General features: G+C 37.8%; 3 protein-coding genes across 7 annotated transcripts; 1 reads left to right on the plus strand and 2 right to left on the minus strand.

Moving 5' to 3' along the window:
- The first annotated feature begins 274 nt into the window (after positions 1 to 274).
- On the plus strand, positions 275 to 2,513 carry LOC104596062 (large ribosomal subunit protein eL36y-like). Of its 2 annotated transcripts, none has more exons than XM_010257072.2 (5): positions 275 to 383; positions 515 to 563; positions 1,329 to 1,439; positions 1,811 to 2,010; positions 2,236 to 2,513. In XM_010257072.2, the coding sequence occupies exons 3-5, from the start codon at positions 1,338 to 1,340 to the stop codon at positions 2,264 to 2,266; spliced, it is 333 nt and encodes a 110-aa protein (XP_010255374.1). In that variant the 5' UTR covers positions 275 to 383; positions 515 to 563; positions 1,329 to 1,337; the 3' UTR covers positions 2,267 to 2,513. The 2 variants fall into 2 exon arrangements, with proteins under 2 accessions (XP_010255374.1, XP_010255375.1); XM_010257073.2 differs by having other exon boundaries at positions 297 to 383; positions 1,335 to 1,439.
- A 3,538-nt stretch (positions 2,514 to 6,051) lies between these two features.
- CPSF100 (cleavage and polyadenylation specificity factor 100) lies at positions 6,052 to 39,332 on the minus strand. The gene is made up of 18 exons (XM_010257074.3): positions 39,116 to 39,332; positions 34,263 to 34,431; positions 31,403 to 31,499; positions 31,012 to 31,138; positions 30,745 to 30,860; positions 30,552 to 30,646; positions 30,314 to 30,465; positions 30,063 to 30,120; positions 29,839 to 29,946; positions 28,984 to 29,233; positions 26,546 to 26,730; positions 18,500 to 18,592; positions 17,026 to 17,124; positions 9,132 to 9,263; positions 9,005 to 9,049; positions 8,727 to 8,894; positions 6,527 to 6,601; positions 6,052 to 6,419 (listed from the first exon to the last, which is right to left on the minus strand). Exons 1-18 carry the CDS (start codon positions 39,262 to 39,264, stop codon positions 6,318 to 6,320), a joined length of 2,220 nt encoding a protein of 739 aa, XP_010255376.1. The 5' UTR covers positions 39,265 to 39,332; the 3' UTR covers positions 6,052 to 6,317.
- A 1,868-nt stretch (positions 39,333 to 41,200) lies between these two features.
- Positions 41,201 to 45,326, minus strand: LOC104596064 (uncharacterized). Of its 4 annotated transcripts, none has more exons than XM_088895588.1 (3): positions 44,911 to 45,326; positions 43,935 to 44,009; positions 41,201 to 41,514 (listed from the first exon to the last, which is right to left on the minus strand). In XM_088895588.1, the coding sequence occupies exons 1-3, from the start codon at positions 45,164 to 45,166 to the stop codon at positions 41,459 to 41,461; spliced, it is 387 nt and encodes a 128-aa protein (XP_088751714.1). In that variant the 5' UTR covers positions 45,167 to 45,326; the 3' UTR covers positions 41,201 to 41,458. The 4 variants fall into 4 exon arrangements, with proteins under 4 accessions (XP_088751714.1, XP_010255379.1, XP_010255378.1 ...); XM_010257077.3 differs by having other exon boundaries at positions 41,201 to 41,519; positions 44,911 to 45,314; XM_010257076.3 differs by lacking the exon at positions 41,201 to 41,514 and adding an exon at positions 43,512 to 43,832 and having other exon boundaries at positions 44,911 to 45,316.
- Between the last annotated feature and the right edge of the window lie 8,659 nt (positions 45,327 to 53,985).

A 53,985-nucleotide genomic window follows, 5' to 3' on the forward strand; every position in this document is an offset into this window, starting at 1 on the left:
TCCGGTTTATTGGAATGGGATACTTTGAATCTTGAACATTCCCTAATCAAGAGCATCTTCTTTCAAAAATTCACATTGACTTCCCATAAAGCGTGTCCCACAAAACATCCCTACCGTGCCTTGAGAACATCTTACCAAGGCCCACTTCATTCATGTTCTTAACCACTTCTGGAGGTGCCCCGACAATGTGGTCCATTTTTCCACAAAAGAATGTAAAGACCAAATCCAGCCCATTTGAAAATTGGGGTGGGCTGGTTGGTTGGGCTGCAGGCCCAGTTCCCTCAGTTGAACACTTGAACTTACCACCGTATATATCTCGCGTATAAAATGAGCACAAACCCAAAACCCTAGTTTATTCGGCGGCCATTGTTCTTCGTTCGAAGGTGAGCGACCATTCCCAATTCTCCGAAAGACTGCGACCCTCTGAAAGGCGAAGAAGAAAAAAAGGAAAAGAAAAGAAAAGAAAAGATATAGAAACATCGAGCATAACTGATTTTCTTTCTTTTCCTTGCAGATTTATTTAACGGATTTCCTGAGCGATCTTCATCGGATCACTCCAGGAGGTAGGATTTTACTACATTTGTATTGATTCCCTCAACCCCTCCCATTTTCGTTGGTTGTGACGAGCTTTTCTTCTGATAAACTCACGATTAAGGCATTTCCGTATAATGTATACAAATATATCTATATTTTTGCCCAATCTTTTTTGAATCTAGGGGCTTTCATTTGTTGTTATTGTTCTTGCAAGCTTAATAGAGTTGTAAGTCAATCTTCTCTGTAAGAATGGTGTTAGTTCTTTAGGGTCCCTGTGCAATTTTTTTCTCCTCTCCCTCATCTGAAATGTCGCTCTTCTTTTTTTTTTTCTCGGATTTGTATTTTTGTACCTGTATTTGTATGCCGTTTTTTCTCCGTTTATCTGGTATCGTTGTATGTTGTTGTTTCCATTGTTTTACTTTATAGGAGCAATGCTTTTACAATGTTCAATTCAAGTTTGTCTGTAATCTATTGCTTGATGTGAGACTTCTGTTGTGATAGGATTCGTATTAACGACTTGCCAGTCCTTTATCCGGTTGTTTATTTACTTGACATCGATTGAACTTAAATATTGATTGAACGTTCAGCATAAACCCGTTTCAGCAATTCTGCCACGACCTGAATGATCAGCCAATGAATATCGTTCTATAAAACCTTTCTATTTAATGAACGAAGCTAGTTGATCTAAAGATAATGAACGAGCATTTAAATATATCATTTCTTCTGCTGTTTGCTTTTGACAACAATTGCAATTTCCCTTGTGCGTTTACTGATATTGCATCACAAATTGGCAGGAGCAGGTGATGGCTCCACAACAGCCAAAGAGTGGCCTCTTTGTGGGGTTGAATAAAGGGCATACTGTAACCAAGAAGGAATTGGCACCACGTCCATCTGACAGAAAAGGAGTATGTTAATATTACAACATATGTTTTTCTTTTGAGCTTTGAAAATAACTATTCTGTTGCCATTTCCATATGAGTTGATTACATCCTATCTCCACAGAGATGCAGCTAGATTCTTGTTTGAGTGGAAAGAAAATGTTTTGAAATGATTCTCTTTTGAAAATTGGGATTGATAAAATTATGAAGACGGAACTTTTTTTTTGTTTATTTTACATTCCCATTGATGTGAATAGTTTTTGGAAATGATAATGCCACTTGCTAGTTGGCAGTTGCTTTGTCAAATTTAAAAATTGTTTACAGTTGTTGCAGCCTGTTTTTTTCAACTTAGGGCACTGATATATTACATGATTCTTCAACTTTTTTTGGTTACTCAGAAAACAAGCAAGAGAGTACACTTCGTCAAGAGCCTTATCAGAGAAGTTGCTGGATTTGCTCCTTATGAAAAGAGAATTACTGAGCTTCTCAAAGTTGGGAAAGACAAGCGTGCATTGAAGGTAGCAAAGAAAAAGCTTGGCACTCACAAAAGGGCAAAGAAGAAGCGTGAGGAAATGTCAAGTGTCCTCCGCAAGATGAGGTAATTATCAATTGTTACATTTCTTTCCTCTCCTACAACTTTTAGTTAAGTCTATATCCAGAGGAGTCATTTATGTGGATATATAATTTCTATTTGTCCTTGGAATAATTGCTACATGGGTTGTTGTCAAAATTCAAAACCATTTTGCCTTTGAATAAAGTTTAGAGCTTTCAAAGACTTATGGGTACTTATCATCATCTGTTTTTTGGGTACTATTCCGTGCAGGTCTGCTGGAGTTGGTGATAAGAAGAAGTAAGCATTGAGTGTATATCAGTTGTGCTAATGACTTGCACAAGTAGGAGTTTCATTTTCACTTTTGGATGGACGCTGAGTAGTTAGAATCGTTTGTTTAGTTTTTTTTGCCATTGTTTTGAATTGGAGATTGAAATTTTGCCATTCTTTTCCTACGGCCCTCATTGAGACTGATTATGGCCTCGAAGAAGATTTTCCATGCGTAATTTGATTCAGATTTTAAAATTATAGTGACAGCAATTATAGGCTCAGGCATGTTAATTCTAATGCTCTACCATGAATGTGGAGTTCACATGCATTGTTGCTGGACCAAATGTGGATTCAAAATGGACCTTATAATCCATCACAAGGTTTCCATGTGATTTTCATATCAGGCTTGTAAATGCAGTGATGAATCCTTGAAATGCAAAGGATTTCTGAGGGCCTGCCTTAATGTGATTTTCCTGAAATCCGATGTTTCACAATTATCGTCTTCAATTTTTAGTTACTCCATATAGAGATTTTAGATGGTTATCTGTTTGTCCTAATCTACATGCAAATTGGATGTGATCCAAATTCCATCCGATCATTACCAAAAAATTTGGATTTATACAATCACCCCATCTTTTTTTGTTTTTTAAATTTAGAGCAGTGTCAGTGGTGCATTCTGAAGAGGATACTTTGGTAGGGTGATTCCGACCTTGTATTTCCTTTCCGCTGGGCGACATGTACCGAGTCTGGATATCCTGCCCATGACAACTCTGCCCATGTTAATCGCAGTCACACATGGAGAATCTTATCGTTTGCATAGTATTATTATGCAGGGGATTTGGAGTCACATGTATTAACCAGTTTGGAGAATATAAATATGTACTGATGTATATAATGCAAAACTGTGCATATTTGTATTTATAATCCTTGTATGATTTTCAGCTTTGCTTTTCTGACTTTCTTCGCCTTCTTTTTTAGGGATTCTCAATATATGGGCTGGATCAAACTAACATTGGTGGTTTGTTTTGGTTTGGCCTTAAAATGATTTGATTTGGTATAACAATTTGGTCTAGTTTTCTATATATATATATATTATTTTTGTTTATTTCAAATTTTAATAATTTGATGATCAAAGGAGGTGTTTATGTTTGAGAGTCGATGCAGTTTATATAATAGTAATTTGTGACAATTATTAACATTTCAATTTCATATTTGAATTAGATTTGTTATTTATGCAGGTATGCATATTATTTGAGGTTCCTAATTGGGTTTCTCAATTTAATGTTCCAAATAAACTGGACCAAACCATAATAGAATGGTTTTGTTTGCTTTGGATTCTATAGTAAAATGGTTCGGTTTGGTTTGGTGTTGCCTGAGATCTCCAAACCAAGTCAAAGTAGACTGAATATGTCTATCTTATTGGTTTGAATAGCTGGTGAGTAGCGGTGGCAATTGGGCGGGTTGGGTTGGGTTGGGTTTGGGTTGAGTTTCAACCCAACCCATCTAACCCACCAACCTATTAATGATCCAGTTATATAAAATTAAATGGGTTGAGTTCAACTTAAACCCGCTTTAACCCAATCCAATCCGCCCAAACCCGTTAATCTTGTATTTATGTATTTAAAAAAAATTAACTCTTGACAAATAAGTTGGGCATAGGAGCATAGCTTGGTAGTAATAGTAGTTACTAACTTGAACTATCTAATTGGATTGTCTTCGAGCTAATCACGTCAAGGGTGGATGAATTGATCAGGCCAGTTTAACTTAGATTCAAACCGGTTAGACCAATTTGAACTATCTGATTGGGTTGTTTTTGAGTTAATTGCATCAAGGGTGGTTGAACTGTTTAGATCTGGATTAGTCTGGTCAGACTAGACCAGATTGGTTCAGTTAATGGCAGATTGACTTGGACCAACCCATATCAGGTTTGTGCATGGGTTTGGGATCAAGCCAACTGGTTTGAAGTGGGTCAAGAGAACTAAATCGGGCTGGTCCGGTTTGGGTCGGGCTGTACAAATACAGATAGAGCCATAGATCCAAACCAAGTAAAGCAAGCGGGTGCCGGGCCATCCTGCCAATACCCATTTCGATTTCGGCTCAACCCAGATCAGCATGTGTTGGGTCGGGTCTGTTTTAGACTAGGCTAACCACCCAAACAAACCAGGTCTATTCATATTTAGACCAAGTTAAGCTAGTTTGGACTTGGGTCAAGTTGATTTAGATTTATGTCGATTTGGGTGTAGTGTGTTTATTCGAGACAACTAATTTTAGTCAATAATTAATAGAAAATTAATACATTCATTATAAATTATTTATTCAAATAAAGAAAATTTAAAACAAAGGCTAAGGAATTAATACTTATATCTGTAGTGGTTAACCCAATGGTTATTTACAACCCAACCCAACCCAACCCATTTAAATTGACCCAATGGGTGATCAACCCATTTCTGAAAAATTACCACCCCTATTGGTGAGGCCAAATTTTTTTGCAAAACATGGGTTGAAATACATTAAAAATTCAAAATTTGGCCTATATGTAACATTGTATTCGTGGTAATCGCCTTATCAGGGCAATTTTTTTAATTAAAGTTTCTTTTTGTTTTTGAAATTTTAAACCCTACAAATTTTTTTTTTGCATTTAATTTAGTACCATACATTTGATATTTCCGAAATAAGAGATTTCTTATGCATATCCAGCCAAATGGGTCTCGTAAGAGCAATAAATTAGTCTTGGCCATCCATGTATTTATATCACGATTACAAGCAGTCTCAGCAATTCAGATAATTCAATAAAAATTTCTAAAATATTGAAGCCATGTATAGTGATGACTAAATAAACTTAGGGCATGGACGATCAACATTTAATCATTTTAGTTAATTAACCTCAGTCGTCGTACTTGGGTTTCAAGTAATCTAGCACACCCAAATTAAGTACCAACCCAAAAAAACTAGTCCATTAAAGTGATCTTTTAATATCAATGTTTTTATACCGATCAAGTGATATACCAATGGATCAAATAAAAAAATAAATAAATAAGGCCATCAAAGTAGCTTCCTAGAGCAACTAATTAATCTTACCCATCCAAGTGATATATCAAATCATTCCAATGATCTTCTAGATCATCAAAACGGTGTCCATAAATGAATCACTGGATCTAAATCATCAAAATGGTTTTTCTTTTTCTTTCTGGGGTAACTTGTGAGATCTAAGGCCTATACGGGTACAGGACAAAGATGGCTCTCGATTAGGAACAGTCCAGTCAACGGCCCACATATGCACAGGTAATCCCAATTTTAAGGGACAGGTGGTCCGGTATCATGATCTTCATTCTGCAAGTTGTCAACAATACGAGTATGGAATTACATACTCGGCCCAATCTAAGCATTCGTGGCTAATACATTTATTGGAATCATAAAATAAAGGCAACACAATTCGAACAATTTCTATTGTAAGATGCTCAACTCAAGACCATATTTAATCGAAACACACCAAACGCCCCGATCATGGACTCCTAGTTCTAGTAGATTCATGCAAATTAGTGTGCTCTCCACGTCCTTCACTCCTCATACTTAACAAAATATATGAATATATACAAAAAATAAGCAAGTCCTTCCTGGCAAATAGCTTCAAGTCAGCTGAACTCTTGAATGTGATTGTGGACCTTGGGATCCAATCCAATCTCAGATCCACACTATCATAGGCAAGAATGGCCTCTTGGCACACATCCGAAGGTTCAGAGCTGAATTGTTACACCCCATTTTTTAATAGCCCTTTATTAATTACTAGCATTAATCCGTCCTCTTGACAAAAGAAGCAAGGACAAACAAGCTGTTCCTTCTGTGTCAGAACTAATTACTGGATAAAAAATTACTATTACAGACAAAAAGATGGTTGAAAAAAGAGATACAAAAGTACAGTCTGGGAGTTGGGAAAGGCAGCCTCAAAACAAAATAGGGAACAGTGGCGAAATCCATCAGCCAGCTGCATTCCTTACCACGAAAATCATTATTTTCTGAACAGTTGAAGGCTTCTTTAGCACCGCCTTTCCCATCAACAAAAACCATCACAAGTTTCACACCTTGGGTCATAGCAAATAGAACTGTGAATAGAGATAATCTCGGATCTTATAATACTCTTCAGTTAAAGGGCCTTCAAGTACCACTTGCTGAGTCCCAGTACCACCACCCTATAAAATGTTCAGTCAGGAGAGAGAGAGAGAATGAGAGAGAGAGAGATGTTAATGATCTCATGTTGCATAACTGTAAGGTGGAACTAGTAAGAAATGTTAATCACCTTCTGCCCAGCATCTCCAACTTTTCGCAATGTCACATACTCACCACATCGCAAGGCACCACCAGCAAATTCTACCTGAAAGGAGTTACCAAAAGTAACTAACATAAGATATCATGAATAAAGCACCAAAAAATGTTGACTATCCAAAAGAATAAAGTAAGAGACATTACACCACCCCAATTCACAGGATCTTTCCAGACAGAACTCCAACTTTTATCAGTCTAATTTTGAACATGCTTACCCAGGATGTTGCCATGAGTGAGAACCTGGGTTCTAGTCTGCAAGTGGTTACTTTGTGCTGAAAAATGCCAAGGGTTTAGGTCTGTATCCAGTCTACCTCTCCCAAGACACCACAGATAGCTGGGACCAACATTGGGTAATGGCCATTTTTTCACCCAGGATGTTGCCCACCACTGAAGCGGTTAGGCAACCTGTTTGAAATATGTTTCATAACTTGAATCTTTTAAAAAGAACCGAGTTCACTTGGGTTAGGATTTTTAGAATCAAATTTTCTTTTCAAGTTGCAAATATTCAATTAGGTGATGAACATTTATTTATAAAGGAAGGTCATGCAACCAATCCTCGCCACATTTCTCAATGATAATGGGAAAAATATCTACTTGCAAAGAAGAAGAAACCACAAAAGGAGAGGGTGCCCACATAGTTAAGAACTGGGATGAAGCAAGATACAAGATACAATTAACTCTTAACTAACAATCAGACTGAACATATCCCTCTAAGGAGGCTACTAGGGCACTAACTGACCTAGGAAGCCAAGAAAATCATATTTTCAAACAAAATACCACATCCCAAACCACCATAGGCAGAAATCACAGCCTTCCACAGGTCTATCCTCTTAGATAGAGTCCAACCAATAACATTACATGAATCTTTTTAAATAACACCCTCTTTTTGTGAGAATTATTTCATGAAAGATCCTGTCTAACTAGATACCCCCTTTCCATGAACAGTAAGGAAATGACTAGCAAATCAGACCCTAATGAGCAGCTGTAGCAAGTTGCTGAGCCACTTTCGTGCTGCAAATCAGATCCTCATGGCAGTTTGATTGTAGCTATCCCTATCCAAGAGATGAGGTCCACATCTGGAACAGTCTCAACTGAATAAACAAGTTGGTTAACTTATTAATCGTACATGAAGAGTCCTTCAAGGAAGATGGCCCCCAATACATTTTTATCATCATCATCCAAGCCTTATCCCAACTATATGGGGTTGGTTACCTGAATCCTGTTTCACCAGTCCATCCTGTTTAGTGCCATATCCATTGCTAAATTATTGGTGCTTAAACCATTTCTTAGTACTACCCATGACCTCTTTGGTCTACCCCTTGCCCTTCTAGTCCCTTCAACTTGTAACAAATCACTTCTTATGGGAGCTGTTGATGGTCTTATATGCACATAACCAAACCATCTTAGTCTAGTTTCTCTCATTTTATCACCTATTGGAGCTACTCCTAAGTTCCAACAATCTACAAATGACTTCACTTCTGATCTTATCTTATCTAGTTTTTCCACACATCCATCTCAGCATATGCATTTCAACCGCACTCATTTCCTGGACATGCTTATTGACTGCCCAACACTCTGCTCCATACAACATTAGCTGGCCTTTCAACTGTTTTATAGAATTTTCCTTTTAATCCAAGTGGTATTCGCCTATCATATAAAACTCTAGATGCACCTTCCATTTTGTCCATCCTGCTCTAATTCTATGGGTGACATCCTCAATTTCTCCCTTGCTATGAGTTATCGAACCAAGGTACCAAAAAAGGTCACATTGAGTAATCTCTTGATTTCCAATCCTAAATTTATCCTAATTTGCACTTCCATTATTATTAGATTTACATTCCACATTATCTGTTTTAGATGTACTTACTTTAATACCTCTTGTTTCCAAGGCATTTGTTAATAAGCATAATTTTGCATTTAATTGTTCGTTAGTTTCATCAATGAAAACGATGTCATCAGGAAACAACATGCACCATGGGACCCCCTCCTAAATATGTTTGGTCAATTCATCTATGATCAGTGCAAATAAATAAAGGCCAAGTATTTTACTTAACTGTAAAATCTGATGGCTCCCCCACGGGTGTTCTAACATTGGTCCCCAATACATTTTTATGCATTTCAAAAGTCCTGTTACGTTCAAAGGAATGCATTTAGCAAGTACTGAATAAAGATACCTGGACACCCTTGCTTGCAAGGAATTGCTTGAAATCTGCTAACTTTAAATCACCAACAAGAACAGATTTGTGTGGTGGAGGTGGGGTTGAAAGAGGAAGCAGGGAAAGCATGTCATTATCTGTTTTCCCTACTTGAGCATCTAGCCAAGCTATCTCATAGTCACCAAGCTGTAAAATTGCACAACATTCAGATGCAGATCCAGGCAAGGAATTCACAACAAGCAGAGCACATGAACATAGATTATTTGCATCAGATACGGTAACATAAAGATGCTAACCTTCTTGAAGAGTACATTGCTCATCAACTTTTCAGAAAGTTGCACCTGCAATTGACATCGCATAAAATGTAAGACATACTGACCATTACTAGTTCATAACGATCTTACAGCTGTTCACTATTGCTACCTTGTAAGCACACAAATCCGAGGTGACATCAATTGTTTCACCAATCTGAGGAGCATACACATGGGGGCAAACATGTTTCAAGCAATGCTGCTTCAAATGCTCAGTTGCCTCTGCTGATCCATGCACCAAAACCTTCATGCAGGGAAATGCATATGGTAAACACAATACTTTATGGAAACTTATCAAATCAGCTTATGTTACCAAGAAAGATTACATAATAGTTGGATGATTTTGGTCCAGGAACCTTTGCTTCTCTCAATGGTTAGTGGCGGATCATCACCTTGGGAGTAATCCCTTTTAAGATCAAAGCATTTGGATTCAAGTTACAGAGTTCATTTTGAAGTCATTTCTCTTCATCATTGAAAAGTGATTTGATTTGCATATGCAATCAAGTAGGGTCGTCAAATCTTTGGCAGGGGCCTTTGTTGTCTGGTCTATTTCCTAAATGACACAAGAGAGACTGTCTTGGTGGATCTAAAGGAAATGCTTTCAGTGGCGGTAAGTGTAAAACACATTAGGGAGAATACAAGGCGTTCATCTGATGGGAGAATTTGTGGAGGTAGACCATTGGAAAAAAGCTTTGAAGACTGAATCTAAGGAGCTCCTATTTGAGGAACTGAGATTAAATGGTCAGCTGAGCTTGAAAATCAGGGAAGCAAAGAGAGGGATGGTGCTGTTAGAAGGTTTGGGGGTAATTGAAGGGGTTAAGGAATTTGTGGAAGGTGCAAGTAACAAAGGCAAACAAAATAGTTGGAAAGAGCTTCTCTCAGAAACTGGAAGAAGGTTTGTTGTAGAGTGTAAGAGAAACCTTAAAGGTTATTTTATTTCTTTGACAGAATTTTTTGGCAAGGGTAGAAAGCAGATGGTCTGCTTCCCAGAAGGAAGGAAGAGTCGGGGCTGGAAGGCAATTCATGGCGCCTTACTGCTGCAACGCTTGGGTGCTAAAAGAGAAGTAATAGTAAAAAGGAAGATAAGCAGTTCTAATAGTATGGTGAGCAATAATAAGCAAGAAACTCTTTTAGTGATAGCTGGGGCAGGTAAGAGAAACCTTAAAGGTTATTTTATTTCTTTGACAGAATTTTTTGGCAAGGGTAGAAAGCAGATGGTCTGCTTCCCAGAAGGAAGGAAGAGTCAGGGCTGGAAGGCAGTTCATGGCACCTTATGTGAACTGCTGCAACGCTTGGGTGCTAAAAGAGAAGTAATAGTAAAAAGGAAGATAAGCAGTTCTAATAGTATGGTGAGCAATAATAAGCAAGAAACTCTTAGTGATAGCTGGGGCAGGTAAATACAGATTGGGAGTAAACATACAGAGAGGTGATTGGGAAAGTAAACTAATAGTTAAAGCTTCAGCTCACATTCTAGACTGGAGGAAAGTTGCAGATCTGTTAACAGCAAGTTTAAAGTTGAAGAGCACATTTATTTTAACACCTTTTGAAAAGGACAAGGCTTTGCTGGATCTGCTTGAGAATAGAGTAGAAGTTGAGACTTTAAATATCCAAGCTAAACTTGGAAACTTCACAGTATCAAGATGGTGTCCGGGATCAAACTCCAAAGATTTCTTTGTTGAAGATGGAGTGCTGGTGCGTCTCTTAGGTCTTCCCTTTCACTTGTGGAAGCAAGAAACTGCTGAAGCCATTGCTTTGATGTGTGGAGGATCACTAGGAGGTGCTTTTTGGGGAGACCTTTGTTCAGCTTCCATTTTATTGAATGGAGTAAAACCTGAGGAGATTCCTCAGAAGATAGAGGTGCTAGTTGAAGGACAATGCTACTTAGTGTAGCTGGCTTCATCCATTGAATTGGTGCTCTGGAAAGAGGCTCGTAGGGAGGGAGATGAGAAGGTTGAAGAAGAAGAACTGCGTGGTAAGAAAGGGTTGGAGGATTCAAACAAGAAAAGCACTTTCACTAAAATGGAAAAACAAATGCTGGAGAAACAAAAGGGTAGCATTCAGGGGGTGGGATTTTCGCGTGTGGAAGCAATGAACAATCTGGAGGGTGGCAGGTCCTTTGCACAGGTTGTAACCGGCACCAATCTGACTTTTTTGAACAAGGAAAAGGGGTTGGTCCAAGGAAGAACCGAACCTAGACCTGATAAAACCAAACCGAGCCCGGGGTTGGACGTGCGTGACCTTCTTAAAAGTCACGTGAGCTCGCGGGTGTTTAAGAATGGGCCAAAGCAAAAGCCCATGCGGACTGTTAGTGGTGTTATTAAAGGCCCAAACAGGTCAGCGGGCCCGACCCAGTATGTTAAAAAGGCGCGTGAGCCTTTAATGAATCACGTGACCGAGGTTTCGACTAAGAAAGACAACGTTAACGGTCTATCATCATCCCCAGTCGCAAGACAGGGGGGAATGCACACAGCGCCGGAAACCAGAGAAGAAGCGGGCTTTACAGTGGGTTTCCCGACGAAGTCTGAAGGAGCTTAGCCCCTTGCGACGCTCCTCAGTGAGGCCGAAGCCAAGTTTCACTAGGGGAAGAACTGAAGAGAAGGAAGAGAAGATTGAAGGCTGGGTGCACTGCAGTGAAGGCGATGATGAACCGGAGGACCTTTCTGTTGATGACACTAGCATGGGAAGTGTAAACGACGAAGGTAGTTGTGCTGAAGGTGACATGGATGGGTGGAATATTGCAAGCTTATTTCAAGGTGAAGATTGCAATCGACTTAACTCATTCCCAAAACCATAGAGTGAGCAAGGATTATCAGAAGGGGCAAACCGGGAGAACCAAAAGCAGAGCAGGAACACACCATCTAGGGGTGAACCAGGGGTAGAGTGGAAAGATCACCAGGTTGACCAAAGGATAGAAGTACTTCCCAACCAACTCAGGGAGATAAATGTTTACCAACCTCTGGAACAAGAGAGGGAGGCTGGGAGCAATCCTTTTCTAGCTTGTCCATCAGTCCCAGGTAACCATGTGATTTCGGTTTGTGCTACTAATGTGTCTCCTATGTCTTTGGTTCCAGATTCTGTTTCTGTTCCATGTCCTGTAGCCCATGAATATGCAACCGAGCTAGCAGGCGGGCTCTCCGAAGAGGGGAGAGAGGAAGGAAGGAATGTGGGAAGGTGCGGGAAGAAAGGTATAGGAGTGAAAAAGTGTGGGAAATCATTGAAAGAGTGTTTAAGGAAGTGGAAGGGAAGCTGATCTGGAGAAAGGAAGGGGAGGAAGGAAGAGAGGAGGGAAAGGAATGAGGGTAGAGATGGAGAGGATTACGGGGAGAGAGCAGGGAAGGAGGGAGGTAACATGAAAGGGAGGAAGGATGGAGAGGAAATAACGGAGGTGGGACCAGAGGAGAGGAAGGAAGGGCAGGTGGACAGAGATGGAGGGGATTATGTAGGAAGGGTAGGGGTGGAGGAATCGGTGAGAGAAGACACGATAGCAGAATTTGTAGGGAAGTTGGGTTGTAGGCTAGAAGATTTGAATGAGTTGAAAGAAAGTTTACAGAAGAGGAAGAAGCAGATCATAACAAAGAAGAGGAGATTGAGTGAAGTAGAGAGATTGAAGAGAGATGTAAAAGGAGACAAGAAGCTCGGGGTAAAAGGAGATAGAAGGAAAGGGGGAAAGTAGTGGGTAGGTGGCAAGGGGTTTTAAAAAATAAGCGGAATGAAGATTCTTAGTTGGAATGTGAGAGGATTGGGAGTGCAAAGAAGAGAACAACAATAAAAGAGGTAATAAGACGGTATGACCCAGACATTGTGTTGTTGCAAGTCTAAGAGAATGGAGTTTAATGACAAGTGGGCAAGGAGTGTATGGAAAGACAAGGGGATTAGCTGGGTGGCGGCTCCATCGTAGGGTGCTTCCGGGGGGATTGTAACAATGTGGAAGAGGGATGTGGTTGAAGGTTTGGAGGAGTTGATCGGAAAGTACTCGGTTTCCATGAAGTTTAAGCAGCAAGAGGATGATTATATGTGGGTGATCACAAATGTTTACGGACCGAATGACTACAGAGACAGAAAGGAGTTGTGGGAGGAACTGGCTGATGTTAGAGGGTTGTGGGATGGACCTTGGTGCATGGGTGGGGATTTCAATGTGATCAGATTCTCGGAGGAGTCTAATAAGGTTAACCAGAGGGTGACAAAAAGCATGAGGAAGTTTAACAGTTTTGTGGATGCCTTTGAGCTTAAAGAGATTCCCCTAGCACATAAGGCATTTACATGGTCAAACCTCCAATCTAGACCCATTTTCTCTAAGCTGGATAGATTCCTGTTCTCTTTGGATTGAGAAGAACATTGGGGAACCTTGGCTTCTAGAGCTCTCCCAAGGGTGACCTCGGATCACTGGCCCATAGTGTTATGTAAGGAGGAAAGAAGGTGTGAAGGTCCTACCCCCTTTAGATTTGAAAATATGTGGTTACTTCATCTAGGGTTTCCTAACAAAGTGAGGGAGTGGTGGCATGAGCGTAACCCACTGGTGGAATGGGAGGGGATGAGATTCCATAAGAAACTACAATTCTTGAAAGCAAGAATCAAGGAGTGGAATTTGATGGAGTTCGGGAGGATAGAAGAAAGAAAGGGAGACCTGATGGATAAGATTGAAAGCCTTGACTCTAAAGAGGAAAGGGGAGAATTTGGAGAGGAAGAGAATGATCTCAGGAGAGACTTGAGAAGACAGTTAAAGGACTGCCTGCATAAGGAGGAAATTAGTTGGAGGCAAAAATCTCGGTGTAAATGGTTGCAAGAGGGAGACAGAAACACTAGGTATTTCCACTCTCTAGCAGATGGCAGGAGAAGGAAGAACTTTATTTCCAAATTGGTAGTAGATGGAGTTGAGTTAGTACAACAAGAGGAGATTGCCAGGGCCTGTGTGGAGCACTTCAAATCTATTCTAAGAAAGCCTGTGAGTAGAAGGGTGTGGGTAGAAGGTTTGGATTGGCCAGATGTAGGGGTGGAGAATAGGAGAAGGTTGGAAAGAAGCTTTAATCTAGAAGAGATCAAGGAGGCTGTGTTTTCTATGGATAAAACAAAAGCTCTAGGGTCGGATGGGTTCACAATGGCTTTTTATCAGGATTGTTGGGATATCTTGAAAGATGATCTCTTGCGGGTGTTTGAGGAGTTTTTCAGGAGAGGAATTGTCAATTCGGGTGTGAACTCTACATTTATAGCCTTAATTCCAAAAAAGAAAGATGCATCCCACCCGAAGGATTTTAGGTCAATTAGCTTGGTTAATAGCTTGTATAAAATCATTGCAGAAGTGTTGTCTTTGAGGCTGAAGAAGGTACTGCCAGATATCATTGCACACTATCAAGGAGCTTTTGTGAGTGAAAGACAAATTACAGATCAGATTTTAATTGCTAATGAGTGTGAAGAACTTTAAGAGGGATAAGAAGAAGGGAGTGGTCTGTAAGCTGGACTTGGAAAAGGCTTATGACTTGGTGGACCGGGATTTTTTGAGGAAAGTTTTAACTAAATTCGGGTTTGGGGCTAGATGGTGTAAGTGGATCATGGGCTGTCTGGAATTGTCATTATTCAGTGCTAGTGAATGGGACAGTGGTAGATTTCTTTCCAGCCAGTAGGGATATAAGACAAGGAGACCCCCTTTCTCCTTTCTTGTTCATTCTAATTGCGGAGGTTTTGGGGAAACTGATTCACAGAGCAGATTCTAGGGGGCTCATTAGAGGCTGGAGAGTTGGGAGGGTGGATACCCCCCTCACTCACTTACAGTTTGCTGATGACACGATTCTGTTTTGTGAAGGTGGTAACGTGAGGTTTATCAGGAACTTGAAGTCGGTGATACAACTGTTTGAGCAAATGTCCAATTTGAAGGTTAACCTTGGGAAAAGATGTATAGTGGGGGTGAATTTGGAGGAGGGAGAGATCAGGGAGAGTGCTGAAGTGCTGGGGTGTGAAGTTTCGGGGTGGCCTTTGAACTACTTAGGGTTGCCATTAGGTGATAATCCCAAGAGAGAGTTTTTGGAACCCGGTGATGGAAAGGTTTGAAAAAAGATTGGTATCCTGGAAAAAGAACTACCTCTCTCTTGGTGGGAGAATTACAATAATTAAGGCCACACTTACTAACTTACCCATCTTTTCATGTCGGTGTTTAAAATCCCAGTGAAGATTGCTAACAGATTAGAGAAGGTAATGAGAGATTTCTTGTAGGAGTCAGGAAAGGAGAAGAGGGATCATAGAGTTAGCTGGGAGATAGTGTGTAGGAGTAAGTCGTGTGGTGGTTTGGGGCTTGGGAGTATTAGGAGAAGGAATATGACTCTATTGGGGAAGTGGTTGTGGAGGTTTCCTATGGAGAAGGAGAAGCTATGGGCTAGAATAGTGGCAAGTATACATGGGCTGGAGCACAATGGATGGGACGCTGGAATCAGAGCTAGGATCACAAGCAATTCTCCTTGGAAAGCCATTCATGACCTGCTATCAGTTTTCTTCCCTAATATCAGGTATGACTTGAATTCCGGTAACTCCATAAAGTTTTGGGAACAAACCTGGGTGGGGAGCGCCCCTCTAAAGGATCAGTTTCGTCTTTGTATGCTCTTTTTGATTTGAAAAATGAGCCGATCTCGTCTTTCACCACCCAGTCCTCTTCCACTTCTGGGATTGGGTGGAACTTGGGTCTAAGAAGGGATTTGAGGGACTCAGACTTTGACAATATTTCGAGCCTTATTGCACTTATTGATAACATTGTCTTAGACCCCACTGGGGCGGATTCTAGAATTTGGACACCTACCCCCAATGGTATTTTCTCTTGTGCCTCGTTCTTCAAAGTCTTAAGTTAGTCCACCAGTCCTACCCTTCCCCCTTTCCCTGTTGGTGAGGTTTGGTGCAGAGCTATACCCCCTAGGGTTGGTAGTTTTTGTTGGGAAGCCTATCTGGAAAGAATCAACGCTGGTGATCTACTCCAAAAGAAGAGACCCAATACTTGCTTGTCACCTTAGTGGTGTGTTCTGTGTAAAGCGGATGGGGAGACTGGTTTTCACCTACTGGTGTCTTGCCACTTCGCGAGGTCAATTTGGGATTGGGCTCTCTCCTTATTTGGATGCAGTTGGAATCCCCCATCAGACTTGCAGGGCCTTTTCTCCCCTTCCTTTTTCAGGTGGTGGATAAAAAGGGGAAGGACAATGTGGAGAGGACTAAGGGCTGCAATATGTTGGACACTGTGGGAAGAAAGAAACTCCCGGATATTCTCAAAAACTCAGAGAGGAGCAGCAGATCTGAGGGCTATCATACATATTAGGGCAGTACAGTGGCTGAAATCTTTGGAACTATTCACAAATTACACTGCGGATGACATGTTGTGGAAGTGGGGTGAAATTGCAAATTGCACGTAGACCAAGTCAGTAATGAGTGTGGCTTGGACCCCCCCCCCCACCTAGTGGATTCTTGAAATTAAACTTTGATGGGTGTAGTAGGGGAAACCCGGGATAATCAGGGATCGGGGGTGTTTTTAGGGATGAAAATGGGGTCATCTCTGCTATGTTCTCAGGCCCAATTGGAGTGGGTGACTCCCTTAGAGCTGAGATCTTTGCAGTTATGGAAGGAGTCCGGAAAGCTAAGGAATTGAACATCAAGAAACTCATAATTGAAGGGGATTCAGAGGTGGTGATAGGATGGCTGACTAAAGATCAAAATGATTTATGGAAGTACAATAATGAGAGGAGGAAATTCAAGTGGCTGGTGCGGGAGATGGAAGTTAAGACATGTTGGATTAAAAGATCAGCTAATTCCCTAGCTGACGGTTTAGCTAAACAAGGGGCAGAAAGGGATTCATTGTTTTGGGATAAGTGTGTCTTCCACTTGTAAATTTTCTACTGATGAATTAATGAAAGCGTTATTGATAAAAAAAAAATAGTTGGAACAACTATAAACTTGTATAAGAAAGATTAATAGATGCTAAATAATTGTTGATGGTCCTAGACCTAGTATCTCTATGACATAAAGAAAGAATTCCATACAAGTTTCAGTGGGGCCACATGTGCAAGAATTGATTTTATTGACCGGCCATCAGAACGGCCCTCAAAGTCCATGTATATTAATGAACACTTAACTTGCACCTGAAACAAAGATGACAACATTAAACAGAAATATGTTGGTTAGGAGTATTAATAGTACTATAGCACTGCAACTCTTTTAATAGATAATAGCAACATGACTGTAAATTCTGAAAAAATAAGTTACACTATACACCATTTTTTGGTCCTCTGGGAATCCAACCTAGAACAATTAGAGGGATATTTTAGTGAGAACATGGAGAAGATGCCAAAGGGTTATTCAAAACCTGGTTTGAAGATCTATCAGTTAAAACAATAATCAAGCCAAGAAAGATAGTGCTGAAATAGTTCTCAGGTCAGAAGATCAAGTGGCAAATGTTTTCACTAAAATACCGAATAAGTACGAGAACCGTCATGCCATTACCATTTGCCAGCAACATTTGACCCCCCACCCCCAACTTCAGGGAGTACATGAATATTGTATTTATCTTGGACTATCAGGGTCAAAATGCATTTTAGTTGTCAAGGCAGTAGAGCAAGGTTGAGCACCTTGTCATTTACATGCCTAGTGTTGCCTAGGTAATAAAGTTAACAAAAAAGCCTTATAGGTTGTTTTCCTAGTTAGAATAGCAACTGGGCATGTACAGAAACTAAGAAATATTAGTAGTTTCACAAAAAATAACAGATCTCACATGACAAAGAATTCTAAAACAAGGAACAAATTAATGAAAAAACATAATTATTTAATACTTCGTGCCAATTATTACAAATTAAATAAGTTAAAAGGCATTCATTTACATACAGATTATAGCAAATTAAAACAAATGCAAAATTACAACAAGAAAAAAGATGGAAGGGTGTATCCCTATATTCAAAGTGCAGGGAGAGGCATGGAGATGAAAACAAGAAAAGAATAAAAGGGGAGCCCATATTTTCTTCATTTTTCGGATAGAGAAAGAAAGAGACAAAAAATAAAAGAAAACAAGAAAAAAGATGAGGGTGGATACCTTAAAATAGCACTATTACCAATTTTTTTTTTTTTCCAAATGAAGATGACTAAGATAATTTAACATCTATTTGCGAGACACGTACAGACAAGTACATAAACATATGGCTATTAGTCGAGTTTACTGAAGCTATGAGCATACAGTTCTACCCATTAATCTAAAAGTTCCACATGATCAGGATGGAAATAACCAAAAAAAATCTCATAAATCAAAAGGACAAGGAAGCATGTCTATTTGTAGAAAGTTCATTATCACAGGCCACAGAGAATTCTGAAAATGCATATATGCATGATAATAATCTTCAAGTTCCTAATGATTAAAAATAAAATATCTCCAAGTTGATAATGCACAAATAGCATCTTGTCTAGACCCTGTAAATGAATAAGCAAAAGAATAATACCACCACCCACAAAAGATAGGGTTTGACTTACTGTCAATTCATTTGAAATAACTTTCGAAGGTTTTGAATCAAGTATCAAGTTAGCAGCGCTTTCATCAAGTTTTCCATCCAGATCCCCACTGACCTGAAGCAGAATATCTGAAATATTAGGTGCATATAGGATACATTTATCAAGTTTAAAAGAAAGTACTCAATTAAGGTTTTCTTTTAACTTACATAGGATATATTTACAATAAATAACTAAATAGATTACCAGAGCATATAGAATATTGACCTTTGAGCAATAACAAAACATTAACATGCCACAATCAAATCAGCAAATACAAAAATGTGCTTGAAGCCCCTGAACCCACGTTTCTTAAAATTGATGATATAATATGATGTCTTAAAATTGGCACATGGGAGGACATTTCTTGTAATATAATAGTGATGATAACTTCAACTTGAATTCAATAAAGAATGGTTGACACTCAACATTACTAGAGAACATGTCATGAGAAAAACAAAAACATCAAATAAGGTGTCTAAAGCATCTGTGTCATGATTTTTCAAGTTTCTTTACAATATTATAATTATGCAGGTAAATATCTATCCAGCCATTTGTTCCGTTGCAATGATTCATAAAGATAGATGTCATTGGGTCTTGGTGGGTAATATAATCAGTGGTATTCTCTTTTATATTATAGCGAGGGATTGACATTACAGTTCTAGAACTTACCCTTCATTTTGGCATATGGATTAGCCTTGGACTCCTCGAGAGTTGACACTCAGGCACTATTTTTTTATCGGCACAGGCACTATTACTTTTTACCATTGTACTACCTTCTATATTGTAAGCAGCATTCTTGCATACACTTCAGGAGTTATTCTATTTGTGTTTCTGACACATTAGGAAGGAATTTTGAATTTTCTTGAAAGTGAATTTAGAGATTCTCTTTCAGAGCCTTAATATCTTAGAACCTCCTGAAGTTGAGATATTGTTTATGAAAGGTGCCCTGATAATGTTTCTTTTTATATTGATAAAGACAATTTTTGTTAAACATATGAAAAATGATGAGTACAAGTAAAGGAGAGGATGAATTGGGCTTCCATGTATCAGTGTTTCACAATTTCCTCCTAATCCATGTCAAAGTCAACTTCTGTTTGGTTACCTATAACAAAATACAAGAAATACACATACATAAATCTTTTAGAAACACAAAATCCCATCTGATTCTCTTGCACAGTATGGTGTGGCTGGTGTTGTAGAATTGGGCTTCCATTACCAAAGCAGCATTTTGCTAGCACTTCTTTGCTTGACTTTCTTGTTTGTTTCTTTTTTTTTGTTGATAAATGAGTAAGATTTTATTAAACCAGCAAATAAGAGTTACATGCAACCCATGGAAAGGCACGAGATGCGACCTTTCCTTTAGAACTAATTAGAGAATTATAACTAACTACAAAAGAAATTACACAGAAGCCCAAAATAAAGTAGCCCGAAGAACCCCTTGTTTTGCAAGTGAATCAGCCATTGAGTTTTCTGATCTGCCTATCCACTGAACTTTGATTATCATATTCCTTGTTAGCCATTTAACCTTTTTGAGAAGATATCTAAAGCTCCAGATCACAGTGTCCAGATCCTTCAGCCAACCCATTATCACCTGGGAATCCCCTTCAATAATCAGATGCTCTATGCCTAGCTGGTTTGCAAGCTGGATTCCTTGTACAGCAGCAAGTAATTCGGCCCTTAAAGAGTCTCCCACATCTGCAGGACCTAAGTACAAAGATATAATGCTATTGTCTTTGTCAGCACTCCTATGTCTGAAGGTCTTGGATTTCCTCGGCTGCTTCCATCAAAGTCCAGCTTGATAAACTCCTCTGGTGGCATCCATTCAACCACATGTCTGTCCTTCCTGGTAGAAGTATTAGCCACTACTAACCATCTTCTCCATAGGTCATCAAAAGAGTATGCACCAAAGAGCTTTAGAGTTTTCAGCCACTGAATTGCCCTTGTCAGAATACTTTCTTTAACTTCCGAGAAGCTCCTTTATTTTTCACAAAAAATTCTGGTGTTCCTTTCTTTCTAAACTGTCCACAGCAAGGCTGCTCTTATGCACTTCCACATAATCCCTCTCTTTGTGTGCCATTCAAAGATATACAGACTAAACAGCAAACTAGTATCAGATAACAGGTTCCACATACACTCAAACAACATAAAACTCCAATTCCATAAATCTGTAGCAAAGGAGCAAGAGATCATCAAGTGGTGACAGTCCTCATTCTGAGATTTACAAAGAACACACCAATTAGGGAATAAGCCCCATTTTGGTCTCTTTTTTGCAGGTTTTTAAAGATATTAATCTTACCATAATAAACTTCCCAACAAAAAACAACAATCTTTGGGGGATTGACTTTCTTGTTTCTTGTTTCTCAATTTAGTCCTTCTACTACCCCAAACCCTCTATTGCACTCATTTTCTTCTTTTTCCATGATTTCTGTGCAGTCAATCTAGAAGATTTTTAGGTCAGCTGATATTTATTGTGGTTTTTCTTGTCATTAATTTTCTAGTGAGAAATAATTTTAGTTCTACTTTGTAATAATTAGTTTAAAACTGTGGTATGTCTTTTAATTGAAACCTCTCTTCCACACATAATCCAGATTAAGAGTGGCAACTAGCAGGTTGCACCCAGCCTGAACCCAAGCTGTAGGCCTGGTTATGTCAAGAGGCTGGACCAGCCAGAGACATTAAGACCTGCTCCAGCCAGGTTGTATGTGAATACTATGCTAATATGACCCACTGTTTTGTTCTATCAGAAACTAGTTACCATTAAAAAGGAAAACGAATACTATATGTACGCGACGTTCCATGCACCCCAGAGGGTAGCAAGGCCACCCACCCACACCACTTTTTTGTTGTCACTTTGCATTGTGGTGTTGTAACTTCGCCCTTGGGAAATCATTCCCCATTATAGAGCCTATTAATTTGCTCCTTGTCTTGCTAACTTGTCCACCAGACCATTAGCTAACTTATATGTCAATGTGAAGTTGCATTATCTCATCTACCAGCCTTTTCATTTCCCATATTGTATTCATATATACCCATAGACCTACACTTTTTGGCTTACACTGTCCCACCACTAGAATAGAATCCCCTTCAGCCACTATATTAGTGTGGTGTAAGGACTTCATTAGACTTAAACCTTGTATTACAGCCCTTAATTCTACCTTTATGGAATTTCTCACTCTTTTCAACTACATCTTTTCATGTTATGTTATAAATATTTATACATACATATTAAATATTAAAAGTTGATAATTGATATAAGATATACAAATATCTGTATATGAAATCTATATAATAACAAATATTAACTAAATACATGAACCAGCCTTAGGGTTGGAATAGGCTTGTATGTTAGGCCCGGTGACTAGGCCAGCCAGCCCAACCTGGTAAATTGCCTCCTAATAATCTGGGCCATTTGTTTCTTCTTTTGTATTTTTTTTTTGTGTTTCCAAGTTTATGTTAAGGGCAACCATGCACCTTGCCAGATTCAGGCCAAATTTTACTGTGAATGATCATAAGGGCCATATGGCCAGCCTAGGTTTGGGGCCAAATATTTAAGTCCGAACTGGCCCTAGCACTGGTAAGGCAGGGCTTCCTAAGTCCTAACATTAACGTGTAAATTCATTATCTATTGTATATTTATGTTTAAAATTTGTCATTATTAAGGGTGTAAGCTCGGTGTTTGAGCCTTTGAGTGCAAGAGACCAATATTCAAACTAGGGATGTCAACGGATCAGATATACCTGAACCCAATTGACCCGACTAAATGAAGAAGGCCATCGAACCTGACCCGACTTGTCTCATATATAATACACCTATACTCAACCAAGCCTATAATCAAATATTTCAATGCTGAAATGTCAATGGGACAGGTTTAGCATGAGCTCACCTCAACCTAAAGCTGACCAAACTTGATTTAGGCTGACACAACCCTACCTTGATAGGGTTAGGTGAAAGGGGTGGGAGATCCATCATATGGATGGCCGAACCCTGTAGGAAGGTTGGGCAAAATTTCAAAAATTTCTTTACAACCATCCGGGAATCCTATTCCCAATTTAGAAAACTGCATTTTCAAGGTTCGTTCTTGTAACCAAACCGAACCAAATCTGAAACCAGAATTAGGAAGGGATATACCTGATACGGAATCCACGCAAGAATGCTCCTCCCAACGTAGGTGTTCACGCCCAAAGAGTGTACCAAATCCTCCCTCTACTGAAGATGACACAGCTTAGGATGAGACAGGATCAGCAGGTAATTCTTCACCAAGAACTTGTGATTCTTCAGCAAGAATCGAATGGGATAATGAGCACAACTTCTAAATTGTTTCTTCTGGCAAAAAACAATATCAAGATCGAATCTTGATCAAATCCAAGAACTGGAGATCGAATAGGGTAGGGCGGCAAGAGCAGAAAGAAAAAGAACTGAAGGCAAGATCAATCTAACTGAGTTGTCTTCTCTCTCCATTGAGTGAGTGTATCTTCAAGGTTCGCCATGCTCTCTTATTTATAACCTTAAAGAGACAACTTCCTAATCTCATTAGAAGTTTCCTGATCCAAATCTTTATTTGGATCTGGACTCTTTAAGTGATAAGGATAATCCCTTATCTTATCTGTAGATAAAGATCAGCCTTCCTAATCAAATTAAGAGTTCCTTGATCCAAATCTTTATTTGGATCTGGACTCTTTAAGTAGATAAGGATAATCCCTTATCTTATCTGTTGATCCAAATCCTAGATCCGCCCCTATTTAATTAATCTAATTAACCTAGTTCGAAATGAGCTTTTAGGCCCATTAAGCTTTCAGGCTCACTTCCTCTTTAATGCTGGCTAGCTTGGCTCTCTTTGTATGGCGTGGGACCCTATCATTGATCTATACATCAACCACATGGGTTCAGCCCAACCTCTGTTACAAGGCTTGGCCAAATTCACTGCTGAATCCAGTGAACCCCTGAGTCCATCACCATGGACTCTTAATGGGCCCAACATTTACACTAAATGGTCATTGGGTCCAGCCATCTTATGAAGGCCCAAGGACTGTGGACAGATGCAAGATTAGCCCATCATGTATAACCCTCAATGGTCTTACACTTGACCTCTCAACCCATAATGATCAAACACTGCCTAACAAGAGAGGACCTCTCCCTCGGCTGCAAGGTGCAGTGCTGCACTCTCTACTCACATGAATCCCGAGAATTAAAACCTTTTGCAAACATTTTGAAACCATAATATATATGTATATCTCTATATAAATATATTTTGCAAAAACAAATTTCAACGGTTGAAATCAACTGCCGACATCTTAGGTTTCCATCAGAGAGAGTGCATCCCCGATCACTCACTTTGTCCGACAAAGGGGCTGATCCTGTCACTATGATCACCCACTTAGATGAATTCTTGAACTGTCCCAACATACCTAGGTTTTGACCCCCTCTAAGGATTTCACTGATTGGCATATCAAAGACAACCCAATCCGACACGTAGTGCAGTATCATAATCGAGTCTAGGGGTCAGGTGTAACATTCCAATTTTGCCCATCTATCTCCAAGGTCCAAGGCAATACTGAAATTTTGATCCAGTTCAGGGTTTCAAGAAAACCCAAACTGCATGTACCTTAGGTCTCACCCTAGCAACTGAGACAAGACACCCCAACAAACTTGGTGATACATCAATGTCAGCCTTGGCAGGATAAATCTCCCCAGATCTATCCAACGACTGTGAAGATTCTAAACTAACACGAGTCTCATATGTGTCCAGTTTAAGGGTATTACACAGAAACACACCATAATAACATGAATCAATTATGTACTTTATTCATTTACAATAAATGTCAAAAGATACATCAATCTGATTAGAGCTAAGAGCATACACTGTCTAACATTAGGTCAATGCAGGTTTACCACTAAACCTGACCCATTGGCATCCCTGGTTCAAACCATATTAAGCCTGATATGGACTAGTGGAATATAAACTTTAAGTAGGGAGGAGACATATGCATTTAGGCCAAGCAAGCCTTGAGATATTATTCAAGGCTGGATCCAGCTTATGTCCTGGCTAGGCCATGCTTGGATGAGAAAAAAGCTAGGCCCAGGCCCCAACTTGATGGTATTTTCCATTCCATGTGATTATCAATTTTAATTTTATCCATGCAGTTCAGTCAAAGCTCAGACCAGTCCAACTGGTTCAGCAACTTATCCAGCTAGTGAGTAGTTTGGTTTCTGAAACACTGTTCATTATGTTGGAAACTTAAGTCTTTCTATCACAAGTTAGACTCACTTGATGGACAAATATTGAGTTAGTCACTTGGGCAATTTAACAATCATTAATAGCAAATCGGATTCTTCTAGTTATTCAACTCTCAATTCATCCAACCGTCCTGCAAAGCACTTGTGATATCAGCAATCAAGCCTAAGGGGGAAAGTAAACTGACTAACATTGTCTTTGAATCCCCAACAAATATTTTTGCATGCAAAAGATTTATAGTGGAAAATAACAGCCTGCAAGATAAAAAAAAGAAAAAAAAAAACTATTCTTATAAAATTTTCTAGTATTTGATTGCAATCCCGAAACAAGAGGGGAAAATTAATGTGGAAATGTGCTAGAGCAGATCTGTTATAGACTATTTGGGAGGAAAGAAATGCCAAAATCTTTCAAGGAAAGCAAAGGAGTCTCTCTAAAGTAAAAGAGTGTATCTTGAAAAGGGCAACCCTTCGGCTGAAAACTTCAACACTTTTTGAGAATTACTCCCATGATGATCTCAGGAGAAACTGGGCAGCAGTGGCTTTCACATCTTCTCAAAAGATTAGAATACAAGCTAGCTGGCTACCCCCTCCAGAGGGTGCTGTGAAATTGAACTTTGATAGGAGTAGTCAAGGGAACCCAGGACCCTCGTGCATAAGAGGGGTTTTGAGAGATAAGGATAGCAACATTCTTTCCTTTTACTCAGGACCAGTGGGAGTTGGAGACTCTACAAGGGCTGAGATACTAGCAGCAGTACAAGGAATACAGCTTGCCAACCAACTCGGAGTGGAGAATTTGATAATTGAGGGAGATTCTAAGGTGGTTGTGGGTTGGGTGGCGAACCCAGATACTGTTAATTGGGATTATAGGGATCTCCTAAGAAGAGTTAATTGGCTTACAAGAAACATGTCGGTTAAATTTCAGTGGGTTAGCTGATCAGCAAATGTTTTGGTTGATTCTCTTGCTAAACAAGGGGCCTCAAGGGTTTCTTTGTATTGGGCTACCTTATAAACTGATTTCTGTTTAGTGTGAGTTTTGTGATTTCATCCTTAAAGAGGTCACATCTCATGCCTCTTCTTAGGTTGTTTGTATGCTCACTGTTTCTCTATTAATAACAATTTCATTCATCTATAAAAAAAAATAAGTTTGAAAAACAGGGTGACAGGATTCCTAGATTTTAGGCTTACAAATAGGGATGCTCACGGTTCAGTTAACTGAACTGTGGGCTATTAGTACCGTTGTCTTTTGAAAAAACGTGAAGCAAAAACCAATTGGTTAACCAGTTGATCAGTTTGGTTCTTTGGTTTCTCGGTTTTTTATATTTACAACATACTATAATAAATATATAAATATAATATAAATACTATATATATATATATATTTTTTTTGTTGAGCACCCCTACTTACAAGGAGGAGAAAGACTTCATGAAATCAAAGATTCTTGTGAAGGATACTAATACTTCTAAAATGTTAAACCCACAACCTCATTGGAGACTCCAAGTAAAATGGCTTACCTTTTACATTTCAATAAAACTTTGCTTCCTCATGTGTTTTTACTAGTAACCAAACACTAACAAACTAATACTGCCCCAAATTCAATATTAACTGCTAATTATATATAACATTTTATAAGGAAAGTATTGTTTCTTGAAATATTACAAATATATGGTACTTGACAAATAAAGAAAACAGTCAAACAGACCTCATAGACAGAAAGGAACATGGAATCACATAGTTAATTGATTAATTGTTATTTATGCAATAACTAAGCAGATATTCAAAAAAAAAAAGAAACTTACATGCATAAATGTTTGATCCATGTCTTCTTCCTTGATTACATAATCATCAGGATTAATGACCTCACCAAAGTCATCCCATTCAGCAGAGTTCTCAAAAAAGGGAAACATCGGGGCAACACTAGTGGATAGAGGAACAAATCCATCAATTAAGATGTCCCGTTGCCCACTACCATGTGGGCCAGTCACTGCATAAGTATATCAACAAGTGAAATGAGCAAGACATATTATCTCCCACCAAAATGGTACATTACATCTAAACATCTCGATGAAAGCAGAAGCAATAGTTGACGATATGTACCATCTGTATATGCATGGAATGTATGCTAGTAGGTAGGTTTGTGCTCATGTAGTAAGGATCAAAGTATCACAAAATCAAGTGTTATTATGACAAGCAACAGTAGATAACAGAAATTCATTCAGGAAAAGTGAATAGATCAATTTAACATGGCAATTCTAACATTTAAGCTCGGTTTGTTGCAGTTTCACCAATTTATTCCCATTCCACACAGTATGCAAGCAACTATGATACTTGGATGCCTGTATAAGGGTGCACATCTATACCATATCAGATACTACAATTTTTTATGTATATTTCACATCTGACGCTGTCCAGGTGTTCTCTTGCCGTATCTTGGTAACATAGGCAATCAATTCACAAATCATACATGGCTACCATCATCAGCAACAAAAGATCTCATTGCTCCACTCAAATTTATCCTGGCATATTTTCTATTAAATCTTAAATCACCATATCCTTTTTATTGCCAAAAAGTGTCAAGTGTATCAAGGTGCAAGCATATGAACTAGAATGCCCAAGATGATAGATAGATAGATAACTGGACTGCCCAATATCCACAAATGGGATTCATCTTTTATTAAATTATTAATTTTCTTCTCAATTTTAGGATCACTTTTTATCCTTGTATGGTTTGCCATGGACAGCTCCATAATGTATCAAGGACATTTTTGTCCAAAATGTAATTTCTTGCCATACTAAAAGAATGAGACTGTTAGGGCATAGTGCAAAGGCTGCTATTTTGTGGAGCATTTGGGGCAAAAGGAATGGCCAAATGTTTGATGATAAAGAATATAATCTGGAGTCCTTAATTGAGCCAACCAAAGTCAGAATAGCTCATTGGGTGTTGGTGTGTGAGGATTTTAAAAGGGTTTTACTGTATGATCTTAATAGAGGCTAGAACATAGTAGCAGGAACACCAACCTTGATCCAACCAAGAACTGTAAACTAGGTTCCTCCTGAAGAGGGATGGCTCAAACTAAACTTTGATGGTTGTAGCCTGGGTAATCCAGGAGAATCTGGTATGAGAGGAGTGGTAAAGGACAATAGGGAAAGAATATTGCTAAGTTCTGGGACAACTGGGTCTGGCAATTCCTTAAAATCTGAAATGACTGGTGTAATTCAAGGCTTAAGACTGGTGGCAGGTCAAAACTGGAGTAACATTATTGTGGAATGAGCCTTCAAAGTAGTCATCTCATGGTTAGGTACAGATGAAGAAACTCCTTTGGGCTTTTCTTTTTTAATGTTAGAGAAGCCAAAGCATTGGGAAGAAACCTAAGTTGTTCGTTCATGTTGATCTCTAGATCTGCCAATTATTTGGCTGGCAATCTTGCCAAGACTTGGGAAGAATTTATAAGCTGTAATCTGATCATATTATGCCTTCATGTTTGAAATAAAAAGCTGCTGTGCGGAACTGGTAATGGATTGTGTAAGAGGTTGGAGCATAGGAGGTTTACCCTTGAAAGGAAAACTGGCTTGGAACATGGTTCCTGCAGCTGTTTTTTGGTGAATATGGCAGTGTTTCAGCAAATGGATGTATTGGCTATCTGTAAACAAATTGTTCAAGGATAAGAATTACAACACTTTTTTTTTTTTTGTACAGGAGAATCTCTTTTTTGTAAAGCAGGGCTGGGGGGGTATAGGTCTGTATGGGCAGTGTTTTGTAAATCCGTTTACAGCATCTTGCTGTACATGTTTTTTTTGATAAATGAATGGTTTGCTGTACATGTTTTACATGATTTTTGTTTTCCTTCTTTCTTTTAATGATATTATATTTTACCTGTTGTCAAAAAAATGCTTTGTCATCTGTGTGCTGTTCTGTACTCTTCCTGCTGTCTAACCATGTACAGTGTGGGCTCCTGGATTTGAGATGAATGCAATTCTATTTTTACTCTTGATGATAAAAAAGAGTTGTTTGGCACATTAATTGTCAAAAAATGTCCTTTGGCATAATAATCTATAGTTCCTATTAAATTCCAAGCAACCAAGTCCTTTGCCAATAAGGTTCGAACCACTATTCAAAGTTAATATACAAAAAGAAACAAAAGTTCTAAATTTCCAGGTGGAAAAATCATAAATCATTCAAATGAAAGTTGTAGAAAGTTATACCGTGTGGTCAAGGATAGGAAAGGAGTAAGCATACCATCTGATGAAGAATGAGCATTGATTGCATCAATGACCATTGGATCCCCCAAATTAGCATCAGATCCATGAGATGCTTTTAGGTCTTCCTCTTTGCTTTGGCTAGCTTTTAGAGCTTCTTTTTTTATTCGATTCTGTTCTTCCTCATAAGCTCTTAACTCCTCTCCAACCAATGGAACCCTCTTGCACATGGTCACTTTTACAGCTTTAGGAGGAGGATCTGCCTGAAGCATGCGGGCTAATGTAGCAAACTGAATGAATATTTGGTGTAAAAGATGTTAGAATTGCATAACTTAAGGCCAAATGTTATATTATGAATGAAATAACGGACATTTTCATGTATTACACCAAAAAAAGAGACGAGAAGCACCATATAACCATCTCGGTCCCTGACACTGATCAAGAAAGGGTTTACTGTTCATAGGATTTTATATGGGCAAAAGTTTATGGTATTGTATTACAATTTTACAACCTAACTACTTTACAACAAAAAGCCTTGATCCAGTTCCTGCTTTGTTTTCAGTTAAGATAGCCCTAGTAAAACTCCTCAGTTGCTTAAAGAAAGACCGAGAAGAAACTTCACATCTGGCTTGTCAAACAGTAAATTAAGTATCTAATGCTTATGTTGCCATAAGGAAAAGAAAGCAAGATAGCCTGCCCAATTTCATATATCAAATGGAAGCAGAGGTAGCTACCATTGAGGCTTAGAACTATGGTGACGATTATATTATCTAAGAATGTACATAAGTAATGAAGGACCAACCCATTTGAACATATATTTGTCAGCATTAGGAGAAAGCATATATGTTAAAAATGAATTTGGTCGAAAACTAGATAGACTGAATAGAAGATATACCTGGCCTCTTTCTGTAAAAAGCACGAGATTCTTGGCATCACTTGCCCATTCAACAAATATATCATGAGAAAAACCCACCTCCAAACTGGCCATGGATACTAGAACAATCTAAATAAAATGAGAATCAGTTTACTCCCTTAAAAACAGAATCCCAAATGCATGCACAACCATGTATATATGCTCTTTGATTAGAATAAACTTCAAGAAATACGGGTGCTACAAACCTTTGGACCATCTGGTACTTTCTCAAGTTCACTCTTGTTGATGAGAAGGGTTACATGCCTGAAAATTTTCATCAGAGATAGTTGTCATAAAAGTCCATCAAAGAAAAACATATTTGGAAAGAAGCATCAAGGCATGGGCTGATGATTGATGTATTTAGATGTATATGGTGTTTTTTTATCAGTGCATCTAAATTAATAATGGCTATGAACAGATGTTCTCTACAAAGTATGACAAAACAGAAGAAACTTACTTCAACAGAAAAGCATTATCGCGTGTATGTTCAAAGGACTTTGCTATTGAATCACTCATCCACTCAAGAAAACTCTTGACATAATCAATTGTGCTCGATGAGACATATGTGAGGAAAAAAATTGGATAGTTCAGATGATGTTGTGCCCAGTGCTGCCATATACATCAAATCACATCTTTATAGTACCACTGAAGTTACACAAGAAGAGAACACTAAAAGACATGGTTTCTGAAAAGACCTGTTCCAATATCAAAAGAAGTTCCAATACTCGACCAGCTGTATCAACAGGAAGTAGTACATTTCCATCTGCTCTTAGAGTCTTCAGAATAGCATCTAAAAAATTATGCAAATATAATGCCCAAAGAACAAGTCAAATTATCATCCGCAGAATTTTTAATTCAAATAAATTTGGTGGAATAAAATCAGCATACCTAAAAGTTCTTGGTCCCTTTGGCGTCTAGAAGGCTGATTATTCAGAGCATTATAGGCATCTGTTATCAGGACAGCTGGTCTAGCAAATGATTCTAGAACAGTTCCATTTAAGTGCCTGATAGATAACCAAACCAATAAGTTTTTTCCCATATTTCCGAACATAAGCTAGAGCATTCACTGACTTTTCCTGTTTCGCATTTTATGAATAACAGAATTGCTTTTTTAACTTCTAACAGAGGAATTTGGTAGGAAGGTTTGTGTATAACCTTTCTTTACGATGATTGAAGTCAACAGCATATATTACATCTTCCCCATCTTTTGTTATCTTCCAGACAGTGCCTCCCAAGAGATGCCCAGCCACATGAGGAGCAATAATGATTCCTTCTCCTTTGCCTATCATAAGCCTTTAAGTAAGAAATACCAAGAAGATGAAGAAGAGAACAGGAACAGGAAATTTGCACATATGACCTATATGATGTCCACCTTAGTCATACAGGTGGTGCACATCCAGAAGAACTGGAACCTGGGAGACAAGCAGAATAGATGGTTCTCTGTATGTGTGTGTGTGTGATGGTGCTGGATATGAAGATATCCAAACAAAAGCATCTATTTTTCCAGTTTAACCATGTTTACAAGATATATTGTAACAATGCCTACCAGACAGATGATGATTCTGAGAGTATGTCAGCCTCGTTACATTTTGGAAAGCAGAATCAATATCATCCAGAGTAAACAAGTCAAAATCTGAAACTTGCTGCAAATGGAGAGATCATGAGATAAAATTTAAGAGATAACAGCAATACTTCCCCACAATAAAAGTGCAAAAGTTGGGTAAAATAGTGACATGTAAAAGGCAGAAAATAATAGGAATGGATGCATCTCTTTGTGCACACATCTGAGGTTTGTCCACATTCATGTTTCTTGTGACACTAAGAAGTTTTACACTTTTAAAACCCCCCAATACAGTTGTTTCTCCCCACCCCATCCCTACAAGAAAAGATTGCAATATACTATTATTGCCAGATACAAAAAATAAATAAATAAATAAAACCATAGCTACTTGATGTATTCACTTGGTACAAATTCTGATTTGTAGCTATTACATGAATTAGATTCACTAGAAAAAGGCAGGTCAGGATTATAGGATAAAATCCTGAAGTGGAAAGCCATTAAACTATAGAGACGTCTTGGTGGAAGGGGATTTTCGTATTGTAGTGGGCCGGTTAATAAACAATAACCTAGGTCCAAGGCAATACAGAAACATATTGAGGGAAGGCAGATGACATGTGAATTGAGAGAGCTAATTTTCCATGGACACAAAGATGATGCATTGGTCAAACAAGGAGTGAACAGGGATAGATTGTATCGAGGTGTGATCAATAGGGAATATGATTTGTATTGTATACAAACCAGTAGGGAGTAGGGACAGATTGGTAAGGTGTCAAAGGCTACTGAGGGACAATGGTGTACTTCGCGCATTCTCCTTGTACATGTTATACATTCTTTTATCACTAATTAATAAAAGTGAACAATTACCAATAAAAATAGGATTATAGGAGAATACCAAGACAATATATCTTTTTTTTATAAGTAAGACAATACATCTTATTTCCTACGTTTTAGCAGTATTTTTTATAACCTACATTTTAGTAACATTGTTTCTTTTTATTGTTTGAAGCAGCATATCAAATAAATCTACTTTTTATTTAGTATCCTGTTTACATAAAGTCATCAAGTTAAGAGGAGAAAATTTTCTTTCTTGAATTTATACAAACCAACTTGCAAATTGGTTCATAATGAACCACTTCTCAAATCAGATAGGTGGTGACTGAATTAGGTAACTATGAGAGGAATAAAGGTTTTACACAATTATACCAGTATCTGGCTTTAGTATATGCTTAAAAGGCCATTACTCAATGCTGGCCCCATCTATCCGAGGTCTTGGAAGAGCTGCACCAGGTATGAACCTAACCTCCAGCATTCACATTAAATGGCCAATGCAATATACTAAACCCTGTGTTCTCTCACACTTTTCAGCCCAATATTTTACCAATGCACCAAGCAATGGCCCCTTCAAGGTTTCATCATTTGTTTCAGAATGGTAAATAATCACATCAAGGTAAAACCTAATAAAATGCCTGCACAGTTCAAGTATCAACTAGAAAATTCAATTCAAGTATAAAAGCATAAGAAGAATGATGGATATTTAGAGAATAAAAGTAAGGAGTTTTCATTTCTACAATCTAAACAGACACATAGTGTCTAAAGGCAACCCTCAAAATCCAAGACATGGATACTGTTAAAAATAATCACTTCAAGGTAAAACCTAATAAAATGCCTGCACAGTTCAAGTATCAACTAGAAAATTCAATTCAAGTATAAAAGCATAAGAAGAATGATGGATATCTAGAGACTAAAAGTAAAGAGTTTTCGTTACTACAATCTAAATAGATGAGACAATCACTATGCCCAAGATCTATGGCTCCCCATATCTCATGACGATTAAATAGAGTTGATCCAAAAAAAGAATGATACTTGAGCGGGAGTCCCAAATTTTTTGGCTCTTTGAACTTCACGATAATACTTAAGGGAGCACTACTGCACCAGCCTTTGATCTACAGCAGAGGTCTCTTGCACCTCCCCCCTTCCCTCCCTCCCCCTCCATCTCCCTCCATCCCTCCTCCCTTGCTTGCTCATGTGTAAAGTAATCTACATCCAGGTTGCTATGTCCCTCTATTCTTTGAAAGCATCACTAGTATTGTCTACCCTCCTTCAGCAGAGGACTACAATTATCCTCCTTTGTATTACACAAGACACATGTAAATGTGTCCAAATCTGTATCCACACATTTCCAAATCCTTGCTCCTTACATGTAGCCATGTCCCCCAAATCATAAAATAACAATCATGAAAAAAGCACCAACGAGGTAAACAGACCTTGCGGATATACCACATTCCTCCTTGAATTACTAAAGTATAGACATGGATTATCAGGAGCCGAATTGACCCAAAGGTGTTGAACTTTGTTACATCAAATTCAGATTGTCTCTTCTTCCACACACTATATTTCCTTTGTTACATCAAATTCAGATGTACCACATTCCTCCTTGAAAGTTTATTTTTCCTTCCCAAATAGCATTACATAATAGAGATATAATAAAATGAAACATCAAAACAAACTAAATGTACTTTCTTGGGCCTTGAAAAGGTTCTATCAGGTTCAATAAAAAATATCTCTTATTAACCATGCAAAAGCAGCATATAAATTGGCATTAGGATCTAAAGGGTTTGATAGGTGTTACCCTCTACCAAAGTCAGAACTAAAACGAAAAAGGCAGCTAACCAAAACTCATCTTCAGCTTTTGTTATTGTTAACACTTAAACAATTACCTGAAAAGGATAATTAAATGGTTGCCTTCTCAAACTCCAAGTAGCCATACCAGCCAGAAGACACTCATCATAAATATACATCATTAACATAAGAAACAATAGAATTCAAGAGTCAGAAAAATCTTCACCTTCCGTGAGAGATAGTGATCATACATGGTTAGGAGGCCTAGTCTGTACACAGGCTCTGTCGAATAAACTGGAGCAGACAGTGCAAGGTGTTTCATGGCATATGGCAAGGCACCAAGATGAAGTATATCTGGATGTGATAGCAAAACAGCATCTATGGTTGAAGATATCCTGCATATCCATGACAAGCCTTTAGGAAACTAAACCAACTTTGTGCAATCAGAGTGCCAACTCATTATAAAACTAGCAATCTTGAATTTCTTCTTAAAGGAAAACCAACAAAATTTATTCATTCATTGTTACTGAGACAAAACCATGTACAGCCATACAAAAGTATACTTTTAAAACTCATTACTACCCGAAAAAACCAAAAAAAAAAAAACACTTCTTCTTCATCAAAAGAAATGTTAAAAACAATCTTGTATGATTGCTACCTGAAGTGGTCATGTTCATGTGTTAGGCCAAGGATTACCTTCAAGACATGTAAAAAGGTGAAAAAATTGTTCCAAAATCTCTTCATATTTTTCTTTAACTTCTTCTGGTGGAATCTAAGGCTTCATGGAATATACCAAATGCCTGATTGCCCTCTGCATAGAGTAGATAGAACCACTTTTTTTGGTGGAACTAAAGTCAATTACAAGTATATCTATTGAATGAGAACCATGATGACAGAACCACTGTACGAAGATGTAAAAGCCATAAAATCATCCTGAAATGTGACAAGTGACTCATAATCCACTAAGTGACCATCAAAACAGCATATTAATAATCCACATTTCACTGCTTTTCTTGATTGGGTTGCTCTTAGCTCCAAAGGTCCCTTACTTGTGTATATGCATACTCTTTCCATGAAGCAAACATGTCATAAAGGGTTAAGGGCTCCACAAAGCATGACCCCAGGCACAAACACCTTCATATGCCAAGCATATCCCAACTTGCTGAAATAAAATGGTAGCACCCAATTCATTTGAAATCAATCCAAAAAATGGCTTCAAACCTGAAATGCAAAGTGAGAACTTAAGAAATTGCTACAGTTACCAACAATAGTTCCCCTTAGGTATGCACCACTTGGGGATTGAGTTATTTCTTGGAATTAAATAATCAACAGTGAGATTCATATCCAAAAAAGTACATTAAGAGCCCTTTGCTAGGATATCAGCTTCCAAACGAAAACCACCAGGAAAAGTCCCTTTTCTCAGTAAATAACAGTACATACCTATTTCTTTTGAATCTTAAGTTTCAAACCCTTCCATCATCTCCTTTACCCTCCCCCCCACCACCCATCCACCCACACACACACAAAAAAAATGAATTAAGATGAATGCAATTAGATAAGTACAAACCCCAAGGGTGTCAGGAAAAAATAAAATAAAAATGGCACATTAGGGGCTCCTCTAAACGTTATATATGAAAACTATGATAAATTGGCAGGCCAGGGTCTCAAAAGAAAAGGCATTTACTTCTGAATTCTAATCAATTGCTCCCCACCCACCAAAAAAAACAACAAAAAAGGAGTTTATTAATCTCTAGGGTCTGTGGAATGAGAGGAAAGATTCAGAAAGACTCCCAAGTCCCAATTTTGGGAAGCCCATATCTGATATGCAATGTAGGCAAGTATGCAAGATCACAGATGTACCGCAGGCAATGGTTTATGGTTCATAAAGACCAAGAAAGCAGCATCTTCCACCAAAACAATGCTAAACAGGTGGAAGCGAAGCTGGAAGAAGAGAAGCCACTGGAAGTTCTACTATATATATATATATGGTCCTCTGTACAAGTAGTTTCTATACAAGAACATTCCTTTAAGGACCCCCCAAAAAAATCTATGTTCAAAAAAGAGAAAGAGAAGTCATCAGAACTGAAACATGTAAGAGTAGACAACCAAGCTCTCAACATGTCAACTGCACAATTGATAGCATCCTCCTCTGGATTAGATTTCTCTACCGTTCCTTTCAGACCAGATTGCCCACAAAACTGCTAGAGACACCACATCCCAACAAGCTCTCCCTTTCTTGGACATTCTGTGCACCCATCACCCAGTTAGCAAGGTCTTCACTGAAGCAGGAAAGCACCCATAAACTGGAACAGCTTATTCCAGACTTTATAAGAGAAATTGCAGAATAGGAACAAATAATTCACAGATTCCCTATGCTCGTTACAAAAAGCACACTCCAGGCCTGTTAGATTAGCTCCTTTTCTGACCAGCAATTCCTTCGTTAAGCACTTTTCCCATGCCACCACCCACTCAAAAATTTTAACTTTTGACTTTTGAGGGTGCTGTGTTTCCCCAAATGACTTTGTAAGGAAAGGATCTGTCTTGCTCTCCCAACAAGCCAACATAAAAGGACCTGACTGAGAAGGTACCTGACTTGGACCATCTCCACTGTCTAATCTCTTGTCCAACCACATTGACTTGCTGATTATACACCAAGGACATCAATTCAACTACCAACTACACCTCCCAGTAAAAAAAAAATCCTTCTACCTGAAAGCAATCTGCTATTATAGCTTCTTTGTTGCAAGCCAAAACAAACAACTCTGAAAATTTTCTTTCAGAGTCAATTCATCACACCAAGGGCAAGGGTCCAACCAGAATTTTATTCTAGTCCCATTGCCAAGAAGGTATATCTTATTCCTTTCAAGAAATTAGGGAAGACTTTACAAATTCTCCTCCATACTCCACAACCATAAGACAACCTAGAGTCCAAAGCATACCAACCGTTATCACTTAATCCATACTTCTCAACAATCAGCTCCCTCCACAAGTCATTGCGATTTGTACAAAAGCTTCATAACTACCTGTCCAAAAGAGCAATCTTGAAACCTTTAACTTTTCTTTTCCCAAGTCCTCCACAAGCTATAGGTTTGCAAATATTCTCCCATCTCACCAAATCATATTTCTCTTCGTCTTTCCAAACTTTCCACAAGAATCCCCCATATCCTTCTCTAATTTTTCTGCACCTCCCTTGGAATTGGAAAAAGAGACAAATAATAAGCCGGTAGGCTTGTAAGGACACTCTGTATTAGAGTTAACTTACCCCCCTTAGATAGAAAGCAGTTCTCATTGACCTTATCCACGACTGGATCCCAAATGCTTTTTGAAGTATATCTGGCACCTAGGGGTAAAGCCAAATAATTAGTTGAAATTTTCCCCACTTGACAGCAAGAACCTCTGCCAGATTTGATATAATACCCACATCTCCTATTGCCACCATCTCACTCTTTGCCATATTGACCTTCAAACCTGAGACCACCTCAAACCAGCATAGGAGATGTCTCAAACTGGAACCATTACTCTTCACTTCAAACCCTTCTAAAAGACCTACCTCAAAGGCTATTTCAGTCATTTGGCTTAAGCCCTCCAAAACTATAAGGAACAATATGGGAGACAAAGGATCCCCTTGTCTTAATCCTCTTGAGCTCTTGAAATCCTCTTGCAGAGCCATTTATTAAAATGGAAAATTTGGGAGTTGTTGTGCAAACTTTGATCCAATTCCTCCACTTCTGCCCAAAGTTCATTCTACTCAACATATAATCCAAAAATCCTACTGAACATGATTGAATGCCTTTCCCAAATCAACCTTAATGATTGAATGCCTTTCCTTTTTTTCTTTTTTCTTTTTTTTTTCTGTATTTTCATATCAGATGTGCATGAGGCGCAAGAGGCGTACACCTCAGAGGTGTCAGCACCTCTGGCATACGCCTCAGGGCGTTTTGGGAGCGCCTCCAGGCGTACGCCTCCCACGCCTTTTAAAACACTGATTTAAATACCAATAAGATGTGCAAATCAAAGTTTCAGCACCATGATTAAAGCATTCTTTTACCTCACACCCTATCTAGCAATGTCTAGTTATGCCAAGGGATATCAACTTCAAACAAAGCTCTATTTGATAATAAGTTAAGTGAACAAATATGCTGATAAGTGCATTGTTTTGTCAAGGTGTCTGTATAGCTAGAAGCCTAGAACCTTCGTGGTAAATAGAATCCCCTAGGTCACAAAATATGTGCCTAACAAGCAAACTAATACATAAGAACATAGAATAACTTGAGTTCTCCCTTTGATGCCAATAAATAGTCAAATATAATGGTTATGAACTTATGATCCTCTGACTGTCTTGGTTTCTACATTATCACACACTCCATTCATGTGTGAAATTGTGGATGATGGAACAATAAAACATCTACATGACCAGCGACCAGCATCATCCAGAAAAATAACCACGTTCCCCCCTTATCTGGTTCTTAATGAGTTGAAGGATTATATGGAATCCATAACTACGGAACTTACAATAGCATATTTCGGCTGAGTAAGATAGAATACTCTATCTACTATATTTCTATAATTCTATTATTGTTTGGCTAATCAAAGGCTTCATGCCACAGTGAGAAAGAAAGGTGTATAAAGAAGATTTGGAAGCCAGATTATGTCATCTAGATAATGCAAAGTACCAACAAGCAACTCATAAAAGAGCCTTGTAAGATACCTATTTCTTTACCATTCTTCTTTTATTAAATTTGACAAAAACGTAATAATCTGCCACGAAAATTTAAGGATTACAGTCATTCTTCCACGTTTAATCGTCTATAGTAGTATAGTGTTTCAGGCAATAATAAGAAAGAAATTAGAAACGCATTTTAAGAAGAATAAGAAGAAGAAAGAAAGAAAACTAGACTACTTCTAATGAATCCAAAATGAAAATTTCAAGTAGGCATTAAGAGATGCCTCGCAAGTAGCTATTTCTTTAGAAAAAAAAAAGTTTCAACATCAATTCCCCGTCCAGTAAACACTGAGAAGGGGAAGAACAGAGGCAAACAAAATGAATTGGATAAGAGGGGAATAAGATTGAGCATTGACCTCGAGAGTGGTTGAAGAAGACTAGTGTCAAAGAGATCGTTCCATCCGCAATCAACAAGGAAGTTGAAACCGTCGATAGAGAGAAGGTAACAAAGAGGGTTTTCGTTGTACACTCCACAGAGTGGAGTGACCTGTACCGAAGTTCCCATGGCGCCTTTGCTGTGCCTCTCCTGTGTTTCGGAAATACCGTGGAAGTGTGAAATGGAGGTACAGAGAGCGCTGAGTTTGATTTCGGGGTTTATAGTGGTTCATACGGCAACCCAAACCAAGGATTTGTAAATGCGCGGTCGAACTCGGCTTACCCGGTTTAATTGAAACTGGACCGTGGAAGCAAAAGATTGGTCTGGGTCTATGGACCGAGGGATCCATAAAAACGGTTTTGGCTAACGCTCTTGCAGCAAACCTATCACCTTGGGGAGACCGAATTTAGTCCTCACAAAATATTTTATTCATGAAGAGATATTCTCAATATAGGGATACAAGTATTGTTAGGACGGTATAAGGATAAATTTTGTGAGGACTGAATCGGGATTCATTTCCGGGTCTCTGAATAGTTTATTTGCAAGACCTGAGCCAATTGAACTGTGAATTATTTCAACTGATCAGCGGGTTATAATTAGATATTAATTCTCTTTTTTTTTACCAACTCCATCATTAATAAAGTTGACCCATTTGACAAGGATGATTAAACAAACATATGAGGCTCCGATCCACCACTCAAAAGGAAAAGTAATTCCATTTCCAAGATGATTTTCAAAAACATTGGTACAAGGGCAATAAATGGACTTTGTTCTCATAGACAATGAACTAGTAAGCAAAACATGTTTAAGCAATAAAAGGAATAGAGGATGGCTGTTACCAAAATGTCCTTTCCTTACAAACTTGGTATTAGGATTTAGGAAAATCTCATTCAAGTATGAAATGGTTTATTTACCACAAAAATCTAACATTCGAGAGATGGGGTGGGGTGCAAGCTTACTTCTACAAAGTTGATTATGAAATGACTTTGATGGTCATTGGACAATAAGGTTACATTTGGCAAGCAAGCAAAGAAGACACATGGTAGTGTTTATTAAAGTTACATTCGCTAAGAATGCAAAATAGATACAGACAGTTCATTGGTAAGATGTATGGGTTCCTAATAGCGTCTTTTCATACTTGTTTTCTAAGCTAAGACCTCAATGGTCATTGGGAATGGGAGTCTAGAAATTTTAATTCCGTTTGGTTGGTTGGACAGAATTGGAATCTCATTCTCATTTCTGGTGAAATGATATTCCACCCAAGGTTCAAAATATTGATATACCCGGCATATTGGGTCATATCGGTACTGATTTTTTTATTTATTTTTTATTTTTTAAAACCAGTTCAAGGGGGCGGTTTAAGGCTCATCCACCCCCTGAACCGGTCAGAACCCTGATACACCCCCTGTAGGGGCATATCAGGGAGCTTCTAAAACAATACGTATCAATACTTTAAACCTTGATTCCGCCATTTAAGAGAATGGCCATTTTCTCCCTCTTCCTTGAAAATGAGAATGCATTTCAATTGATTTCGATTCCTACATGAAACCAAACAGGTAGGAGGAATATATAATTAATTTGGATTTCAATTCCAACTGCCTACCAAACAAATTCTTATTGTATTTGATACGTTAGTATGGCTATTAACATCTCCAACCGTCAATTTTCATTATTTATTGTTTGTACTGATACCATACGCACGACATAACGTGAGATTGATGAATTTATTATTCAAACGCAATTGAGCACCCTTTGACATACGGCAACATAGGCTCAGTTTTGGAAGGAATACATGTAGAAATATATAGAGTGCAAAGCTTTGTATTTTGTATTATTTTGTATACAGGAAAATCTATAATGTGGAAAATATATGGTATAGAAAGAGTTTTGATTCTTTTGACCAATCAAAACCCATCCATGAATTTTGATAAATAACACCTAATTGGCTACCAATTTATGATTCCAATTGATTGGTCAAAAGTTTTTTAAATATCGCATATTTTCCATATCATAGTCGTACCCTTTGTATACGTATTTGTATTTATACTCTTTTCAAACTGAGCAATAGGAAAAAAAGCACAACATTGCAATTCAGAGCATGGTTCAAACTTCAAAGTATAATACGTATAACACTGTATCATAGAATACGTATCACACCAATACATAAGATACATTGAGAAGTGGAGTTACACTTTAGCTCCAACATGCCAACCAAACCAAAACACAGCCATGTTGTACCCATTTTTGGGAGCACCTCGAACTTCACATTGTAATAGCATGAAGAAAAGAGTCTCGATCAGGTAGGCACGTCGTTATAAACATGTTAAATGAACACTTTCAAATTTTTTTTTGACACCTGTCGTTTGAAATACCCCCAACCTACACTTGAAAAAGATTAAAGACAAATTTTTTAAGAGTTGTCAGAATATTTACAAAGTGCTTACAGAATGTACTTCCTGTATTGTGCCTACTGGATCTGCTACAAACAAGGCTTGTACAATAGGCTACATAGAGTTTGGCTTCGATCAATGCAACGCCTGTTTGAACAGCCTTGCATTGGGGATATCTTCATACTTATGTGCTTTATTTCATGGGGAGATATTCCCAATGCAAGGTTGCAAGAGGCTGTTCGAACGTTATGAGCACGGGCTTGCACTGACCCACTCAAAGGCGAATACATCAGTCTACATGTAGCCATCGAATACAAATGGAAAATCTCTCATATTTCTGAAGCTAATATAGTAATATATGATATCTCTCTTCCTGGTCAACATGAAAGGCAAGTTCAAAAGTCAGAACATCAAGGCCCTGTTCGCTTTTCGGTAAGTTACTTACCTGGGTAAATGCAGTTACCTAGGAAACACTTACCTAGGTAAGTGCATTTACCCATGTTCTTTTATTTCTCATGTAAATAAGGCAATAACCATTTTAGTCATAAAAATCCATTATCAAAAAGGGCATTTTTGTCCCATTCAAGTGTTGGCAACTTTCCCCCTAGGTGGGAAAGTTATTTACACACCTAGGAGATCCAGGTAAGTGGTACCCAGGAAAATAAACTTTCCCTGGTCCCCACATAAATCTGAAAAAGAACATGGGATTCTTGGTCAATGGGAACCAAAATCCCATTGACCAACTTTCCCCCCTCTCAAAATATGAAAAAAGAATGCCCCCCAAGAGCCTAGATGTCAAACTACCCTCATGGCTGGAATTCTGGAACTGCCAATGTTCAGAATTTTCATCATTATTTAAGCCTTATTAAATATTTTGTGTCAACGGCCACTCAGCCAGTGTTCATGATTATCATTTTTATATAAGCAATAGCTAAAATATTCTGTTTAAAGTTTTTTTCATTACCACAACCTTCTTCCCTTGTGGTTTTCCCTTGTTTAGCAGTCTAGCTATCCTTATGGACAAAAGCACACATACATTCAAGAAAGATACATGTAGAAGAATCATAATGTTGTCAGTCAATTGCTAATGATTTAACTCAGTATTGTTTAACCTTAGATAAGTAAAGGATCATAGTATTTGCACTAGTAGTATTAAAAGATGATAAATATAGGTTTGCTCAGGTAGCTCTGTAATCAACTGTGCATGCCAGACATTTTTTTAACTGCACAACACTACCTAACTGACAAGGGATTAGATAAATGACATCTTTAAAATCTGTAGGTTCCTTCCAAAATATTAGTGACACTACCTAAGGAAAACAATGCTCAGAAGATAATTATGTAATCCTATTTTCTGTTTTGGCAACTGACACAAAAACCAAGTCTAATCTAACTATATTACATCAAGATCATTCCATATTAACAAGAGGAAAAGATGCTGCCTTTTGACATTTCCAACCCCTGTGCATGATGTATTTAGTTTCAAGCTTTTATTTCTATCACTCAACAGGACAACACGAATACAAGTACATTTTTCTATGTGTTACATTTAAATTGGCTTTTAAATCTCTATAAGCTATACTATCAAGGAATTCTACCACATCCAGAACATTTGATCATTCTTAAATGCAATCTTGTCCATCAGCCACACCAGAAGTTCACTAGATGATTCCAATAGAACATAATGGGCTGTATAGTAAACTGACTGTTTTTGGTTTCATTGGGGGTGGGTATGGGGAAGAGAATACAAATACTTTTCATGTTCCCCAGCAGTCAGCAACTCTAGTTCTCTATTCTATCTGAAAATTTATTTCCAACCAAGGAAATATAGGACAGAATGTATGCCAGGCAAAAAAAAAGACAAGGTAGAAAGTTAAACAAATAAATAATACATGCAGACAAGTGAAGAATAAATTGATCCTTCTTACCAATCGAAAAGGATGCATTATTGTTCTGAGTGAGATGTACACCTAAGTATCACAACCATTGTACTTTAGCAGCATTCTCTTCATAATCTTGATGCATTAGAAATATGTTTTTGGAATAGTAGTCACAAAGTTACATTATGTTACACATCAAACAAATGATTTTAAGTAGTTACAGTACAATCAGGACTCACAAATCCAGTGAGGCTACAATTTTTGTCAGTTTTCTCAAGGATGTCTGCTCCATTTTATATATCAAGCCAAACATGGTAATACACTACTTGATCCTCTTCATATAACAGGCATGATTAAGATACAAAATCTAGCAAAGCTGAACCTAGTCAACTTTTCCTCCTTTTGAAAGCAGGATGTATGGTTCCACCTAAAGAATCAAGGTTGTCAATCATAGAAATGCATTCATTCATTCTCTTCAAAATGAGAGGCATAGAAGAGACATTATTGGAAATCTTGAGTTTAAGCATACGTATTTTCTCAGCAGTCTCTGGATCCTTTTCTGCCAGTAATGCATCTTGACTTAATTGAACATGTTCTCCCCCATCTGTATAGGTTAGAAATGGCAAAAACCTCAACAAGTATTAAAAAAGGCAAACCAATAAAGCAAGAAAACCTCTAAGATGATTCTTGAAAGCATTGTTGACAAAAGAGTAACAGGGTCATGTGTTCAATATCCATTTACACAGTTGATGCCTCAAATGTAGGTCTATGCAAAGTCCCTAACTAGGAACAAACTACCTATGCTGATGTGTGCACACTGTACGACCATATGTTTAAGTGACTCGAAATGAAAGCAATTACTGTTATTGATAAAAAAAAAAAGCAAGTACTGTTTATTTGCAATGCAATTTTCTTTTATTCTAAGAAGCAAAATAATGGGTAAATGTACTAAACACAGTCAATGAGCTCTCTGCCAAATAGTGAACAAAGAAACAAAAACGTGATAACATGATTAAGAAACCACGTATAACAATTTCATCCATGGTAACAGTCAATGAGCTCTCCATTAAGTTGCATTCCAAACATGTTATCTATAGAGAAATGATTCCATTTCAACACTGTATCCCCACGCTTAAATTGGTAATGAACAACATTTTCAATTCACTCAGCTCCTAGAGCACGGAGAAAACTGAGGTTATATAAAACGGAACAAGGAAGACTTTTTTCTAAAATTTGAGCATTTGGACAAAATAATCGACCCAAGTCAGAAGGTGATGCTCTGTTTTCTAGTGATGACTGCAGTATTCATGCAACAATCTGTTATTTACAGTAACATAGTAGAAATCTACCTATAGAAAATATAATGAAATATACTTTCGAAAACTAATTTCCGTCTAGAGTCTCCAAAGAAGACCACCATGAGAGTGGAAGGGGCAAAAGGCAACAATATTCTCAGGATTAAGAAAAGGAAAGGAAAAAAAAAAAAGGAAACCCTAGAAATGCACCTGGTGTACGATCTCCGGAAATTCCGGGTTCGGCGGCTATGTCGAAATGAGGAAGAATGGGTCTCTGAGAAACAAGAATTGAAGAGAGTGTGCTCTTGAACTGATCCGGAAGAGTCGTTCGGTACTCGAGGATCCTTTGTGCCATTTGTTTCACTTCAGCTTCCAGCTTTTCAAGATTTTCAAGTTCCTCCTCTTCTTGGTCGTCCTCGCCCCGCTCTTCGGAGCTTAGATCTTCTAGGGTTCGAGGCTCCGCCATTTTTAATTTCTTCTTGTTGACCGTAGATCATGTGTTCGACATTAGGATTTTTAACTTTCAAATTTTGAATTCCCATTGCCTGAGCCTGCTGGGGTTAACAAGCGTCCCAAACAAGCCACTGCAGTCGCACAAGCGTCCGATGTGCGGCTGCAGTGGCTTGTTGGGACTAAACCCGGTCTCCTGGGCCTCACGGCCCTCACCCTGGAAACCGGAGGTCCGAATATGCTCCCAAAAGTATGTTACCACGCGCTCAGTTGATAGGCTGGATGAATTGTCCGAATATGGTGCGGTTTCAAATCCGTTTCATAATGTACTGTTCACTTAAAAGAATAACGACTCCCACGGGGTGTCGAGCAAATGATTAATATAAAAAATAATATATTTTCAATAAAAATAATCTTTACTCTCCTAGGAGCTCTATTCTCCTTGTAAAAATTCACCCCAAATATCATACAGCCACATATAAGGGTGTAAATATGGCCGACTGGGGCGGGTTTTAGCTTAATTAGGCCCGACCCTAAGAATTGGACTTAAAAGCACTAAAGTTCAAGCCTGAATTATCTTACTTGATCTTGGCCCATACTAAAATTTTGATGAACTCGGATTAGACCCAGGCCTAGGCTAGGCTCGAGTTAGTCAATCAATCCACACAAAAAATTGATATACATATATGTGTACAAGTATACATGTATGTATGGTTTAATATGCACATATGCATGTATGCATGCAAATATGTTTCTATGTATGCATGCATATGTACATGCACATAATTAGGTCAAGCTCGGGTTGGGATAAGGTTAGGTCGGACTTGTGCTACCTAAGGACTAGGTCCTAGAGAAGCCTAAAAATTTTAAAAAGCTCAAGCTTTTGGGTCTATACTAGCCTAAGAATAAAAAAATTTAAGTGTAAACCATGTAAAATTGTGGGATATGTTAGTTTGGGCTCAAGTTGGGCCTGCCCAAGTTGCACCCCTAGGCCCCAACCACACTAGGAAAAATCTCTAGTACATATATGTTAAATTCACAGGAGATATTTCCTTGTGTGACTTGATTCCCATACTTTCAAGTGTGTACAAGTTTTTGCTTGCAATCCTGTTGCTAAAATAAGAGATGTATTCTCACCCAAGTATTTATGGATCTCCTAAAACTAAAAAGCGTGCAAATACACTAAAAGCAAGCATCCAATTGTATATTAAGAATATAATTTGTACTTGTATGTTTATGATGTAGGGATAGATGTCATGTCCTTAATAAACTTACACAATCCATGTATGTGTAAAGACAAGGTTTTAAAAAACTGTTTTGACCACTAGTTTTTGCGCCAATGGTTGGATCATCCAGGTCAAACGGGTTCGAACGTTTTAACCATTAAAACTTAAAATCATATATATCTCATCTTACCCATTGGATTGGAATATTAAGGTAAGATGGACATAAATGTTATGAGAAAGGGGTTGAGAATGAGAGTGAGAAGAGGGTTGTCGTCTGAGAAAACTTAGAAAAGAAAGAAGGCAAAGAGAAGAAGAAGAAGAAGAAGAAGGTGGCATGTAGTAGAGATGGCAACGACAACAACAGTAAACAATGGCGACAGTGATGACAACAATGATATGATCTATCTATCTATCTATCGCATATATCAAATCTCTAAATGATTGAATTTGAGATCTCTTTCACAAATATCAAATCTCTTGGATATTTCCCTCTTTCACATATCTCTCGACTTGGATATCTCTATCTCTCTGATCTCAAATATGAGATTGTTCTCTTTTCATTCTATATTAAACTACAAACCGTTGTATAGGTCGAACGGTTCAGCGATCAGACCATCCAGGTCAACGATTCATTGACCAATTCAACGGTTTTTGGTAAAATAATGGTTCAGTATTAAAACAAAATCGGTACCTTAGCTAGTTTCTGGGCTGAATTGTAAGACTATCCAACTGAACAATGGTTTTAAAACCATACTTAAAGGAATGAGCATGACCATTTCTCTCTCTCTCTACTAAAACAATGATGGACACCTCAATAGTTAGCAATGTTATCTTTTAGGAATGGCATCAGGGTGGGGACTATGGCCCCATCCCTGACCCTGATTTTGAAACAAATTCTCATCCTCGATGAGACAAGTTCCCCGTAGGGACTTGAATCCTAGAAAAGTTTTAATTAAAAGTATTTTATGGAAAACATATTTACTTAAAATAAAGGGAAATTTTAAAATATTTAATATTTAATATATATATATACACACACACAAAATATAATTGGGGTCGGGGCAAGACTCCCCATCCTTGTCCCCACCCCGCTAAGGCATTCTCCATCCCTGACCCCATTGCAATAGGGAGGCTGAGTACCCGGTGGGGATGCAGAAAACTGCCATCCCTATTCTCCTTTGTCTCTTAGCTTTCTTTTTTCAAATTTTTTTAAGGGCCTATTTGTTTTTTCTAAAGTTTAACATTTGAAAGTGCAATAATTACATTTAGGCCCCGTTCGTTTTTCGGTAAGTTACTTACCCGGGTAAATTCAATTACCTAGGCAAGTTTTTCTTGGGAAACACTTACCCGAGTAAGTGCATTTACCCATGTTCTTTTATTTCCTAGGTAAATAAGATAATGACCATTTTAGCCATAAAAATCCATTATTAAAAGGAGCATTTTTGTCTCATTCAAGTGTTAGCAACTTTCCCCCTAAATGGGAAAGCTATTTACCCACCTAAGAGATGGGTATCACTTACCCGGGTAAGTGATACCTAGGAAAATAAACTTTCCCTGGTCCTCACATAAATCTGAAAATTGAAGATGGGATTCTTGGTCAATGGGAACCAAAATCCCATTGACCAACTTTCCCCCTCTCCAAATCCAAAAAAAGAACACCCCCTAAGAGGTATATTGGTATTGGTGAACTTTTCTTTCCTCTGAACTCTAAATGCAGAGAATGTTGTTTTGAAATTTGAATTCTAAAAATTATCAACTATCCATTTTGACCCCATATATGAGAGTTTTTGTTTGTCTTTTTGGGGGTATCATTGGAAAACAAAAAGTTGTATGACTGCACTTTAAGAGATAAGAAGAAACAAACAACCAATTTTCTCTTAAAGTTAAAAGATTTCTCTTAAGAGATAAGAGTTAAGAGGAAATGAACAGACCCTAAATAAACCAGCCCTTCATAAGTGTATCGAGAGAAATGTTTGGTTTTTCAAAGTATCTATCGCCATTGGTCGATTTTTGCATTACTTAAATAAAATGCAATCTAGATCCCCTAAACTTAAGACTTTGTGTTATACTATAAACTACCAACGAGAATTCGTCAAAGTTCATATAGTGTTTTTTTTTGTTATGGTAAGAAAAGTGTAAGTAGGTGGTTATGATACAAAGAGATTAAGGGCCTGTTTGGTTCATTGGAATAGGGGTCTGAATCGGAATTGGAATGTGGCGGAATTAGAATCCCATTCCCATTCTTGGTGGAATTAAATTCCTCCATTTGAGGGAATGGCCATTCCCTCTTCAACTGATTTCAATTTTCATTCACATTCTTGTCTGAACCAAACAGACTACGGAAGTAGACCATTCCGACTTTGTTCCCAAGGAATTTTGATTCCAATTCCAACTGTGAACCAAACGGACCCTATTTTTCTAGTTAATCAATCAAAACCACCCTTGTGAATTTTGATGAATTTTCATTGGTAAGGTTGCAACTTAGCACAAAACCTTAAAAGTTTAAGAGATCTGAGCTCTTAAAAATGAGTGTTGTGAATGTGTTCCATTTGTGGCACTCTCATTTAACCATTTCCCTCAGACAATTAATCTTGTAGGGAGAGAAAACATATGAAAATGTAATTCAAATTTGAGGCAATGTGGCTAATACACCATGTCTTATTTGACACCATTAATCAGTCATAGAAGTGATAGGTGTAAAGCTTTAATGATATTGAGGGTGGTTTTGTATATGATTATGAAAGGTAGCCGCTTGTTTAAAGTAGAAACCCTCTAGTGTGAGGACTTTCCTTTAATATGTGTGTCAGCGTGCGTGCAAGATGATATAATCTTATAAGCACTTGCACAAGCTGATGAAATCTTTATACTCGCATATGAGACAATAACTAATCTAGCAACAAACAATATCCCTGATATAATCCTATAAGCACTTGCACAAGTTATAGGGTGCACCCATCATCATCCATAATATCGATATTTAGGGGGTTCCAATACATAAAGGAAAAGCCAAACTTCAGGATTTCATTGACCTGGTAGAGAAAGTGGAGGCTAAAGTAGCCACCTAAGTAGAGTAAGCTACTCTTAGTGGGAGGTAGACTAGTTTCTATTAATAAGTATGTGCTATCCTCAATGAGCCTTCATTTAATGATGGCTTTCGACCTGCCTAAGGGCTTACTACATAGGTTGAAAATAAAGTTTCGACACTTCCTTAGAGTGCCATTAGCTGATTCAAGACATAGTTGGATGAATTAAAAAAAGCTTGCCACATAATTGAAAAAGGTGGTCTTGGGTTCAAATCCTTAGAGTGAAAAATTTTACATCGATAAAATCAATGTAAAACTTTACATTTGATAGGTTTTATATCGATTATCAATATAAAACTCTACTCCATCCAAACATACGCAAAATTAAACCGGAGAGGAGTTTTACGTCGGTCATAATTACACTTTCCTTCCAAACGTGAACAAAATCATACTGGTGTAAACTTTTACACCGATTCCAGACGCAGCCTACATGAGTTAAACACAGTTTTCAAGGCTCTTTGGAGAGCTCTTACAGAAAGTGGAGCTTTGATAAGTGGAATGACCTGAGTCATCTAATACAATATGTAGAGGACATGCATTGATCAAGTTGACACATCCTTATTGCCTGCCAATATGATTCTAAATGCAAATGGGGTTTGGGACTGGCATCACATTAGTGGGCAGCTGGACAGATAGATCATTAATCATATTGAGACTTTAGGCCTCAAACTTTTTGATGGTGACAATGTTTGGTTATGAACACCCAATACTTCCAGTATCTTCACATGCAAATCAACTTGATATGCAATTGGGAGGGTTAGTCCTAAGCAAGAAGATATCTTTTTTCTTTTGTCTGAAAAATTCTTCAAGGTATAATATACCAGCTAATGTCAATATTCAAAGCCTAGGAATCTCTCTAGCTTTATCATGCAATTATTGTGGATCTAGGGCTGTAGAAGATATAGTTGATGGTCTATTAGCCTCTAAAATCTGGACCCATTTTGGCACAATGCTTAATGTGCTTTTACTCAAATACCATTCAGCCTAGCCCGTTCTAGGCTGAAACACTAGCTTCAATATAGTTTATCATTGAGATCTCAAGTATCCCAAATAATAGGGGTTACAACTATGTTTATTATCTGGGAAGTATAGAAGGAAATGTGTAAAAGGCGAATTGAGGATAGCTCACACCCCACCTTATCCATAATTTTCACTATCAATTCTTGGTTGAAGGAGCTTCAGTGGACTTTGCCAATGAATAACCCTTCCTTGCTAGATGTCTCCACACTTGAAGCCCTGAGTGGTGTAGTCCTCAAGTGAAACTGCAGGTGGTGGAATTTTCAAAAATCACAAAGGAAATTTCCTCTTCAGTTTTGCTAAATTTTATGGTATTTGCTCTAATATGCATGTCGAATTACAGGCCATATGGCAAGCAATTCCTTATTCTAGAACTTTGCATTTCGGAGTCTTAATCATTTAAAGTGATTCAAAGATTGTTGTGGATATCCTAAATGGTATGTGCAATTGCCCGTGGCATCTAGTGAGGATTCTTGACTCCATTCGTAATGAATTTGTTGAGTTAGAAATCACATTCACCCTTATTTTGAGGGAAGGGAACATGGTGGCTGATTCTCTTACTAATTTCGATTGCGATGAAAAGAAAAACTTTGTGTTTCACTCAAGACATGAACTGCCAAGAAGCACTACCCTTATTGGATTATTTGATAGACATGTCTTGCCAAAACTATGAGACATGGTGAATTACCCCATAAGGCATAATTGACTAAATGTAATAGTTAAGGCATGTCTTGCTGAAAGTGTGAGACATTAAAAGTTTTACCAATAGTCACCAAATTGCCACTAAAAGTTTTAGTGGCTGCTGCTTAAGGCCAATTTCTAAGAAACAATTATATCTAAAGGGGTACACCAACTATTGCTATTGGTTTGGTGCATTTTCTTGTCACATTTTTTTAGCAATAGTCGTGTTCATCTTTAATGCCAGTTGTACTTTCCTTCAAATAACCTGCTTTATCTTCATTCATCCAAATTAAAATTAAACACAAAAATGAAAACATCAATTACAAATAAAACTTAAAATTCTATTCTCCATTCAAAACATTTAAATCACAAACACCTTTGTTTCGATTTGGTAATCTCCTTAATACAAGTTTAATAATCTATTCTCAAAAATATTTAATTCCATTCAAAACACTTGGTTCACAAAAACTTCTTATGCATCTCCCAAAATCCAACGAAAATGAATTCCATGAAAACAATCATAAATAAACTTGAACCAGAACCAACTAAATTTATAATATAATGCTAAAACATTATATAACTAAAACTTTATTACATATGAGTTTCTCATAGAAACTTGATACTACCAAAGGCTACAACAAGGTCATAACTGTAACTTACGTGATTGATGAGGCCGATGATCCCACCTGTCAGCACAAAAAGACATTAGAAGCCCCAGGATGTAGTCCCAAGGGCAGAATTCCAACAGTCAAGTTAGCCATGGAATTGAGAAAGCTAAGATGCGAGGAGAGCAAGAGCAAGTAAGAGTATTGGAGTGTGTAAGGAGTTACTTGTGGTCAAGGATCCATACTTATAGTCGAGGTCTCTTCTAAGGCAGCACTTTAAGTTCCCTGTAACAGCCCCGCATGTCAGGCTTCATTAACACCGGGGCCATTAAGGTGATGACCATGAAGTCGAGTGTTACTCTGACATAAATGCATAGGAGATCTCAGCCGAGGTTGTATCATCCACCATTACAGCACCTCATTAAGTCAAAGGCGGAAATGACAAGGCTTGTCTTGAGGCCTGTGTGAGGATACATTGATACCCCCCCAGATAAAACTCAGCTAAAAATGGTAATTTCATTATCTAAAATAATCATTTTATAAAGGATACATTGAAAAGAGATTATCTAAAATAATCAAAACTGAAGCCCTCCCAAACGGGCTCCCACTATCAATTGAACAGACACAGAAATGCGACTAATAATCATCCACCCAAAACCATGCAACAGGGTCACTTGGACAGTTTGATTGGAGAGAGGAGTTTTTTTATGATGTTTTTTAATGGATAAAATAATAAAAATTTCAAGGGCATAGTAATAAGCCTAACTTCAGTTTCATCCCATTAAGGAGTTTGCAACCTCCTACATGATATACTAACCAAAATGCATCGCAATAAGTAATTCAGTTCAGCAAGTACTGTTGATATCAAACTACCCCCTTGGCATTTCATATATATCACCATTTATCCGTCAAATCAGAGAAAATTTTGTAGTACAAACCATGTATTTATATAATACCCCTATATTTCTGGTGGAATTAAATTGATCATCGTTTTCTGGTTGGATTAAGCCAATATCTGGTTCATTGATATAAAATAAGAATATACTAGTGGGGATTTGTGTGATGCACCGGAAATTGCAGTTTTAATTAGGGGTGGCACCGGGGTAGGTTCAGGGAGGGTTTTGTAGGTTCTAGACCCTATCCAACTCCCTAAGCTTCTCAATCTGTACCCGCTCCAAAACCCATAGCGGGTTGGATTTTAAGAATCCAAAACCTACCAGCACATGAAAATGCAAAACCCTCCTGGACCCTACCCTCCCCACATTCAAGGGTAGGGCGGGTTGTGTTTAGAACCTGCACATAATTTCGTTTTATTTCTTGTCATATATAAGTAATAAATAATAAAAATAACACAAATAACAAACAAAAATTCAAATTATTTGATTAAGGCGTGTAAAAAACACATAAACTATCAATTTTCCTTTATGTAAAATGTCAAATATTATTAAATTCAAAACTTAGTACATAAAGTTTATATGCTTTCCAACAATATGCAGGTTGGGGAGGGTCGAGTTTAGCCTAATATACATACCCTACTTGTACACGTACAGGTTGTAGAATCTCAAAACCAATCCTTTCCCCAAAACCCGTTCTTCAAGCAAAAAAGCTTGCCCCGTTGTCACCATCGGGGAGGGTAGGGCCATAGGGGCGAGTACCCACCGGATAGGGTAGAAATTGCCATCCCTAATTATTAAAAATACCATAATTATTTAAATTTAATTAAAAGCATTTTTTAAAAATAATTATTGTTAAATATAAAATAACCATATGTTGATTTTTTAGTTATAAAATAATTACTGTTAATTATAAAAAGTAATTACTGTTAATTTTCTAATAATTACATATTTTCATATTTTTAGAAACATAGTTACATTGTTTTTGGTTTTTTTTTTAAAACACTATTATTTAATAAATACATTATTTTTGAATAAATACTGTAACTAATAAATACTATAATTAATAAAATTAATTAAGAAATACTGTATTTCATAAAATAATGTTAATTATTAAAAATTAGAAAAAAAACTGTAATTATGAAAACTATTGTAATTATTAAGTTACTGTTAATTAACAAATACATTATATTTAATAAATTCTCTAATTATTAATACTTGTAATTAATAAATAGTGTTGATTATTAAAATAAATACATTAGTTTTAATGTATACTGTCATTACTAATATTTCTAATTCATAAATATTGTTAATTATTAAAAATACTGTT

This window comes from Nelumbo nucifera, chromosome 1 (assembly GCF_055504915.1).
Source record: "Nelumbo nucifera cultivar China Antique chromosome 1, China Antique-T2T, whole genome shotgun sequence".
Lineage (NCBI taxonomy): Eukaryota > Viridiplantae > Streptophyta > Magnoliopsida > Proteales > Nelumbonaceae > Nelumbo > Nelumbo nucifera.

Excerpts from the sequence above, each read along its gene's own strand:
- CPSF100 (XM_010257074.3), bottom strand. The coding sequence starts at position 39,264 with ATGGGAACTTCGGTACAGGTCACTCCACTCTGTGGAGTGTACAACGAA. Across the intron at positions 30,647-30,744 it reads AAGGGACCAAGAACTTTTAG|ATGCTATTCTGAAGACTCTA; the intron begins GTATGCTGATTT and ends ATAATTTTTTAG. Across the intron at positions 17,125-18,499 it reads TTATTTCAAATGAATTGACA|GTGCAAGTTAAGTGTTCATT; the intron begins GTAAGTCAAACC and ends TCTTTGTTTCAG.
- LOC104596064 (XM_010257075.3), bottom strand. The coding sequence starts at position 45,166 with ATGGCGGAGCCTCGAACCCTAGAAGATCTAAGCTCCGAAGAGCGGGGC. Across the intron at positions 44,010-44,910 it reads TTCCGGAGATCGTACACCAG|ATGGGGGAGAACATGTTCAA; the intron begins GTGCATTTCTAG and ends TAACCTATACAG.
- LOC104596062 (XM_010257072.2), top strand. The coding sequence starts at position 1,338 with ATGGCTCCACAACAGCCAAAGAGTGGCCTCTTTGTGGGGTTGAATAAA. Across the intron at positions 1,440-1,810 it reads GTCCATCTGACAGAAAAGGA|AAAACAAGCAAGAGAGTACA; the intron begins GTATGTTAATAT and ends TTGGTTACTCAG. Across the intron at positions 2,011-2,235 it reads AGTGTCCTCCGCAAGATGAG|GTCTGCTGGAGTTGGTGATA; the intron begins GTAATTATCAAT and ends TATTCCGTGCAG.